The following is a 67,323-nucleotide window of genomic DNA, read 5'->3' on the forward strand; positions in this document are numbered from 1 at the left end:
TGCGAAAAAATGACTACTTTGAAGATTCACAAAACCTATATGCTGAATCTGCAGATATGCAAGACCCCTATCTCTTCCATTACACAGGGGACGAATGGAACGTGATGTACACAGAATACGACGCCTGTCCTCCAGCTGGCAGTGACGAAGATGAAGAACCGACAGGATGGAACCCACTTCATGAAGACCCAGCATATGACTCTGACTATGAAATTAGTCATGAGACAATATTTAAATAACTATTTCAGCCATAAGGTTTTGTTGTTTAGCCTTTTGTCTTTGTCGGGGAATCTTATCCCTTACCTATGCTTTTATCTTTGTCGGGGAATCCTATCTTATCCCTTATCCTATCCCAACCATGGTTGGTTTTGACTAGGATGGGTTAAGTTTGTTTGGTGAAGGATGTGGCTAAATAAGGCCATCATCCCCCCTTGTGTAAATCAGAGAATTTCGAAGCAATAAAATACTAGAGTGTTTATTATAAAAAATGTTCTTCTAAATCCTTCCTTCAGAGATTTCTGATGTAGAGATAGCATGCAATATGGATCATATCTGAAGGCAACTACTATTATAAGTTTTAGATTAACCTTCGAGTTAATAAATCTAGAAATCTATCCTGTATGATCGTAAGTCACGCAATTCTGAGTATGTAAGTCGTGCAGATTGGTGTGAGAAATTAATGGGTTTATTGATTCGTTAGTTTGTCTATCCATGTATAGTACTACATATATGATCGAATCATTCTCTATCTACATTCTTTGCCTTTTTCTAGTTATTTTTGTGTTGTTTAGGTTTATGTATAATTGTTTTCATATTTTTTTTAGCTGTTTAAATTTATGTATAGTTGTTCTGTTATTGTATTGATATATAATTGGTGTTTAGTTTAGTTATTTTTAGATATATTTTGAATTTTTTTTAAAAAAACGTATTAATATGTTGTGGGTTGATGTCTGATTGTTATTTTTTAGTTATTTTTTTATGTCGTATTTTTGTAAATAAAAAATTTTAAAAATACCAAAAAAGTGTACGTTTATGAAAAAAACCCCAATTAATTAAGTTACATTCTTTGTAGTGTCCACTACAACAAAATAGGCATTTAATGGCTATATGGGGGAGACATTGTAGACATTTGATGTCTCCCCCCAGGGGAGACGTTGTTGCAGGGGCCATCTAAAGTGGCCCTATGACGTCTCCCATGGGGAGACTTTGTAGACTTTCAACGTCTCCCCATGGGAGACGTCATATGTTTTTGTATTTTTTTTTTTAAAAATTAAATAATTATTTTCAGTATATTAATTAATAGAATTAAATATATTAATTAAAAAATCTAAATTATATATAAATTTAAATTTTGAATTTTCATTAATAAAACCGAAATGTGTATATCTAATATGTTTTTGCTAGCTAAATATACAAAATTGTAATATTTGTTGTTAAACATACAAAATTAACAAATATTACACTAGCTAGCTAAACATATAATAAGAAAGAAAAAGTAAAAGTAAATGACAAAAACCTAATATGTTGGACGATGACTTTGAATTATCGGTAGCATATGGTTCGCCCAGTGTTGTCGCATTTCATTAATCTGTGCTTGTGTATATGGCGTAGTGTTTAGCTACAAAAAATACAAATTAAAATATATTAGTTAATCAATTATTTGATTATATATAATTTAATAATAAATAAATTGTTAATTTTGTATAAATTTATATACATACCTCTTTCTTCAAGTAACGTCCAGGTCGTGAATGTTCAATGTAATCCTTGAACATTCTCATCACATAATATCCACATGTCACATTGTCTGGTTGGTGCGGACACTAATATTTAAATAAAATATCAAGCAATTAATATAAAAAATATCAGTAAAATTCAAGTATAATTAAAGTCGTAGTTACTTACTTTCGGTTGCACAATTTCTATATTATTTGGAATCTCGGGAGGTTTTGGTAGACTGGTCAGAAAAAGGTTGAAAGCATTGACTATTACTGCCACAATTTCTTCACGGTTTTCCAGTTCTGAGTTCACCGGATCACAACAACAAACGTAATATGCATATGGGGCCAATATAATCAACATCCAATGATCACTGCACAAGAAAAACAATATTTGGTATAAGTCTCCAACGCAAATGTTATAAGGACTAAGTATTTGGCAGTAACAAATTTTTGAACTTACCCATGGTTCCAGGGGACAATCATAAGTTGTTCACTTGATCTTAATTGACGACAGCGCTTGAACAGACCTTGAACACGCTCTTCAAATGAACTTCCTTTAGTGGCTACAACATTAGGATTGACAAATAAAAACTTATTTTGGCGCCCTTGTTCTACCAAAAAATTGTATAACAACCTATTAAAAAAAGAGTAGTAGTCAAAAATATAATTTAGGAAATTTGTTGTTAAAATAAATCAAATAAGAAATGTTAAGTAAAAAAATTGTGAGATACCTCATGTAGCAAACGACAACTCCTAAGATTAAATTCTTCTTGCATGTACGCATCATAAACCTTAACCTCTTCATCCCACAAAGTTTTCAAATCATCGATAAGAGGCGACAAATATACGTCGATGTCATTGCCAGGTTGTTTAGGTCCCGATATCAACAATGTCAACAAGGTAAATTTTCTCTTCATGCACAACCATGGGGGTAGATTGTAAATGACAAGCATAACAGGCCAACAACTATACTTACTACTAAGAGAAGTGTGTGGATTAATCCCGTCAGTCGAAAGACCCAGACGAATATTACGAGATTCATTTCCAAAACAAGGCCACTTCAAATCAACCCTCTTCCAAGCTAGGGTGTCAGCTGGATGCCTTAATTTACCATCATTTATTCTCTCATTAGCATGCCACGATAAATCTTTAGCATGTTCAGCATTTCTAAACAACCGGATGAAACGAGGAATAGGAGGAAGGTACCACAAGACCTTGGCGGGTACTCCTTCCTTGACATCCTCACCATTTCTTTTCTTTTGCCATCGTGACTCACCACAAGTAGGACACATTTTTGCATCTGCAAAGTCATTCCGATATAACATGCAATCATTAGGACATGCATGAATTTTTTCATATTGCATGCCTAATGAGCATAATGTTTTCTTTGCTTCATAAAATGAAGTTGGCATTTCATTACACTCCGGCAACAAATCATTCAAAAAACAAATTAGATCAGTCATTCCTTTATCACTCCAACCGTGTTTAGCTTTCAAATTGTACAACCTAAGGAGTGCGGATAACTTTGTAAATTTTTTACAACCGGGGTAAATCGGTTTCTCAGCATCACTAAGTAGTGTCTCAAACTTATCTGGGTCTACTCCGGATCCATAATGTGCGTCATCAATCATATCATCTAATGCATCGCAATTCTCCTCTACTATATTCCTCCTTACTTCATTGGGTCTACTTGGTGGAGTTGGCGCGACATGCATTCTCTCCCCATGCATATACCAAACCGTGTAACTTTTGTCGATTCCATTGAAAAATAAGTGTTGTTTGATCTTACTAAGATCCATTTTCCTTACATTTCCACACTTAATACATGGGCAACGAGTAAATTTTAGGTCTTTCACATTCTCCGAACAAAATCTTAAGAATAAATCGACCCCGTTTTTATATTCCACGGATAACCTATTCGCTGACATCCATTTTCTATCCATATCTTCTCCTATGTCTATGAAAAATTAAACAATAAAAACTACATAAGCACATGGTCGAGTGTATGAAAAATTGGGCAGCATTTCTTCTATATTAGCAACCTAGCCATCAGTCAATCTTATCAAATCCAATCAAATAAGCACAACACAATTCAAATATAATATTAGAATACATAATTCTAGACAAAATCGGACAGCATTTCCCCTATAATATTGATCTAACCATCTGTTAACAACAAGTCAAACAATTCAAACAGCACACAATAAGTTTCTTCCTTATAGCTCCACAGCACACAAACAAATTTTCCAGAACCTACTTCACTAAAACACACAGTTCTCAACCTTCTGTTATCACCGCAACACACAATTTTAATCTCAGAACCTACTTCACTATGGATGAATATTTAAGATATTCAAACTCCTCTAACAAAAATTTAATAATACTAAAACGAGAGATAAGATAACGTACGTACCTCTTGCAATTAATAGTCCTAGCTAGAAAATTTACTTCACTTTGCAATGCACTTTGCTATTAAATTCACAACCAACAAAATTGAATTAATTAATAAATAAGAAATTACTAAACAAATATCACTAAATAATTGGATTAACAATAACTTATTCTTGCAATTTTAGAAACTTAAAAACCTCAAATGTGTTATTGAAATAGAAATTTTGAGGCAAAAATCTCTCTAGTTAAAACCACAACCTACAAAATTAAATTAATTAATAAATAGAATATTACTAAATAAATAAAAAAACATAATATATATAATCAACCTACTTCAATGTTAATAAAATATTTAAAATATATTTATACAAATATATATAATTTCTTAATTAAATAATAATATAAATTAAAAAAATCATAAACATAAATATTTGAATTACTTATATCTATACATGCAATTTAGTATGTAAATTAAAATTAAATTATTTTCCTTATTTTAGATATATATATATATTAATACTTAATCAACCTAAAAAATTAATTAAAAAATCTACAATTTTCGGATTAAATAGTAAAAAAAATTAAAAAACAGTAAATAATGTGGTATAATATCAATATCACAATTCTTAATGTCAAATTTTCGCTAAAATTATTTTTCAAACTTTAAATAAATATTTCTAATATCCTAAAATTACCCAAAACCGCACTATTCACAAATACCCTAAAATCCCATCATTAACCCACTATATTTAAAGAAAATAAATAAAAAACATTATTCTTACTATTATACAGTAATTAAATCTTAAAAACATACCTAAAAGTAATTTTTGTTGATGAAAATCAACCAAAAACGGAAGCCAAAATCGCCCAAAATCGCCTTGAAATCGCCTCTTTCCGCCTCTGGTTCATGTGCTCGGGGAAGAAGAAGAGTGAGGAGGTTATATAAAAGGGAAGCCTCCAACGTCTCCCCAGGGAAGACGTGCACACTTCCAACGTCTCCCCTGGGAAGACGTGCCACATCGGACGTCTTCCCAGGGGAGACGTTGGAAGTGTGCACGTCTTCCCTGGGGAGACGTTAGAAGCCTAAAATTGTCAGATTTATATATATTTAATTATTTTATTTCGATTTTTAATTAATTATAAATAACGTCTCCCACTACTTTTAATGACTTACACACTTAGTCATAAACAATAACTTTTGATGACTTGCACACTTAGACTTTAAATATCCCTGATTAATTTTAATGTCTTACAAATTGGTGTAAGTCATCATAGATAGTCATTAAAAGTGAAAATTGTTGTAGTGGTCGTCTGAAGAGTATGTCTGTATGATTGCTTAATTTGGTTCAATTTTTATTTTGTAGATTCATATAATTTATATAACAATAGTGAAATGGTCAATAGTCAAAATTTGATTGCTGAGATCAAGTTATAGTGTTTTATTCTTAGTTAGTACTTAAACGAATGTAGATTGCATTAGGGTGAACATTTAATCTGCAAAATCCGAAACCCGCAACATGAAAACCTATTTTTTGGTCAAACCCATTAATTTCGGGTCGGATTAGACCATAACCTAAGTATGTTCGGGTCAGGTTACACCCGAACCCAAATAAATAAAAAGTTATATTTTAATTCAAATGTGATGACAAAAAAACATAACCCCATACCTTTTCAAAAAAATTTACCAAGACCCAATTTGTAAAAAATCAATTGAATCAAACTAATAACAAAGTTAAAAAAAAAACATGTAAAAAACAAAAAAAAAATTAAAAAAATGTCAAAAAATTGGCATTTTTGAATTTTTTTTACCAAAGCCCATTTTCGGCCAAATCCCATCCGAAATCCGACCCCAACCGACTCGACCAAACCCAAAATCCGAAATTACCAACAAAAAAAAACCTAAAAATCCGGAGCAGGTTCAGTACTAAATTGTACTTATGCATCAAAACTTTTGTCTAAATTGTATTAAACTAATACATTTGTTAAAAAAAATTAGATTTAAAAAATAAACTTCAATATTTTTCTTTACAAAATTACAAAAAATTTAAATGCAAAAGAAAAAACATCTTGCATGTGATAATTATATGTATTAAAAGTAATTTTTTGTCAGAGTATTAAAAGTACTTAATTATTATTATATATTTCTTTTAATTTATTTTTATAAATTACTTGATTTAGCAATTGTTGACTGAATTATCTTTGTTTATTTCACATAACAACATTTTTATAAATCATTATTCCATTGAATAGTTCTCATTTTGTGTTCACTAGTTGATTTTAATTCTACATTTATATAACATATGATTTGATTATTTTTTAAAATTAAAAAAAAAAAGAGCTTTATATACAAATAATATATATTATCCATATATATGGCTGTCTACAGAAATCAAGGTTTGTCTTGCAGCTCTTTGTTTCTTTTCTATTTTTTTTAATTATTTTTTTTAAGGCTCTATAATATTGTCATCTATTCTAGGGTGTTTCCATTTGGCCTTTTATATTACATTTTTTTATTTTAAAAAAAAATCACGTTAATTAAATGGCTCCCAAGAACTATTCAATGGAATATTTAGATTATTTTTATATTTAAATTTGTTTTATGTGTAAATAATTCCATAAATTTAGAAAAGAAAACTGTTATGTACATCCAAATTTCTAATATGGCTGACTATTTCTTTTACATATATTCACTAGAGTGACGAAATTAGGGTCAAAAAGTAGACTCTCCTGAAAATAATTGAAATAAAAACAAATTAATTAATAAATTATCAGATTGCATGGTCATTTAAAAATGAAATAATAGCTTGAATGTTTCATCAAGAACAGCAAAACAATATTTATTTATTTATTTTGCTAAATAAACAAATCAGTTATTTGAAAATGCATGTAAATGTAATCTAAATCTTCTCATATGTTCTGTTTGAATAGAAAATATTGTGAAAATGCCTTACTTGTGGCATCAAAATGAGTAGATCTCTTCAACCTTGGTATGTAATAAATAATTATTAAAGTAATTTTCAGGATTTTATTGGTTACATTTTAAAAGTTCAAAACGCAAATTAACTTTTTCAATATAAATATATTTTTGAGAAATTTGTGAAAATGACATATTTTTTAAGTGATTTTGTACTCAGACATATTTTTAATAATTTTTTGCAAAATGATATCTGTCTAAAATTCGACTAATTGTCCAAATTTTTCGACTAGCTGTTTGAATTTTTCGATCATCTGTCTAAATTTTTGACTAGCTGTCTAAATTATGAGAGATCATTTTGCAAAATGACATTTGTCTAAAATTCGACCAATTGTCTAAATTTTTCGACCAACTGTTTAAAATTTTCAACCGGATGTTTGAATTTTTCGACCACCTGTCTAAATTATAAGAGATCATTTTGCAAATAATTATTAAAACTAAGTTAGAGTGCAAAATGATTTTAAAAAATAGACTATTTTACCAAATGACCCATTTACTTTCTCTAAAATGATATATATTTTTTTTATAAGAACCAAAAAAAAAATAGTGGGACACGTGCCTTAAACTAGTATATATATACATGCTTATATGTTAATCCAAAATAATTAGAGAAATAAAATATAAATAATTGTTAATATTTGACAATATAATGAGCTAAAATAATGTACAGAGTTTTGTTTTTGGCATCTTAATTATGCTGAGCTGATTATAGTCAGTCCAACAAGGAAGCCAGACCATAATATAAAATTAATGTGATGATATTTCAAAATATGATTTCTCTTATTTAAAATTATGTAAAATGAAAAAGGAATATTTTTGTATGATAAAATATAACGTTATATTAAAAAAGTACATTTATGGAATTCTACTAAGAAATGATTGAAGAACAATTTTCTTCTTATTTTTTTTATTTTATATATATACTAGTGAGAGTGGCTCGTGCCAAAGGCACGAGCAACCTGGTACCAGTGTTACTCTTTTTTTTACGTTTTACTTTTTATAAAAATAATATATTTTTATTTTGAACTCGTGAAAAAATTAAATAATAATATAAATAAATAGTTCACAGTTAATAATTTATTTTTTGTTTATAAAAAGAAGGATGACCGTATATGTGTGATCAACACACCAGCATAGTATGACTCGAGCAACAAGCCTATCAATACGTGTAACTTTCACATGCATTAAACCACGTTGCATTCGTATGTATTAATATTCAATAAATGATGATAGGCTTTTATTATATTACTATATAAATGCAATGTACTAAATACAATATAATCATACATATTAAATTTATATATATAGATACTACATTGTATATTGTGCATATACAACTACGAATGAACATCATATAATTAGTGTATATTATATATATTGGTTAATAGAAAAAATAAATGAAGAAAAAAACAAAAAAGAAAAATAACCCCGTATACTTAATACAATATAATGCATATTATGCATATACAATTACGAATAACATAATATAAATCAGTTTATATTATATATATATACTATTTAACATACAAAACAAATTAAGAAAAAAAAAAAAAAAAAAAAGACTTACTGCATCCACGCAAAAATGACCCCGTATACTTAATACAATATAATGTATATTGTGTATATACAATTACGAATAATATAATATAATCAATTTATATTATATATATATATATTATAATATAATGTATATTGTGCATATACATATCCCCGTATACTAGTGAGAGGGGCTCGTGCCAAAGGCACGAGCAACCCGGTACAATGTTACTTTTTTTCATACGTTTTACTCTTTATAAAAATAATGTATTTTTGTTAAATTAATTGTGTTGCTTATTAAATTGAAGTTGTTATTATTATTTTATTTTTTTGTGCTGATTTTAGGGTAATTTTTTCTTGTTTAATAAATTGTTAGTTTGTAAAAAGGTAATTAAATTGTAAACTAATATTTTGTAAGTATTTAATTAAGTTATTTATATCTTCATAAATAGTTTATTAATTTTGAAGAAATTAAAAATAGTTTAGTAATTTGGAAGAAATAAAAAAGCTCATTCTCTCATTAAGAACACATTTATTACATTAAGCTGTTTGTTTTAAACACAAAAAACACTAACTATATACATAAGGAGAAACTTCATAATAATATAATAGGAAAAAAAAACATAAAACATCAAAAAGAAACTAACACACTTATTACAGTAGTTTGTTTTCACAAAAGACTACTATGTACATTGGTAGAACTTCTTAATAACATATAAGAAAGGAAACCCCTACTGAAATATCATTTAATACTTGGTAAAGTAGGTGGAACGGTTTGTGCACAAGTAGATGAAGAACCGGTCACTTCACTAATCATTGTAGTTGATAGTTTCAGAAGTGTATTAATAATATATTTATATTGGAGTACATTGGAGTTATCATATTTTGTACATTTAATATAAATTGCATATTCTTCCTTTCTTGAAGAAACGGTACTTAGAATATTTTGAATTTGTTCCTGCACGTAAAGTACAAAATAGTGAAGGTTATTTCAAAAAATTTGTAACTGTGAAAATATTTATTACCAGTTAAGATGTATTTTACATGAGAATTGTTGCAGAACATGACATAAAATTTTCAGCATTTTTTCCAAACATTGTTGCTGCTAGTACTCCAGTTCCATCATCCAATTCAACATTGACACAACATCTGCATTTACGTAGGGAATATATCATATATCGCATGCATAAGGAATATATAATATGTATTAAATTTCTAAGTAATAAGTAGACAAAATATATGCACCTTGGTGTGCCTTCAGCTTCTTTTCTACAGCGGAAACATGTAAATTTCTGTTGAGAGTCTGCTCCAGTAGGTCTGTGGCATTTGTTACAAGACATGTAACAAAATTTTTGGTGTGGATTTTTTATCTCCAGGCATAATTTCTTTGATAAATTTAAACTCTTTTGACATAGTGAAGCGGTGAAACATTAAACTGTAGAGTCAGTAACTATATATCTTTGGCAATAATTGTAAGATAAGGAAGAAAGTAAAGTGAATGTCTTACTTGTGAGTGAGAGTGGAATGGTGGAGAAGGATGAAGAAAACCAGCGTTATGTTCTGCTAAATTGATTTGGATATGTCTTATATGTAATTTTTGTTTATTAATTTATAAGATAAAAAGATATAGGCGGCGAAGCTGTGGAGGTTGTAGAAGATAATAGAAGGTCTGAGAAAGTGAAAGGGGAGGAATGTAGCAGAGTTCACTGGAATCATTTAACAGAGGAAATTATGGAAAATAACGTGTTGAGCTTTTGTTTTTTTTTTGGCAGAAACTACCACAATTATAGTTCCAATAAATCTTGGGAAGTCGGTTTTTTGGGAAAAAAAATAATAACAAAACAGGATGCATACTTCAGAATGAAGCATTTACATGTATAATTCATTTATATGTATATTAACTGACAAATATATTTATATATATTATTATTATATTAAAAAAAAAAGTCAATGACTTCGTGCGGAAGGCTGTTGTTAGGAGATAGGAAGGCTTACTTTTGTTTTTTTTTTTTTTTTTTTTTTCTGTTGATCTTTACCCAAGACAGAGTAAAACCATATTTGGAAGAAACTATATGTAATACTATATAGGGGCATAATAATAAATAAAAAAGTAACACTTTCAAATAGAATATATATAATAGACAAAACAAGAAAATGAAACGTGTCATAGTGAACAAAAAAGAAATAAGTGACTCACTAAAAAAAGATGACTCAAAAAATTATAAATACCTTGTGGAAGGCTGTGCAAAAAGAAAAGTTAAATTGTTTTTTGTTTTCTTCTTCCAATAGTTGAACTCTGTTTCACACAAACTATATATAATACATCAAGAAAACTGTATATAACACATAAGAGAAGTCAGTGAACCACTTGTAATGAGGTGGTGGAGCGGAATCATAAAAGACAAAAACAAATATTTTAATTAAAATAAATATATTATGATGTGTGTTTTACATGTACACATGAGTTCGTTAATGTTGTATATTATTTTATTAAAACTAATTCAGCGCAATAAATATAGAATAACGAATTAGCACACATAGAGAATAACTGAAAATGAGCGAATCACTACCAAACAAAAAAGAAGGATGACTCAAAAAATTATCCGTGCATATATATATATAGTATAGATATAGATCTTATTTGAATGAACTATTTTTCTATACTACAAGTCTTTCTAGAAGATTGGAGAGTGTTGACCCAAAACTATTGTGGTAAATATCTTAGAGGAACTCTTTGGATATTTCCAATCAAGTTAGTATCATTTTTACTTCATAATAACTGTTCATAAAAAATGTAAAAACATAAAAGTTTCAGATTTTTTTTATGTTTGTTTCTTAAGTTCTTGTTTGGGGCTTAAATTTTAAGGGAAAAAAAATGAAATCTAAATGATTCTATTTTTTTTTAATTGAATCAATAAATTAAGAATTCTTTTTCTAGAAAAAATAAAATTTAAATGTAATATAATTTTTTAAAATTTACCATAATTCTAAATATTTATAAAAAAGATAATATTAAAAAAAATTCTTATCAAATTTGTGAAAAATATTTTTCTCAATTTTTAACAAGAACTAAGAAATTGAATACCTTTGCTAGGGGTAGAGAATATATTTTTTTTACATTTTAATTTCTTTTATAGAAAGTCTTGCTATCATGCCCTTGTTGTATTTTTTTTTTGGATATTAGCATAATCACGTTAACTGCCAATTAAAATACATGTGGCAACATTTTGTAGTGCCACATGTAAAAGAAATTATTAATTATTTAAAAAAATAAAAAATTAATTTAATTAGTAAATTTTTTTTTTTTAATTTTAAGTTTTTTTTTAATTTTAATTATTACTATTTAGCAATAATTAAAATTAATCAAAACTTAAAATTGAAAACAACTTTAATTTTTTTATTAATTATTTTTTTACATAAGACCTTATAAAATATTGTCACTTATATTTTAGTTAGCATTTAACGTGCTTATGTGACATTTAACCGTTAAAAGGGCTTGCAACAAATCATTAACCGAATAGGGTTTTGCCGTCAAAATTTTTTATTAGAGGTTTGTCGTAACTTTTGTAGCCGCCAATACCTTTTTTTTTTATTATTTATTTCACATACAAATAGTTGAATAGGTGAAAGAGAAGACCACACTTTTCAAATTTCACATACAAATACTGCAAAAAAATAAAAAAAAATACAGAAATCTAATTAATCAAATTAATCAGACCTACATTCCCGCAAAGGTAGAAAATGAGAAATAACATACTAAACATTATGAGAAACGAGAGTGTAAACTTCAAACAGCAAAATGTAGAAGGAAAAAGCAGAACTAAGAACAAGCCTATGCCTATGAACAACTGCAAACCCTACCACAAACCGAACAAATCAAATGAATAAGACTACACTAAAGGTTAAAACCATGTTGGAAATCTAAGTTCATCAAGTTCAGAGAAAGAGAGTTTGATGAAATCCAAACATCCCACAAGATCATAAGAATGCACAACTAGTCATAATTCTATTATTCTCTACTGTAAAAAAGAAGGAAAATTCGAAAAAAATCAGTTTCTTCTACCATATTCCAAACCATCCATGCCGTGTTGTGGTTGGATGCATATACTTTCAAGCTGTGGTTGGCGCACGGTGAGAGCGTTCTCTGTGTTGGATGTAGATTGATCGATATTTTGAGAGTCCGCGAGCATCTGGAAGTAAGCAAAAGGCCCCCAACCTCCATTTCGAACGAAAACAGCGAAGAAAGTTGACAAGTAAGATTATGGATTACTAAGATATTGACATTATTCATCGCGAAAGGAAAAAGAACTGTAGAAGAGATGAATGTATTTCTTCACATATTCTGGTGAAACATACTATGTCAACAGAACATATCTCAGATTATATATGATTTAGAATAGGGAATTTACTCATTTGGTACCCTATAGTTTTGCAAAGTATTATTTTGGTATCATCTGTTTTCAATAATGCCCATATGGTACCCTTTATTTTAAAATTATACATATTTGATACCCTAGACTTAGATTTGAATCATAAAATTTTGTCAATATGATCAAACTGTCATCAATTATATGTAATTAAGTAATTAAATTTAAATTTGAAACTTACATAATTGACAGCAATTTGATTAAATTGGTAAAATTTTATTAATTAAATTTGAGTTTAGGGTACTAAATATGTACGATTTTAAAATACAGGGTACCATATGAGTATTGTTGAAAACAGAGGGTACCAAAATGATCCTTTGCAAAAATACAGAGTACCAAATGATTACCTACCCTTTAGAATATGTTTAAACATGGCAACCACAAGACTGAAATATCCAATAAAAACCTCTAAATCCCATCTTGTTTTTTAGCCAACGATTCGAAGGTTTCATCTCCTAATTATCAACCAAATGAACTGATTGGAACAAACAAGCCTTCTAATGAGTTTAATTGTGTGACTGATGATGATAAAGAAAAAAGTAAAATAGTACATACCATCTACATCATATGGGGGTGGAAAGAATTGCAAGTAACAAAATGAAGACACAGCAAGTCCTGCCACAAGGAAAAAATAAATAATAATATAAGAATTAATTTTTTCTATTATTATTTTTCACTGTGGGGGAAGATTGGAAGCCAACCAAGAAAACAGAATAAAAAAATTCCAAAGCAAACTACCTATGATACTTCCAGCAAAAACATCCTGCCAATGGTGCCAATAGTCATCGACACGAGAGACTGCCACTAGTGATGCAACAAGTAGAGGTAAGAAAATAATACAGAGCTTCGCAACATGACCCTTACGATCAAACACTCTGATTTTCCCTGATAAGTACAATGCAAGGAAATTAAGACCTGCAAATGACCCTGCATTTAAACAGAACCAGAATAATTCTATTATTACGATGTCCAACTGTGGTTCATTGAGCATAAAGAACACCCTTATATCTATCATAGTTCAATATGCAGCTCAAACTACTTCAAGAGCAAAGACTGGAGAGCCCAAGTCAATAAGAAATTGCCCTGCAGATAAATAATTCTTTTCCAATTAAGAACTCTACGCTGTAACACAGCAAAACTAGAAAAACATGTTTAGTTAGCAACTCCCGTTGGCTTTGACTAAACGAAGTTGCTCATTCTGAACTCCAAACCAACTTAGCAAGAGATTGAAGAAGCAACTACTTGTGATTTTGTTGTTTAAAGGCTATCACCAGCAGAAGAAGAAAAGTCTCCCAAAATCTTTTGCAAACTCAAGCTTGAAACTAAGTTCTCTTGCTAAACCCTATAATCTTTGGAAGATAAACTCAGGCATATTGTATGTAAGCCCCCATTTTCATTTGAATCCCAAATACCATAGGAGAAAAACATGAGCATGCCTACTTGGCCTTCCCTTTATATGTAGTTATTTAAATAATTACTTGAAATAATCAAGAACTCGTGTAATTCTTAATTTAAACAAATAGCATACAGTAAAAGGGAACAGAGTTCAGACATCTTCTGAGAAGATATCCCAAGCCATTGAAATAGGAACAAAAACACGCCCCATATGCATCAACGAGAAAATGATCAGAGTGCAACCAAGATCATGCTCATCCTTGCACAGAAACATACAATTCCAAGATTAATAGATTGCTTACAGGAAGTATGCCCGCTCGGAAAGCTTTTGTGTCCTTCCTTGATGATAGCCTTGTTTCCAGTACACATGACATTCTTTGTAACAGGATCGAACACCTGAACAAGCCAACACATCAGAAGGCTGGATGTATATAGATAATAGCTATACCAAGAACTACACTATGAAAGTAACTAAGCTTTAGAAAATATTCAAAAGAAAGATGAGCAGTATGTCTGGCCTACCCCTTTGCCATTGGGAAAACACCGCCAAAAGAAGTCAGGACGTGGTCGGCCAACGCCATCTTTGATTGCATCAGTTAAAACCGCAGTTATAAACACAGAGAATAGAAGACCTGAATATGCATATAAACTTAGTAAAACTGTTAAAGATCAGACACAACCATAGCTAAAATCACTGAATGATTTAGGTGGTGGGTGTCAACTTAATACAGCATATATAGATTAAAGAAACCAATGTTTCAAAAAGGAAGATTACCTAATATGGCATGGTGCAAATCATAAACATCTCTTCTGATAAAATAGTAAACTATGATCACAATTAGTGGCAACAAAACAGCAATTATCTGTAAAACAAAAACCAAAAAATTAATAGATAAACTAGCAGTTTTATCATATTTTAAAATCAAAATGAACTTTTTTTTCCTATCTAAACAATATTGAATTTTCTCAGAAGAAAATAAACATACAGGAACACCCCAGAAAGGAACTGTATTGCCTTGCAAAGGGTACTTGAGGTCAGTCATCATGTCCTCTCCAACAAATCGGTGAAAAGGTTCTATTAAGTTCAGACCAGCATCCAAAGCCACAAGAAGAATGAGTATCAGCCAGTCATGCATATAACTTCTCAAAACTTTAACTCCATGAGATCTTATGGTATGAGCACCAAGCTGAATCTCTGGCATTTTCACACTAAAAAATAAAAATCACAAAAATAAGTCAGTAAAAAAAGAATGATCAATTAAAGGCTTCTCATTTCTCTTTTCTTTTCTGTGTTCTGTTCAGTATAATGCCTAAGAAGAGACAAAAGAAAAAAGAAAGCAAAGAATATTGTAAAGAAAACTCAAAACATTGAGTATTACAGAGAAAACCAGACCAAGCAGAAAACAAAATAATTACATAAAGCCTGCCCAAAATCAAGCCCGACAAACTATACTTTCTTTTCGTTTCCGTAATTTCTCAGGAACCAAACAGTGGCTTAAGCAAGAAAACTAGAAAGGAAAAGAAAAACCCAGTTGGTGGAAGACATAAACTTACAATATCAATGATTATATAAACAAATAAAACCAAAATAAACCTACCCAAGAAGATTTTTATGGACTAAAAGACACATTACGCGTAAAGCTAAAGTTTTTTTATTTTTTTTCTAAGACTCAACCGATTATAGAAGGATCCCAGGAAGAGAAAGTCTTACAGAGAGAAATAAAGCATGCAAATTTTGTACGGTCAATCTCAATGAGAGAAAGCCTTGCCTTGCCTTGCCTTTGAGTTTTTGTCTCCTAATTCCAAAGAAGAGAGCTCGAGCGAGCCCACCTACTGTGACTGTTAGAGAAAGACAAGGAGAGAGCGCGTGCGTTCACGCTGAAAGAGACAGCGTTAGATACGAAACCGCATTATAAACCCATTTTAGGAAAGATTTTGAATTTAATGTTGTTCTACTGCTAAGCTGAGAAAAATGTTAACGTACGAAGAAGAAGGAGAGACTGACCAAAAAAAAAAACTGGGCTCTCTTCTGTTTTTTGATACAGAAAACAAAATGGGTTTGGCATGGAATTTGGATTTGGATTTGTATTTTTTTTTTTTTTAAATTCTTCTGCAATTATTTTGTTTGTTGGGTCAAAAAAAGGAGGACAGGACAGGGACAAAAAGAGAAGAACAATTAAAGCAATGGGATTTTCTTTAATATAAGATAAATTGATTTAGCTTTACTCTAGTTTTAAAATGTATTAATACACGTAAATAATTCACTTTTTTATATATATACTTTTTTTTGTAGAGAAAATGGAAATGGTCCAATTGGATAAGATTTTTTTTTTCAAAATTACCAGTTTTAGTACTTTTTTTTTTTCAAAAAAAAAAAGGGTTCTTTAAAGATACAGTTGTAACAATGTTATTGAAATTTAAGTAATCTCTCCAAATGTCTTTCGGTAAATAATCGGTTTCTGGTTAAAGTGATTCAAAAGTTCAAATAAATACTAGTTTTTCTACTCAGCAAAAAATAAGATAGATAAATAAATAAATAAATATTAGTTTTTTTCCTCTTTTTACGTTTTGTACAATTTTTATTGGGAATATTTATTAATAACTCTTCCATAAGATAAATAAATATTAGATTTTTCTCTTTTTACGTTTGTACTTTTTTATTGGGAATATTTATTAATAATTCTTTTATAATATAGAAAGCTATAATTTATATGCATATTTTTATGTTTTTTCCTCTAATTAATTAGATTAGATGGATTTTTTTATTAGATTTTAACAGTGTCATTTATCATCCGATCTAATCCAATTCAAATCCAATTGTAATTAGATAATAAATTTTTTGTAATTGGATTAGTTTAGATGTTGCCCACCCTACATGCAACAGTTTTCTGGTGTTGATTATAATTAGTATTATTTCATTTAAGTTGCATTTGAAATTATTTAACTCCATTTATTTCATTTACTTTTAATATTGAAACTCCATTAAATATTAAGTTTTTTTTTTAAAATCAAAACTTACCACATAGATAGCTAGGTTTTGTTACAATTTTAATAATAATAATAATAATTTTCACTGAAGTAAGATTCAAAGCCTAATTAACATTAACTAATGATATGGCACAAAAAATATGTGGTGCACATGTAATTACTCATTCTCATTAGTAATCATTAGTAATTATTAGGAAAGCATAAGTTCATAGCATTTTAAATTTTTAATTCAATATCTCTTTTTATATGTTGATATTCTTTTCTTGTTGAGGTTGGCATGAGCTACTTTTTACACTTTGGCTTTTGTTTTTTTAAAAAAAAAAAAAAAGAAAATTGGAGAGAGAGGCAGTAACATTTGATTTGTGGATTAGAGGACAAACAACGTTAACAACACAAGAAAAAGTTAATTAACAAACAAGACAATAATCAATGGTACATCAAATATTAAATGATTATAGTTTTTTTTTTAATTAGAAAATTAAATGGTTAGGGAAATTTGAAGTTATATACTCTATTTTATCTATAGGATAAATTTAACAGGCATCCCAAATATATGTCATTTTGTATAATTTTGACTATAATATTCATTTCATTAAACTTACTCTCTCTTATATTAATGTGCACCCATGATTAATTTTTGTGTTTTACATCAAAAATTTAAGAGTTTAAATATGCTAAAGGTATAAATCTCGAAAAAATACTAAGATTAAAAAAAAAATCAACTAAAACGGACATTTAAGCAAAAAGTTATGGCTTACCAAAATTTTCGTCAAATTTCAGTGCAGAGCATCGACATAGCACCGATGTACCACCGACTTTGCATCATTTTGGTTAAAAATCAAGTTTTCATAGTTGCATCGCAAGAGCATCGAAACAACATCGATATTACATTGAAAAAGCATCGATTTGGCAAAAAAAAACCAAGTTTTCAAGATTACATCGATTTTCCATCGAATTTGGTGAGCCATAACTTTTTGCTTAAATGTCCGTTTTAGTTGATTTTTTTAATCTTGGTACTTTTTCGAGATCTACATGTTTAGCATATTTAAAGTTTTAATTTTTTTTATGTAGAACACAAAAAATAATCATGGGTACACATTAATGAGAGAAGTGTTTATGAAAGGGTATTTTTGTCGAAAACATGGTTGGGGACATTAATAGGAGGAGGGTTTAAGTTGACATATTGAACAAATTTGCTATGTTGTAATGCATAGAACCCAAAATATCCCAATAATAATTTAAACTGAGGATTTATAATGCAACAACAAACAGTTAAACACTTTTTGAAGTTAATTTTGATTTCGGGAAAGAAAAATAATGTGACGAATATATGATGACATAATCTTCCTATTTTAGTATTTTAAATCAAAAATTATTTTTTGATGTAGTTATTAAAATTATGTCAAATTGTATAAATTTAAGAAAAATATTGCATGTGCCAAGGTTATATAATTTATATAATTATATACTTTAAAAACTTTTAGTGTTTTTTATAGTATAATAAGGACAAGGTTATTAATAATATTTATGGAGGTCCTTACAAATATTTCCCTTAGGAGGCGATTACAGTATATTTAAATGTTCACATCGATTGATGACATTATTTTATAGAAGTAATGTTTTCATTTTGCTATAACAATTATCGAACCATTATGTTTAATAATAAGGAAAATTCACAAATATCTAAGATTTAAAAAAAATTAAAAAATATGCAATATGAAAAAAATTACAAAAATACGGAATAGCATAATCGTAAATACGGAGTCTTTATTTAAACAAAGTCTATAAATTTGTAACAGCATAGTTTTTTTGTAACCAAAATTTATAAATTTGTAACAAAAATTTACAAATTTGTATCCATGTGTTACAATTTTATAAACACCAACTACAAATACAATAGAAAATTATAATAAGCAGTTACAGAATTCTTACAAACTATTATCCATATTTTTGTAATTTTTGTAAATTTCGTATTTTTCAAATATTTTTTAAACTTACACAGTTACATGTATTTTTTTTCCTAATAATAAACATGCGAGTGAGCTCTTCTGGGACAGGATCGGTCATCGGTTAAGGTTGGTCGGATCCAAACTTAAAATCCTTAAATTATAAATTATCAATTAAAAATATATGTATTAAAATTTATAAACAAAAAGGGCTTTAAAATAAAATCTTATTTAGGTCCAATTTTAGTTAGGGCATGCCCTATTCTTCAACGATTGCTTATCGCGTTATGAGTCGCACTTGTCGGGAGCGAGGCCAGCGTTGCCTAAGTCGAAAAATCATCTCATAACAATTCTCATAGGATAATTTATTCTACTTATTCATCAAATTTTGGTGACCAATACACAAACAAACAACAAAGACTGAGTGAAGTGCTATGTTAAGTCAACCATAGTGTAAAAGTTCACCAATAATATTACCCTCATAAAGTAATATCAATTATCACAAAAATACAATTATGGTACACATATATTGAAGCATATAAAAACCACCACCAAATAACTTTACACTTTATAATAATAATACTTAATTAAGAATTATTATCATTGAAAAAGATGACAAATATCATTTTGTGTTGGTTCCTATTATTATTTAGAAAACGACATATATGTTACATAAAATGTTGAATATATAATTGAGAGGCATTATTCCTACCTAACTTGATCAAACTAAACCACACAAAACTATAAATTGCAATGTGACTAAGGTAATGTGGTGTGTAAACTACTAACTACTGTAACTGTTTTTTGTCGGTACAAGCAAAGCCTTTTTTTTCTTTCAATTTAATGAGTTTTAGCATAAATACCCTTGAGTTTTACTTGATTTAGTAATTTAGTCCCTAAGAAAAACAATTTTCCAATCAAATTTTATTAGCTCTACAAACAATAGCAATAAAGTTCTTTTTTTTCTCACAAAATTCTTAGTTTTTTAAGTTATTTTTTATAATTTGTTATGCAATATGATGTGTAAAAATGTTTGGAACTGTACTATATTAAAAAAATGTCAAAATTATCTATAAACAAACTTAAAAATTTATTGGCCCCTGTATTTTTTCTGAATACGCGATCGGTTCTTTTGTTTTGTTAAATGATAATTCGGATCTTGTATGTTTACAAAATTGATCAAAATAGTACTCTAGACTTGATTTTGGTCAAAATATGTTCAATTATAAAATCAATTCTCACGTTGTTAGTGATGCGATGAATTCAGAAAAGTAGAAAAATTGGTCGAGGAGCTCAGAATGAAATATTATATTTGAAATTTTTTTGACCAAAATTGTGTATAAGGTACTATTTTGATCTATTTTGTAAAACACATGATCTGAATTGTCATTTAACAAACACAGAAACAAATTACGTATTTAGAAAAAACATATTGGGCCAAACAGATATTTTTCATTTATTAAAAATAACTTAAGTACTACTATTTTTTTACTTTTTTAAACTCAAAAGGCTTGATTGCTAAAAAAAAATCTCCCAGACTAAATTGTCAAACAATAAAAAATAATGGCCATCTGCTAAAAACCCTTATAATAATTAATAATTATCCATGATCATGTGACCTAATCAATGACAACTATGGTTGACAATAAATTTGGAGTTTAAGAGTTAAAGACTAGCCCAGTTCTAATGATCCAAAATAAGCCTACCCTAGTACCAACCCCCTTATTTTCCAAGTGTGGCAAGCCAGGTTGTAGTAGCTATCTTATAATAATTCATATTTAGTATTCAGACAAATTAGATACCAAAAAGAGATTTTAGGTTGTGAACAAAGAAAATATAATTGTCTTTTGCTGCTTGTTTAATACTCAGATGTGTTGTTTATTTGATGTGTATTGGGTTATTATTTGTGCAAATTTGAAAATTTTAGCCAAATGTTTTTATTGGTAATTATGAAACTTTTGTTTACTCTTTTTAAAGTACTTTTGTAACTAATAGTAATTATTAGGAAAAAAAACTATTGGTAAAATTCCTAATTCTTAATAACCAATAAGTGGTTTATTAAATAACGATGCAAATGTGAAAAACTGAAAATTGTTCATAAATCAATTAGTGAAACTAGAGATGAACAAATTTTAGATCCATTGATTTATAAAATGTGAATTCCTCAGTTATTTAAGGCAAGTTCTTCATATTACCTACTTCCACTAACAATTTTTTTTAAAAAGAAAAATAAAAAGCCTATCTCACATGTTTAGTTTAGTATACTTTCTATAAATATATATCTATATAATGCTACTAAAAAACTTAACACATACACAGAAGAGCAATCAACAATGAGAGTCAAAAATTTAAACATAAATAAACATGAACATTTGGATGATCGATCATCTCCTTCCAGATTCTAATTCATCCAAGGTTGGAGTTGAATTCTGGTCAACCGAGAAGGCCATGAAGGCGTCACCATTAGGTGGTCTCAGCGGTGTATTCATGTCTTGATGATGGTACGCCATTCCCATGCTCGGTGCATTCGCAGCATTATTCACCTCGTTCGTTCTGTTCGTGTTATTATTAGCATTACTACGCGTCTCCTCCAATGCCCTGAAGTACGCGTAGGGTCCCCATCCTAAAATCCACATTAAAAAGAAAACACATAATTATGTATGAACCAATGAATGTGTCGAATAACAATTTATGTATAAATGACCTAGAGTTTTTCGACATTTTTGAAATAGTAGATCCTAATTTTGATAGATGTAATTGGTTAGGTTAAACTGACACGTAACTGCTTTTTAATGCTAAAACCCTTTTGGTACTTACCATCATTGTGGTAAGGGAGTGGGAAGAACTGACAATAACAGAAGGTAGCCACAACAAGCCCTGAAATTATACATATAAAATTATGTTTAAATCACATTTTTTACCCTAAAATATTTATAAGAGACGAACATAGAAAGAAAGAGAGAAACATACCCAGTAGGCCTCCAGCAAAGACATCTTGCCAATGGTGCCAATAGTCGTCGACTCTGGAGATACCAACTAGAGATGCAAGCAGCAAAGGTAAGAAAATAATGCATAGCTTCGCAACATGTCCTTTTCGATCAAACACTTGAATTTTTCCTGACAAGTACAACGACAAAAAGCCTAACCCTGCAAACGACCCTGCGTTTTCATTCACACAAAATTTCATCAATAATTGAAATTACAAATTTTTCATAAATGACTTTTTTTTATGGCTTTTTCAAAAACACAATTTTTTTTATAGAAAAATTACACTTAGCACTGTAAATTTTTTTTAAAAATTTATAATATAGAATTTTACAAAAATTATAAAAATACTAATAACAATTTGTTACGATTTTGTAATAGCCTATTACAATTTTTTATTTAGTCTGTAGATATTGTTTACAAAATTGTAGCATATGGTTACAAACTTTTAATTTCAAATTTGTAAATTTTGGTTAAAAAAAAACTGAATTTAAACAAATTTGTAAACTTTGCTTACAAAATAAAAAACTCTGTATATTTTTGTATTTTTTACAGATTTTGTATTATTTTTTAAACCTTGGGTATTTTAGTGAATTTCACTTTACCAAAACAATTAAAAAAATATTTATACATTTTTAGACACTATTTTTGTACTCATTTGATTTCTATATTTTTTGTAAATTACATTTTTAGACACTGTATCTTGTAAAACGTTTCAAATAAACCCTTAGTTTAGAAGTATATTTGAATCATTTTACAAAACACAATATACAAATCCAAAAAAATTATTATTAAAAAAATCGTACTACATGTTGTAATTTTGTTAATAATTGAAATTAGATTTTTTTTTTTTTAAATGACCAACATTTATGTTTACATAACTTTTTATATTTGTTAAAAGTTTTGTATTTTTCTTTAAATATAGTCTCCAAAACATATATTTCACATACACCTACATGTATCAAACATTACTATATATATCACATATATATACCAAAATTGTATAGATGTAATAATTAAAAATAAGTAAAAATATATTGTATAAAAATTATTTTTAATAAAGACATTGTAATATTTGAGGAAAAGTGCTTACATGAAGTATGGCCACTGGGAAAGCTCTTATGCCCTTCCTTTATAACACTAGCCACACCATGACATTTCACATCTCCCCATTTATCATATTCCTAATCAAAAATTAAAAAAGAGATTAAGTTCTAATCCCACAAAAATAAATATGGTTATTATGGTCATAATTATAGGAATTAAGGTAAAACATACATCTTTACCGTCGGGAAAACATCGCCAGAAAAAGTCAGGTCTCGGTCTACCAACTGCGTTTTTTATCGAATCAGTAAGAACCGCAGTTATCAGCGTCGCAAATAATAGGCCTGCTCTTCCATATTACACAAGTAAAAACCCTTATTAAAGACAAATATTAGGTCTAATTAAGAACAATATAAGGTTAAAAAAATTATTACCAAGAATGCTGTGGTGAAGATCATAGACATCTCTTCTACGCAGGTAGATCATGACAAAGATAAAAAGTGGCAACAAAACTGTGTACATCTGATCAAAATAACAATCAAACAAAATGAATGTTATCGGTACAATTGACACAGATAAAAGTAGTACCGTTTCGATAATATTTTGCAAAATGACCTAATGGACATTTGTGTCTGAATTCTCGACCCTTATTTTGCAAAAAACACACTACAATTTGAATAGAATGTCATTTTATAAAGAATTATCGGATAAAAAACCCTAAAACGGCCTATTTTCACGGATTTGAACACCCGAAAACCCGAAAAGGAAGAGAGACTTACAGGGACAGCCCAAATGGGAACAGTGTTGTCTTTCATGGGGTATCTAAGGTCTTCCATCATATCTTTTCCCACATAGCGGTAAAAAGGGTGAATTGTTAGAAGAATTATCTCTATTACCACCAGTAAAAGTAGTATGAGCCAATCATGCATGTGGTTTCTGGCAACTGAGGCTCCATGAGATTTTATTGTGTGTGCTCCAAGATCAATTTCTCTAGGCCCACCAAACTATGTGGTAGGTATAAGAAAAATAAAATTCCATAAATAAAACAGAAAAATATACATATATATATATATAAATATATCTGTAAAAAAAGATAAATTGGTGTAAATGTATGATTAAAGAACTAACTATTGATTGTTAGTAGATTTTGTATCTGAAAAATGACTTGGGTAGTAATCAAAATTAGACAAACTTATAGACAGATTATCTGTTTAATCTGGTGATTTTTATTAAAACATACTGGTTTTTTTTCAAAAGAAAAAAAAACCCAGCAGAGTAAGAAAAGTTAATTTATGGACACCAAAAAACTTGCTGAAAATTTCATTAAATTAATTTTCCTTTTATGATGAAATACAAGATATTTCCTTTCTTTAATCTATTACAAAGGCTCAAAAGATTATGCAGACAATGATTAGGAAAAACAAAACAAAAAAACTCTGAATACCCAGAAAAGTGTGAGTAGGTAAGAAACTTTTGAATTAACAAAAGTAGAAAAAGAAATAAACAAATTTGCAAAAAGGTGTCACCTTTCGTTAGATTTCTTTTTCTAGTTTTAAATAACTCTCTACCAAACAATTTTTTTTTTAAATATTTATTATATATATATATATATGTATATTAACCAACCTGAAAAATACGCCTGAAATTTGTAAGGGAAAAGGCTGATCTTAAACGAGTAACCAACGCCATGAACGAACAGAAGAGCAAACTGGTAATGAAGAAAGAAAGAAAAAAAACATTCAATTTATAGAAACTGATAAAAGGGTATTTGAAAAATAAACCAAAAAAGACAAAGCAAGAGAATTATGAAATGTCTGACCCTGTAGTTGAAGAGAGGACTTGGTAGGATTACTTTCTCGAGAAAATTTTGAAACTTTCTCGAGAAAAATAGTTAGAAGATGAAAGAAGGGAAGGGACCCCACTAATCAATCGAATCAACCAAGAGATGTTAATGAATTTATATGGCAGTTGAGAGAGAATTGAATTGATTATTTGAAAGTAAGCGGTTTATTGGGGAAGCGGTTGAGTTTTTTTGCTGGATTAACTAAAAAGCTTTTGCTATTTACAATGAAATATTTGGTGAAACGAGTCTCTAGGAATGGACGACGGCACCCAGCTATCTGGCAATTCTGTCTCTTAGCTTTTATTTTCATTTAAATTAGAAAGAAAATAGGTATGTGCTTGTCTGGTCAACCTTTGACTCTTCTTTGCGTGACTTTTATATACAATAATAATCGAAACGTGCATTTAAATATTATAGTGACGTGTTGTTATTTTTTAAAGAATTTATGTCTTTTTTAGAACTTGTGTTTTGACTCGTTACATGTTTGGATCTTGTGTTTTGATAAATTATTTTTTAGACCCTGTGTTTTTTAAAATAGTTCAAATAAACCCCTAAACCCGATTTTGATCAAAGTTTTTTAACTAAAATCACAAATAATTCATCAAACTAATAACCCAAAACAAAAATACAGTCATTTTGCCTAATAATTATATTGTTATATTCAATTTTTTGTTCATCAAAATTAGATTTAGGGGACTATTTGAACTATTTTACAAAACACAAGGTCCAAAAAATAATTTTTCAAAACACAGGGTCCAAACAGGTAATGAGACAAAACACAGAGTTTAAAAATGTATAAACCCTTTTTTAAAATAGTTGGTCTTAATTTTAATAAATATGATTGGCTAAGCTAAATTGCCACATTATTGTATATAATATTTAGTTATATATTTTGGGTGCACATATCATTATCATTTATAAAAATACATATATATATATAGTCTATCTTTTTAATTACGAATGTTGTTATTTCGCATTTTAAGGTGACTAATATCACACGAGGTGACATTTTATAATTGGTTAGTGATAATTTATAATACTTATTAAATTCAAATATGTGGAACCCGATATTAAATTACACCAATAGCAGTACACCATCTACTTGTGGTGTTGGGCACTACTGGTGCCCCTTAGCAATTCTTTTTTAATGATGTTCATATGTTATTTTGTAATTTAAAATCGTATATATTTAGTGTCTTGTACATGAATTTTATAAATATAATTTTATCAATATGATTACATTGTCATCAATTATATGAGTTTCAAACTCAAATTTAATTACTTAATTACATATAATTGAGGGAAATTTTGTCATATTGATAAAATTTTACTATTTAAATTTGAACCTGGAGTATTAAATATGTACTATTTTAAATTACAGAATATCTGATAAGCATTATTAAAAACATAAATGTGTGTATTTTGATAATACATTGTACCCTATTCTTTATCAACATTCATAGATACCATTCCAAGATGACTTTCAAACAAAGAAACAAAAAAATATATGCAAATGCATGGTGGTGGTTTTTTAAGAGAAATATCTTTCATTGATTAAAATGAAACAAGTGTATTATTATATGTATGTACAAATCTCTTATAAAGATGATTTGATATAGGTTGACCAAGCCAATTATAATAATAGAACAAACAAAGATATATAATCTAGATGAATATGTCAATTTAAGCCGTCAATAATAATAGGGTTTATATTTTTTTGGACTCTGTGTTTTATCTGATTACCTGTTTAGATCCTATATTTTAACAAATTATTTTTTGGACTTTATGTTTTGTAAAATGGTTAAAATAGAACCCTAAACTCAATTTTGATGAAGAAAAAATTGAATATAACAACAAAAATTTTTAAGCAGAATGATTTTATTTTTGTTCTGAGTTGTTAGTTTGGTAAATTATTTGTGATTTTAGTTGAGAAAATATTGACCAAAATCGGGTTTCAAGTTCTATTTTAACTATTTTACAAAACATAGGGTCCAACAAGTAATTTTTCAAAACACAAGGTCCAAACAGGTACTGAGACAAAACACAAGGTCCAAAAAAATATAAACTCATAATAATAAGTATATTTGAGTTGGATTCATTGAAACTATTCCAAGATGAATTTTAAACAAAAATATATGCAAATGTATGGTGGTAGTTTTTTTAAGAGAAATGTCTTTAAAATGGAACAAGACAAGTACGTACAAATCTCTTGTTATATGAAAATGATTTAATATAAGTTGACCAAGCCAATTACACTACTAATAGAACAATAAGCCAAATAGAGAAAAGAATCCATGAGCCCTATAATACTGAATTAGTGGCCCAAAAATTGGAAGATGTTGCACCTTAAATGCTTTAGTTAAAGAGAAAAATTCAGATAAAAATTCTCTCATAACTTTTTTCTCAGAATAATAATCAATTCGATAGAATTTTTAAGATTCCCAAAGTCCGTTACAAATCGTAAGTGTTGTATCAAAAGACCATCTCCAATACAAGATATAAATTGTGTCAAATTTAGCACAAAAAATGAGTTGATGTTATATTTAACTCAACATTTGTAATACAAGATATCAATTAACATAAAAAGTAAATGGTTCATTTAATATTTATTGAAAACATATAAAAAATTATTTTTTTATTATTCAAATTATGTACTCCAAAAAAAAAATTTATTAAAAAAAATAAATAAAAAATTATATATAGTTGGTCATTTATTGTCAACTACTCAATTATAATAATTAGCACTAATATGATAAATAAAAAAAAATAGCATTAATTGATGTGCCAAATTTTGCTCGTATTATATTTTGTGCCAAATTTCACTCGTGTTATATTTTGTGCCAAATTTAGCACAACTTTTAGTATGTGCTAAATTTAGCACATTTTTTGGAATACTATTGAAATTATATTTTTTGTAAGATGTGTTAAATATAGTATTACACTAGTTTTTTGACATTCCACTATTATTTGTTTTTACTAATTGTTTTTTAAAATATATATCGATGGGGCTTGCATTGGCATGGACACTACTCATTAGAATGATACAACGCCATTAAGCTAAGCAACAATAGATTTTCCTCGTAGGCATTTGGTGAGAAATTGAGTGTACATATAATAATGAATCAGCAAATTTCAATATGGTACATGAGATAAATGTACTTAGAAAAACTATATAAATTAATTTATAACTTATTAATCGAATAAAACACTTAATTAGAATAAAAAAATGAAATATTATTATTTTACTCTAAGTTTTTTAGAAGTCATTATTAAGTCAGTCTAAATCGTTAATCTTAGATCATTTTTTGTTATTTATTTAAATAAAAAACTATATCTTTCAATTAATTATGAAACTAAATCTAAAGAATTAAAAATCCAGTCCTTTGGAGAATACGGTCAAATAGACGTGGTCAAATAGACGTGGTCAAAACTTTTGTTATTAGTTATTAATAAGCGTGAAAAAATAGAATATAGTGCCGGAGGAGTGTTAAATTAACTTTTTGAATTATTGTTTTTTTAATTGATAATTAATTTTCATAAAATATTGATAGAGGTTGCTTGATCTGGATTATTAGGGGAGTAATGATATGTGCCCTTAAAATATACACTCAAATATGTAGCAATTTAGCTTAGTCAATTACGTTTATTAAAATAGAGACTCACTGTTTTAATAAGCTGTGACACGTCACTGGGTGCATATTTTAGGTGCACATATCATTACTCTTATTAGGATCTGATTGGTTCGTGATTGGAAAACTGTATTTTCAAAAAGTATGTTTCTAAAATGAAAATTTGAATTTATAGTCTTAAAATAAGTTTTTGAAAATGTGATTGGTTCAGAATCCGTAAACTGTTTTTTAATTTTAAAAAACTGAATATGTGATTGGTAGAAAATCTGAAAATTTTAAAAAGTGATAAATTTGTAGGATTTTAGGATATAGTGATTTGGATGGGGAGAAAACGAAAAAATAGCATTTTTTATTTTGTAGCTTAAAATTCGGATTAGTATTTAGATTAAGAATTTGAAAACAAATAATCAATCAAATATTCATGTGGGTCTTACCATTATTAAGTTTTAGAAATCATAAAATTGAATTTGGATTCACTACTAATCTGGCCCATTTTTGGGCTAATTAATTATTGGTCTTAGTTTATTGCTTCTCCTTATGTTACAGGTTGATTGAATTAATAAAATTTTTGTTTCTAAAATTTAAAAAAAAATAATACAAAAATATTGTTGGGTTTTTTTTCTATGTTGCCATATTATAATGAATAATGATTCATGAGGATTTTAGTTGTAAGGTCATATTTATCAAGATATATATTTGATATATTTATAATATTCGAACAATCCATATTTAATAAGGGCAAAAATTATCATCAAATATATATAGTATATATATATGTCACCTTAATAAACAAACTAATCAAACATTATATTATGGCTTAATATTGTTTGCACGTAGCAAAAATAACATAAAAAAATAGATTCATTAACTATATATAATAATGTTCTACATATATTTACTAATCTAATAAGTATGACAGACATCTCTTAAAAATATTAATATGCATGTGGAATGGGTCTTTATTAATACTTAGTGCTTAACACTATAATTTTATATTAATGTTGAAAAATTGGTAATTTCTAATTTTCTAGTAAAAAATACAATATTTATATATATATATATTATTTTTCTGTGATCTTGTCATTATAGGGGTCAGCATGCATAGTCGTCTCAAACATTTATATATGCTCTAAAGAAAGAAAGAAAAAAAATTTAGATGAAATATTATGTAATATTTTTTGAGGATTTCTTATACTTACAAGTTAAGTCTTTGTAATTTTTTATTTGTTAGTGTTTTCATACCATCTTCATTATTTATTCACTTTTTCTTTTATAACTAACTTTTTAAAAAAATATTATGTTGTTTTATTCCATTAAACTAATCTATTTAGGCTTATTTGCAGTTAAAAATCTCCAACCTCCTTTATTTTTGGCACTAAGTCCCCAATCTTAATATTTTTGCAAATAAATCATCAACCTCAATTAATGGTAACAACGCATAGTCATTTGACTTAAGGGAAAATACAAGTTTGGCCCATGTGTTTTGTTACTCGATCGACTCCGTATTTTGTTAAATGATACTTCAGACTCTCAATTTTGCATAACGGATCAAAATGATACGATGAGCTCAATTTTTGTCAACTAATTTTTCAATATGACTAAAATACCCTCAAATTTTTTATTAATAACAATTTTTAAAAAAAAATACAATGTCATGTGTCATAATTTCATTAGTCTAACTTATAAATTGTTTTAAAAATTAATATATTTAAGACTAAAAATTAATTTTAAACTATAAAAAAATATTTAAAAGAAATAAAAAAAAACTAATCCAAATAAAAATAATTTTCTCTCTCCTCTCTCTTTCTCTTCCTCTCTTCTTCTCTTGTGCTCTTCGTATTCTCAATAGAAATTAGAAAAAATCAAATGCAAGAACAATCCAAGAATCAAACTCATGTTTAAATAAACCTTGACCTATAAATCTTTATCAGTGAACCAAATTTCAAAACAAAAATCTATTCCAATTTTTTTACACAATACCAATATCAATATAAACAATTCCAACAATTATCTTTTTATTATATCTAATTTGTAATTTTTAGTTATGAATATGATATATGACCTATAGTTATGATTTATGATCTATGACTTATGACCTATGACCTATGACTTATGACTTAGAGTATGATTTATGATTTATAACTTAGATTATGATTTAGAATTATGACTTCAGATATGATATGATCTAGATGTTGTGTTTGTATGACTTTAGTGAATATATGTTATGTTTGATTATATTACTAACCCTTGTTTGTATTTTCCTTACTGAGCTTAGAAACTCACTCCTTATGATGTTGTTATTTTAGGAAATTAAGGATAGAAAGACTGGTGGCGAATGGCACCTAAGAGCTTCGTGATGTATTCGTTGGGGACTATATAGTCGATCAAGATCAAGCGAACCAAATTATTTATTTATTTTATTTAAATGTTGCTCATTTTTTATGTTAAAGACAAGTATTTTATTTTTATAAAACTATGGATCCATGTGTGTTTGTTATAGTTTTTTAATTTGGCAGTGACAACAAAATATTACATATTATATATTTAATATAATATTAAGTTTAATTAAATTTTATTTAAGTTATAAAATATATGATTTTATTATTTTTAAATAATTATTATTGTAAAATATATCAAAAGTATCTTATTTTTATTTGTTTAATTATTTATTTATTTAAGTTTAAGTCATGTTTACAATTTACCGTTAAATATAAAAATATTCTATTAAAATTAACAGAAAAAAATAAAAAACCGTTAAAACAAAAAAAATTCATTATCTACACATTTTTTATATAGAAAAGATATGACTTTGATTCACACGTACGCGTATTTTAAGTATTTCCAATTCCTAGAAGAGAAAATAGTATAAATGCAATTTGGAAGAAAATATGATAAACTAATTAAGGGCGTATATATAAATATAGAGAAATTAGGGCATAATTGATTATTTTAAGGTACATTTGGTTGGGACAAATAAAAATAGGGCAACAGAAATGAAATAAAATTTAACCTTATTAAAAAATAAATATTTTTTAATTGTGCATTGAAATAGTTTTTTAGCTTATTTTTTGAATAGATTTTTGCGATAAAAATACTCAAATTATTACATTTGTAGTACTTAAGTTATTTTTTGGCAGCGAAAACACATTCTATCTATGTTTCTGTGCAGTTTGGTGCAACCATTTATTTTGGCGTTAATTCCCCGCTTACATGTTGTCAAATTTGCTTATAAATTGAGTATTTTCACCGCAAATATCTCTTAAATTAAGTACTTTCGCCACAAATACAATTCAATTGGATATTTTCGCATACATGTCGCAAGCGAAATTAATCGTGGAGATATACGGATGTGTCAAGCTGCACCAAAACATGAACGAAATATTTCACCGCGAAAAAAATAATTTGGATATTTAAGTGCTACAAATTTAATAACTTTGAAAATTTCTCCAAAAATATTTTTTTAAAGAAAATGTTACTACTAAAATGGTGGAAAAGTTATTTTATCATTCTAATATTTTAAAGTGCAACCAAATAAAAAAACAAAAATCATTACATTTTTTTTTCTCATACTTAATTGAGTGAGTATTGAAATTATATTATTTTAAAAAATATATATATTGTTTAACTTTTCACCCAACACTGATCAATATGATATTATCATATATAGTGTTAATTAATTCAACTATAATTAATATTTTTAGGAAGTTGAATTATATCGCACATGAAGTTGGCAAAAATATCATAATTTTCGAAGATTGGAGATAAGTTATAGAATGGGCCCTGACAATTGAATGAATATAAATGAAAATATGAAATATAATCTTAATAATAAAGTGTCGAAGAATTTTCAAATGGTTTTAATTATTGAGAATTTTCAACTGGTTTTAATTTAAATTATTATCATCATTTTAAATTTTGGCAAACATTTCTTGATATTGTCACATTCATTTAACGAAATATTCAACCTAAACAAGAAAATTTGTTTTATGGGTTAGTCCAATCGACTTGACAAAAAATATTATTTGTAAATAATTAAAGGAAAACCCATTCTTGGTTGTTATTTTATTTAATTTACACTCTCTCAATACCAAGTCTTGAAAGAAAGCTGCCTCTTGGCAAAGAGAATATAATATTTGAAAAAAGAGAGCCAAAAGCTCGAACTTATATTTTAAATTATGGTCCCTTGGCAAAAGTGAAAATTACATAATTCATCATCTCATTTGTAGTCATATTTTTAATTTTTTTTTATACTTAATATTTTAGTTACTATTCCTATCATACCTTTTTTCTTTTTTCTTGCTCAATTGCTCACAACATAGTGTACTTTTCAAGTGGTATTATGAGAAATATCATTATAAAAATAAGTAATATTAAACTAAATATATTTAGTACCTAATTTTATTTGATTAATCTTAAAAATATGTACTTTTCTATTTATCCCTTAGCAAAATGACCTATTTTTTGAAGTTATTTCGCACACTTACTTAGTTTTGATCATTTTTTGCAAAATGACATCCGACACTTCAGACAGGTGGTCGAAATTTCTCAAACAGCTGGTCAAAAAATTCAGACAGGTGGTCGAAATTTTTAGACAGAAGTCATCTTACAAAAACTTATCAAAACTAGGTCATATTACAAAATGACTTAAAAAAAATAAGTCATTTTCACCTATTATTACTCTTTAAATTATATATATTTTATATATTAAGGTGATGAAGTGGTGATTTTTTTCACCTTGATTACATGCACACAATCCATATTTACATTACTAGTGCAATGGACACTTAAGTTTAAGATATGCATTTAGCAGTATAGTTTAAATATTATTACAATAGGTAACATGTCGCCGATCCGACCCGTTAGCATTGGGGCGCATGGAAAATTTTAGTATTTTTTTATAAATTTTTTAGGCCTAGTCTACTTATACCTAAGATCGACTTGTCTTCTACATAGCAACTCTTTTTACAAGCATCTTGAATGTTGCCACCTTGGTTTTTAACTCCCAATTTTTTACTTAATGTCTAATAGTACTCCAAAATGTCCAAATAAATAATAGAGAGCTATTAGATCATTCAAAATTTAAATATTAATAGTTAAAAGTTCAGCATGTAAAGCTGATGTATTGCAAAACCTTTCCACAAATTGCCCCCTTCGCACACCCAAAGCCATCGAGAAAGACCGTCGCAACAACAACTCTTGAGCCATGACGAAAAACGACATCCACAAAAACTCGAATTTTGTTTGGCTGAGGGACAGGGACAAAACCACATTGTGGCTCCAGGGGCCTTGGCCTCCCTAATTTTTTTTTGGGAAATCTACAAAAATGCACTAAAGGTTAAAAAAAATCTGAAAAATACGGTACATTACAAAAATACGGAATGGCAAAATTGTAAATACGGAGTGGCAAGATCATAAATAAAAGCTGTAAAATACAATTTCTTGTGATCAACGTTTACAAACTAGTAAATATATGTTACGAACTTGTAAATATATGTTACGTGTTTGTAAATAATATTTACAAAATCAGTTATAGAATTGTAGATTTTTCTTTTTTTTTGTAAATAAAACTTACAAACAAATTCGTAACTAAATTTTTTATTTTTGTAACAATAGTTTACAAATCTAGTTTTACAACTAAGAAAGATATTTTTGTAACTAAAATTTACGAAAATATTTTATAGTTAAGAAATCATAAACACAATATATATAAAATTATTATACTTTTTCATATTGTTACAATATTGTACTAAAAAATTACATGAACCATCATATTTATGCTATACAACTTTAAAATATAAATTTAAGATATTCATTATTTATAAAACACTTTATTGAATATAGTGGTGAAATACAATATTTTTTTAAAAACAAGTTTTACATTTTTGTAACAACAATTTACAAAACTAATTTCACAACTAAAAAATTTATTTTTGTAACTCACATTTACATAAATATTTATAAATTTATTTAACATGATTATTACAAAGATTTACAAAACTAATTTTTTAACTTTAAATATATTTTTATAACAAAACTTGAAACTTGGATTAGATTATGATTTTGGTTTAACATTGAGTATTGAGACTTGACTAGCTATGATTTAAAAAATATATATAATATTTTTATAAAGAATAATAATATTGTGATTATCTTTAACTATATATTATAACATATAGTTATTAATATTAATTTTAATTAACAGCATATTGTAATTTGTATAAATATTTATTTATTTTTTGAGTAATTGTATAAATATTAACTTTAATATTAATAAATATATTTATTTTAAATAAAAATAAATTAATCTACTTTATTTTATTGAAGGTAGTAACTATAATTATTATTACTTTTATTATTATATTAATTGATATGCTTAAATTCTTATTAAAAATTAAGACAAAAAAATAAAACAAAGGTAAATATATATATACATAGGTGGGTGGGGAAAGCCGTATTTTTGTAATTTATTAAAAGTACCGTATAAAACAAATTTTTTTATATTACCATAAGAGATGTAATTATCCCATTTTTTTTTTACATTATATTGATTTTTGGGTTTATATTTTTTTGGACCCTGTGTTTTGTCTCATTACCTATTTGGACCATGTATTTTGACAAATTACTTTTTGGACCCTATGTTTTGTAAAATAGTTAAAATAGAACCCTAAACTCAATTTTGATGAAGAAAAAATTGAATATAACAACACAGTTTTTAAGCAGAATGATTTTATTTTTGTTCTGAATTGTTAGTTTGGTAAATTATTTGTAATTTTAGTTGAGAAAACATTGACCAAAATCGGGTTTAGGGTTCTATTTTAACCATTTTACAAAGCATAGGGTCCAAAAAGTAATTTGTCAAAATACATGGTCCAAACAGGTAATGGGAAAAAATACAGTGTCCAAAAATGTATAAACCCTTGATTTTTTTGTATTTTTACTTAAATTTTTAAAAAAAAATTCTATTTTGGCCCTCTTAAATTTTTTTTTTGCACTTTGGCCCCTTAACTTGACATGCTGGTTCGTCCCAACTGAGGGATACTCTAAGAAGGAGAAGACTTAAGCCGATTAAGAGATCATTTTATGGCAAGAATTGGTAGTTAAGATGTTAAGTACTATTAAGCTATACCTATTTTAAAAAATAAAAAATAAAAATAATAACTCTTTCAATAGCTACTTCCTCTTTTATACATGTGGTGGGCAGTTGTGATAATAATATTGTTAATTTATAATTTGTCCACCACCACTACTTTACTTCTCAATTTATACTTGATTTAATTTTTGACTATCCCAATCCCACGAGTGAAAATTAGTGATTACATCTCAATTGTGACCTCAATTAGCAAGAAAATTAGTAATTATCTTAATAATGATAACAACAAAGAATTGCAAAAAGTGACAATGTGATCAATCAACCTCAACTCCATTTTTTAAACCATAATCACTCTCTCTCATACATTAACAAAGGGAAATTTGAATTTTTATGCTTAGTGAGGGGTTATAAATCAAAAAAATGCTAGACACTTAAATCATTTCAAAACAATGCCAAATTTTTTGACAATACCCAAAATACACCTCTCATAATTTTTCTCACCCCTTCCTCTTCCCTCTTCCCTCTCTCTCCCTCAACACATTCCTCTCAACTCCCTCTCTTGAAAAAAAATTCATGGGTAAGACAAAATATCATAGAAATCAATGTAATGGCAAGTATTCAACACTTAGGACACTAAAATACTACATTTCGAACAGATTTGGACATGATTTTTGGGTTTTTTTTGCGATTTTTTTCAGATCTGAAACTTTGAAATCTGCAGAAAATCGACGTGGTTCGATGGTGGTTCGATGGTGCTCGATGCCAGCTCGATGGGGCCTTCAAAATCAAGATTTTCATGAAAAAATCGATGTTGCTCGATGGTGGTTCGATGGAGGTTCGATGGTGGTTCGATGGTGTTCGATGCGATTCTTGCAAGATACGTAATTTTTCACTCAGGTATCCGTTTGGGGTGATTTTTTTTTTATTTTGGGTATTTTTTCAAGATCTACACGTTTGGGATGTGTATATACACATTTGGGAAATGTAAATCTTGAAAAAAAATGACAAATGCAAAACATACCTCATGTTCAAGATATGTTTTGGTATGTTTTCAAGTTCTAAACTTTGAAAATGTGTATGTGAATATATAAAATGTGTAGATCTCAAAAAAATACCCAAAATAAAAAAAATCATCCCAAACGGACACCCGAGTGAAAAATTATGTCTCTTACAAGAATTGCATCGAACCACCATCGAGCAACCATTGAACAACCATCGAGCAACGTCGATTTTTTCATGAAAATATTGATTTTGAAGGCCTCATCGAGGTAGTATCGAACACCATCGAGCAACCATCGAGTTGGGCATGATTTTTTAGTTATTTTTCAGATTTGAAACTCGGAAATATGTAGAAAATTGACTTTGCTCGATGGTGCTCGATACCAGCTCGATGGTGCTCGATACCAGCTCGATGGGGCCTTCAAAATCAATATTTTCATGAAAAAATCGAGATTTCTCGATGGTGGTTCGATGGTTGCTCGATGGTGGTTCGATGGTTGCTCGATGGTGGTTCGATGCAATTCTTGTAAGAGACATAATTTTTCACTCGGGTGTCCGTTTGGGATGATTTTTTTTTTATTTTTGGTATTTTTTTGAGATCTACACGTTTTATATGTTCATATACACATTTTCAAAGTTTAGAACTTGAAAACATACCAAAACATATCTTGAACATGAGGTATGTTTTGCATTTGTCATTTTTTTCAAGATTTACATTTCCCAAATGTGTATATACACATCCCAAACGTGTAGATCTTGAAAAAATACCCAAAATAAAAAAAAAATCACCCCAAACGGATACCCGAGTGAAAAATTACGTATCTTGCAAGAATCGCATCGAACACCATCGAACCACCATCGAACCTCCATCGAACCACCATCGAGCAACATCGATTTTTTCATGAAAATCTTGATTTTGAAGGCCCCATCGAGCTGGCATCGAGCACCATCGAACCACCATCGAACCACGTCGATTTTCTGCAGATTTCAAAGTTTCAGATCTGAAAAAAATCGCAAAAAAAACCCAAAAATCATGTCCAAATCTGTTCGAAATGTAGTATTTTAGTGTCCTAAGTGTTGAATACTTGCCATTACATTGATTTCTATGATATTTTATCTTATCCATGAATTTTTTTTCAAGAGAGGGAGTTGAGAGGAATGTGTTGAGGGAGAGAGAGGGAAGAGGGAAGAGGAAGGGGTGAGAAAAATTATGAGAGGGATATTTTGGGTATTGTCAAAAGATTTGGCATTGTTTTGAAATGATTTAAGTATCTAGCATTTTTTTGATTTAGTATATCTCATTAAGCATAAAAACTCAAATTTCCCTTAACAAATTAAGTTTTAATTGTTTACTCGTTTGTGTACATAATAAACCTTATTTTACATGAATATAATTAATTGACATAATAAGTCGCATCATTAAATCACTTAATAAATGTAGGATGTGATCATTGTAAGAAAAATGCTTAAGATAATATTATAATTACCGTGAAAGAAGTGGACACTTTGGTAATTTTTCATAGAATATATCTGTTTTTTTTTTTTGCTACAATTTGTATTAGTATTAATATTATGTAAGTATGTATTTTTTTTATACTATTATGGTTTCATACTGGACCAAATCTGTTAGATTTGGAATCATTTATTGGGTAAATATTTGACATTCTAAGTTTAGAAATTATAAATAAAAAAAGAAACTAGAAATAAAATGAAATATTTTATTTCCTTTAATATTTTTGAAGGTATAATTAGATTACCATTTTTCATGTATTTTTATGATATATATTCTTTTCTTAGCTGTGAGTTATTACTTACCTATTCTCATAAATGAAAATAAAATAATTTTGTCTGCTTTGTTACTCATTTATTTTTAATATAGAGAGGTATTGAGTTTTTATTTTTATTTAATGGAAAATTGGGTTGGAATTCTATTATATCTAGTATTCTATGAAATTTGGGGCTCAACTAATTAACTAGTTATTAATTAATGTAAAATTTCTTTATTTTTTACAGATTTTAGCTGTGTGAAGTGGAAATTAAGATAATGATAAGTGTCATCTTTGTTCTTCAATCTTCTACATATGTCTCTTTCTTGCTTTGACAACTTTTAAGATAATTAAGAAGAAGAATGAAATCCCCAAAAAAGGATTGCTCAACTCTTTGAAGCAAGAGGTATATATAAACTTCATTACTTTTTATCTTTATTTTTCAAGCATTATTTATGATTATAATCATTATTATTGATGTAGTAATCCATTATTTTTCATTGCTTTGTTTGTAGGTGTAATTAAAGTAGTATTGTGATTAAGCTCTTCAAAGTTGTATTATATAGTAATCCTTCTTTTTGGTGTTAATTTTAACAAAGAAAGAAAGAGATTATGAATAAAGACTTAGCCTTACTTATAGTGTTAATTTTAACAGTATTTGTAAGCACGTGCATTTTCTGGTTGATGTGGCATTATAGAGTGCGAGTGCGAAATATTAACTATTTCTTTAACCTACGGAAAGACGTGGGCGATGATGTTGCTGAAGATGATCTTCAACATAATCATCGTGCTATGGAGATGGCGATTCGTACTATGAGCGATAATGTTAATGTAGCAACTACTAATCCGACTCAAAAGGAGGATGAGATAGCAATGAGACGCGGAATTTGGGTACATGAAATGCATGATACGTATTTAAATTTTTCTTAGTTATTTTGTTTTAGTAATGTGGAATTGTGTTTGAACTATATACATTAAGTGTGATCATATTAATTTTTTGGTATTCCTTTTATCTTTTTTGTTTGAGTGAGAGCACCAAACTTTTTCAATTACAATATTGGCCTCATATATATCACTTGTTGATGATGCTCCTCCTTTTTCTTTTTCTTTTCTTTTAGGGTAAAAGAGTTTGCATTTTCTTTGGCAGATTAGGATAATTCTATTCAAGTAGAGGGCACTAAATGTGTAGCTAAGGAATATATATATATATATAAATATAATTATATATAAAAAATTTAACATTCTTTATTTTTCTGTTAAATTCTTTATTTTTTATTATTATTATTATGACAAGTTTTAATTTGAGACTAAAAGAGGAAATTTCCTAGTCCATTCTTTTGTCGTTTAAAATATAAAAGCATTTACTCTTTTTATAGGTTGGTAGAATGTTGGCAAATCATAATCAAGATTGTTCATGTGCCATAAAGAGCCTTAGAAATAGACCCCCCAATTGTTATCAAGAATTTGATGGCCAATTATTTTTCAAAATAATGCTACCAACATTATCTGCAATTATCAAATATTTTAATAAGATAAATATATAAGAAAATATTATTATTATAATAATTTTTTTGTAATTATATATCTTTTTAGGTAGAAGAAGCTGTTTGTATTCAAACTTAACATATTTCTCTAACATTTTAATTTTATTTTTTCAAAAATTTACTTTTGGAACGAGAGGAGAAGAAAAAAATGAAAGAGAGAACATTTACATTGGACTGAGATATATTTATTTATTTAGAGCACTTTCAATAGATTCTCTACTCTATTTTTCAAAATACATACTCACTAAAATATTACTTTTTCTATTTTACCTCAAATTTTTACATTACACTATATATCAACTTCTCTATAATTTTTCTTTACAACATTTAAATATTATATTTTTAGATATTATTTATTTCTTTTAAATAAAAAAAAAATGAGAGAGAAAGAAAGATAGAGTGGTAAAACAAATAATTAAATAAGTTTATACAATGTGTTACACTCAAATTTCGAAGATAAATAAGTGAGCCTCGAAATGTATGATAGAAAAACGTAAGCTCGAAAATAACATTGGCTGAACACTTGTACAAATTGACATGATTCTTGATCTGTTGTTATTGGCGATCGAGCACAAGTTTAAAGGTTCGAGCTTAAGTTTCAAGCTCAAAAGAAAAAATCTCCTCCGAAGCATGTGGGTATTATTCGAGCCTTAGTTGCAGGCTCAAAGGCATTGGTCTCCGAAGATTGAGTTCAATGAAACCACTAGGTGAGGAGGAGGCTGACTGGAATAACGAGCTCGAAGTCTTGTTCAATCTTGAAAGCACATCCACCTTACGATCGAGCTCAGGAACGCGTTTTTGCATATTGTGAAATCCCTATTCCTAAGGGATTTGTTGTTATTAGATATCAAATCTCAATTATCATCAGAAATTATGTAATTAATGTATTTATTAGCATTTATTTAAAATTTGAATAATTGATTGTAACTTTTTGAAAGAATGGGAATATACTCTGTCAACCAGACCTATAAATAGGCTGGGGAGTTTCATTTGTAGAGATGCACAAAATTATACTGAGAATACTCTACCATATTGCTTTCTGAAAAAACTTTGAGAGAGTATCAATATCAATAATACCGACTCGTGGGTTAGACAGATTTTAACTGTTGAACCACGTAAAAAACTCTTGTGTTCTTTTATTTTTTCTGAAATATTGTTTAGTGCTCTTCGTAATTAAGTTGAGGAAAAACGGGGTCAATACAATGAATAGTATGTAGCTAAATGTAGAGAAGAATTTATAGCTTAGCTAAATGTCATAGCTATTACACATCATCTGTTATAAGTGCCATTTTGTGGATTTTGAGCTATGTTTTACATATCTAGTTAATATACATAATATATTGGGAGTGCTCTTAGAACAACGAGGTCAGGTAAAAAAAACAAAACTTCAAAAACGACATAATTCTTGAAAAACAATATTGTTTTAGAAAACAATATTATTATGGAAAAATGGCATGATGCTTCAAAAAAACAACATCATTTTAGAAAACAACATTATTCATGGGAAACTACAACATTTCACAAAACGACATTATTCCTAAGAAACGACACTTTTGAAAAACAATGTCATTCTTGATAAACGACATTATTATGGATAAATGACATTTTTTCAAATAACGATATTATTCAGGAAAATTGTATTATTCATGAAAAATTACATTATTTAGGACAACAACATCACTTATGAGAAACAACATTATTCTAAAAATGACATTTTTCCAAGAAAGTGACATAATTCTGGAAATATGACACTCATCCTAGCCTAGACATAATTTAATAAAAAGGACAACTTTTAAAAGGCCAGAAATTGAATAAATTTGGCATTTTATATAAAAATCGTTTTTTTTAAGAGAATATTAAAAATGATATTTTTGAAAACAATAACCAAAGGTAGATTTAAATTGCAGCCCAGTGATCTATACTCTAGCTTGGCCCACAGAAAATAACGAGTACCGTAAAAGAAGGGGACGCTTTTGTAATTTCAGTACAACTTTGATCCCTCCATTGCCAACACACAGGTTAGTTAGCTATATAAATATGAGATAACGGATGGTGTTCAACACTACAAAGAAATATCATACCACTATTGATATAGTTCAATATCGAATCTTACTTATTTGAATTTAATAAATATTATGAGGTATCGCTAACTAATTATGGGGTACCACTTCATGTGGTATTGGACAACTTAAAGTGTCAAATAACATCACTCTGTAAATAAATTACTTTGATTTGTACATTCACCACATTATGCATAGATATTAGTGTGACTCCATATATACATGATTACGAGGCTTACAAAGTGTTGAATATGATGATATATACAATACTCAATATGCAACAAATATGGATATAAATTAATTAAATATGCTTTGTAGTTATCTTACTAAAAATGGGTAGTTACCATACCAACTTATCCCATATTTTTTCACAAAGTGCCAAATCTTTAGCAGCTGAATTGTGTGGACTGAGTTGCACAGTGGGCTGGACTTCTCTCAGTTATGCAAGGTTCGGCCCGCAATGAATTTTGCAAGTCTCATAATTTTGCCAAGAGTCCCACATTGCTCAGAAAACAATTACTACATACGATTATATACTCTAACATCAGAAGGAAAGCTTGTCCCTTCGGGGACATCCGATAAAATTGGAACGATACAGAGAAGATTAGCATGGCCCCTGCGCAAGGATGACACGCACAAATCGAGAAATGGTCCAAATTTTTTTTTTCAATTCTGTCATGATTTTCCTTGTGATTTCATTAAGTTCTTTCTCCAGTAATGGATGTGAGATTCTGACTGGTTGAATTTTGGTTATCTGAAGATGTCATCTTCTCAAGCTTCAGTTTTTTTTTATTCATTTTGGTATTCTAGTAGTGATTTTATTTCTGCTATGTTTTTTGGTATCTGAAAAGAAAGTGCGTATGAAAATGCTGCACACCAGGCGTTTGATGATTATTCTCAAAGAATCTAAATTATTTTTAGGATTTGGGATTTGATTTTAAATTGTGGGTACATATTGTATTTTTGCTGCAGTGGTTTTCCTCCTGTGTTGTTGAGCCAATATGATGGCCTCGAATTCTTTGCGTAAACTATTGAAGGTAAGTTTTTCGAAAGATTATGAATATTTTCGTGTCCTAATTTTTTTGTAGCATTTCTTACAATTTGTTCTCTGAGGAAATTTATTGTTTTATGTATTGAGAATTTGTGCTTAGACTTCTTCAATTTATTGACACTTGGTGTGGTACATACGAGAATGACTGATCAAAACGCTCTCTCATGAATTTTTGAGTCCACACTCGGAAGCTTCCTTCCACTCCAGTCCCAATCATCTCTGATCCCCGATTTCGGGATAGCTCCGGCGAGTCTCCGAAAATCTCTGTTGCTGGAAGACGACAACACCTTTTTCACCACTGCCCTTTACTGTAACGAGATTGTATAACTCTTATTTCTCTGTGCTGTGTTGTGCTGTGCTGTCTTTCTTTTGTGTTGACTAGCTGATTTTGTGGGGGTGTTTAAGATTGGTGGGAAAAGGCCATGGGTGAGCCTTCTTCGTTAGTTTTTTAATGAAGTTTTTGTTTTGTTTTTCTTTTATATATTTGTTAAGCATGTTGAATCTTGATATTACTTTTTAGCAATTTATTAAGTTTATATATATAAAGAAAACAAATTGTGTTGCTATATGTACAATGATTTTTTTATATAAATAGATATATATAATTCCCATTTGGTGGATTCAAAGAGAGCAAGTTATGGAAAGGGGTTTTTACAGGTAAAATTAGTATTCACACACTCATTTTCCTTTTTAGCATTGTTTTTTTTCAGTAAAGTGGTTAAATTTGTGGATATTTAAATGGTTAGTGAATAAATTGTGAGATTGTTGAGAGATTTTCTGTTATGATTTGTTAGAGTGCAATTATGCGTGCATTTATTATTTCTGGATTTCAGATTTCATCATGCTCAATTAGTATTTAAATCAATATCGATGGTATGCAATCATTTATTGCATTCCTAACTGAATAGAGTCTCATTAGAATAATTTTTTTTTTTAAAAAAAAAGTCATATTTTTTAAAACTTTATTAAAAAGACTCATATAAAATATAATTTCCTCAATTATCGTAAAAAAAAGTGGAAACTTTGATAATTATCCTTAGAATATATCTGTTTTTTTTGCTACAATTTCAATTTGTATTAGTATTAATGTTATGTACATATGTATTTTTTTTGTTACTATTAGAAGAGTTTTATAGCGAACCAAAATTGGTAGATTTGGAATCATTTATGGGGTAAATATTTGACCTTTTAATTTTAGAAACTAGAAATAAAATGAGATATTTTATTTTCTTTAATATTTTTGAACGTGTAATTAGATTACCATTTTCCTATATCATTTACATTCTTTTCTTAGCTGTGAGTTATTACTTACCTATTCTCATATATGAAAATAAAATAATTTTGTCTTCGTTGTTACTCATTTATTTTTAATAGAGAGAGGTATTGAGTTTTTGTTTTTATTTTTATTTAATGGAAAATTGGGTGGGAATTCTATTATATCTAGTATTATCTGAAATTTGAGGCTCAACTAATTAACTAGTTATTAATTAATGTAAAATTTCTTCATCTTTTACAGATTTTAAGTGTGTGAAGTAGGAATTAAGATAATGATATAGTCATTAAGTGTCATTTTTGTTCTTCAATCTTTCACATGTGTCTCACTCTTTCTATTAACCTCTTTCATGCTTTGACAACTTTTCAGGTAATTAAGAAAATTAATGAAATCCCAAAAAAAAAGGATTGCTCAACTCTTTGAAGCAAGAGGTATATATAAACTTCATTACTTTTTTTCTTTATTTTTCAAGCATTATTTATGATTATAATCGTTATTATTGATGTAGTAATCCATTATTTTTCATTGCTTTGTTTGTAGGTGTAATAATTAAAGTAGTATTGTGATTAAGCTCTTCAAAATTGTAGTATATAGCAATCCTCCTTTTTGGTGTTAATTTTAGCAAAGAAAGAAGGAGATTATGAATAAAGACTTAGCCTTAGTTATAGTGTTAGTCTTAACAATTTTTGCAAGTGCGTGTCTTTTTTGGTTGATGTGGCATTATAGAGTGCGAGTTCGAAATATTAACTATTTCTTCAACCTCCGGAAAGAAGTGGCTAATGATGTTGCCGAAGATGATCTTCAACATAATCATCATATTATAGAGTTGGCGATTCGTAATATGCACAATAATGTTAATGTAACAACTACTAATCCGATTCAAAAAGAGGATGAGATAGCAATGAGACGCGGAATTTGGGTACATGAAATGCATGATACATATTTAAATTTTTCTTAATTATTTTATTTTGGTAATGTGAAATTGTGTTTGAACTATATACATTAAGTGTGATCATATTAATTTTTTGGTATTCCTTTTCAATTACAATATTGGCCTCATATATATCACTTGTTGATGATGCTCCTCCTTTTTCTTTTTCTTTTCTTTTAGGGTAAAAGAGTTTGCATTTTCTTTGGCAGATTAGGATAATTCTATTCAAGTAGAGGGCACTAAATTTATACATAAAAATTTTAACATTCTCTATTTTTTGTTACATCTTTTTTTTATTATTATGACAAGTTTTAAGTTGAGACTAAAAGAGGAAATTTCCTAGCCCATTCTTTTGTCATTTAAAATATAAAAGCATTTACTCTTTTTATAGGTTGGTAGAATGTTGGCAAATCATAATCAAGATTGTTCATGTGCCATAAAGAGCCTTAGAAATAGACCCTCCAATTGAATGGTATCATCATAAATAAGCTATCAAGAATTTGATGAGCCAATTATTTTTCAAAATATTGCTACCAACATTATCTACAATTATCAAATATTTAAATAAGATAAATATATAAGTAAATAAAGAAATAAAATGAGGGGAACGTATTTAAAATATTATTATTATAATATTTTTTTTGTAATTATATATTTTTTTTAGGTAGAAGCAGCAGTTTGTACTTGTCTATGTATGGCTCCACTATTGTTTGTAGTAATAAAATGGCATAGAATGAAAATTACTATGTTATGAAACTTCTTATTTTTTAGAATGAATGGTTTTTTTTACCGAAATAAATGAAACGAGGAAAAAATCTAAAGTTTTTTTTTTTTGGATTTTTATTGAATTTAAGTGATAATGAATAACTAAGGGCCGTTTGGTAAAATTTTTGTTTTTGAATTTTTTAAACACAAAAATAGAAATATTATTTTATTTTTGCTTCTTTATTTTAAAAAAATAAAAATATGTTTGGTAACTATTTTTGTATTTTTTTTTAAACACAAAAATTAATAAACGTATTTGATAATTTTTATTTTTATTTTTTGTTTAACAATATAAGATGTTGAATTAAGAAAGATAATAAAAAAAAAAAATTAAAAACTGTTTAAAAAAATTTTGAAAGTGAAAAAATTTTATTTTCAAAATTTAATAAATTTTAATAAAAATTTAAAAAATAATAAATAAAAATAGAGTTATCAAACATATTTTATGTTTAATTTTCAAAATTTTAATTAATTAAACAAAAAAACTATTTTTTTAAGTGTTACCAAACAACATCTAACAGTCATGATTTAAAAAAAATTATCATATTTTTTTGTAATCAAATATGTAAATTTATACTGCATAAAAAAACAATTTAAATTTATGAACTGCAAACAAAAATTATGGAAAAATTAGACATAGTTTTGCAAAATTTATATAAAATAATAGTATATATTGCTTTTACAATCACCGAGAAAATTAAATGATATATGATTTTTCAATTTTGTTATTTTGGGTTGAAAAAATTTGAAATCACATATCCACAAAATACAAATAATATATAGGGTCTTTTTTTGGTGTACCCTTCTTCTTGTTTTCTATATTTTGATGATTTTTTATGCAAGTTTTGTTTATGATTGTATACATTATAATGATTTAGAGTATCTTACAAATTTTCATAAAATTTGGAATGAGTTCGAACAGACTACTTTCCATGTGTATAAAAAAACAGTCACACGAACGATCAATTATTTGAACCTTATTTTCGACGCTATAAATTATTCAGAATTTTCTGAAAAATTTACATAATACTCTAAATAACTACAATGTATACTATCATATAAAAAATTGCGCTGAAGATTATCCAAGTAACGAATGTAGAAGACAGTGTAGGTGTTTAACGCCCAAACGTGACTACCACTTGGCGGTAGTCGTAGTATAGATGGACGGTCGATTCCACAAGGAGGTAAAGAAACAAGTTAATCAATAAATAACTGTTAGAGATAAATAATATGAAGAAAATAGAACAAGTGATATTTTTGTTATTGTTTTGGAGATTTAAATATTAGAAATAAAGATAGAATGAAGTGTGATGTAACAATAGGTAACAAGTAAGAATGATCAATAGTCACCAATATGCATACTTATTTATTTGAATCTTTGATTCACAACAATTACACAAATGAGAAGTTCACATCTCAAGTATTCATTCGGAAGATTTAACATTGAATCACAAATATATTTTACAAAAATGTATTCAAGTGATTATTATTCTTTACTATGGAAAGATGAGATATATCTTATGATAAATCTGAAAATGACATTATAACATTGGAAATAATGCAATAAAAGATTGGACATAAAACTTTACACAAATATTACTTTAACTATTTATAAAATACATAGAAATAGCATGACTAATTCTATATAGATTTTAGCAAAAGTAAATATATATGAATGAGATGGAGAAAATGATAAAAATATTATCTATATTATTTTCACTAATTTGATAATACATAGAAAGTGCTTGACAAAATCAATATACTATTAGTAAACATAAATATAGATAACAAGATGAAGAAATAGAGATGAAATAAAATAAATCACTTAACTATATAAACTTTAAGCACATTGTGAATCAAAAATACCAAACAAAGTCATAGTACATATAAGATCATCCTAACCTTCCTAAGAAGGTTAGCCTATTATGCTAGACATTCTCATGAAATTCTAGAGAGAAAATATGAGAAATGAGACTAAAATTTGGTAGAGTTTTGCTACCTAAAAATTACATAGAAAATGTGAAATGAGAGTCCCTATTTATAGAAGGAGAAAATGACTAAAAAGAAATTAAACAACAAAATGAGGTTTACAAAATAAATCTGAAATATTAATAATAAAATATGATTTTGAAAAATCAAATCTTATTATAAATATTAACCTAGTTATTTTGTTGTATGATCAAAATACTATTTTTCAAAAACACCAAAAAATATGAGCTTTAAAGCTCAAAATGACAATTTTGCAAAGCTCAATACCCACAAAATATGGGTTGAAGGTGGCGGTTGATAGAAGTAGGTTTTGACCCAATTCTAGCCAATAAAAACATGCCACATCATCAGGGGAGCTGAAGGGAGAGGGCTGTTGGAGGTTGGGCTATGGCTTGGGGAGTTGGGCCTGCTGGGAAAGGCTGGTGAGAGGTGCTTCATGTTGGGCTTGGGAAGTTGGGCCTGCTGGGAAAGGCTGGTAAGAGGTGCTTCTAGAGGGTCACGGTTGCATGCGGGTCAAGAGGCTGAAGAAGGCTGGTCACGTTGGAGGAAAAGCAATGTATTGCTTGATGCGTGTCACGTGGGAGAAGACGCCACTTGGCGCTTCAAGTGGAAGGAGAAAAGAGGTGGATTGGGCTTGGGGTCTTTTGGGCCAAATTTTGGACTTCATGTTGCAAAAATGCCAACTTTTCCTCCTTTCTTCAATTTTATTTATTTCTTCTTTCTTTTATTTTTGACAAAATGCATCTTTAATTCCTACAAAATAACAATAAATTAAATCATAATTAAATATTTTCATTTATAAAATAAATCATATTAATTCCATGAAAATATTAATTAAAACTTAATTTATTTTGACAATTAAAATCAACAAATGTGCATTTTTCACCACTAATCACTATGTTATGAAACTTCTTATTTTTTAGAATGAATAATTTTTTTTACCGAAATAAATGAAACGAGGAAAAAATATAAAGTTTTTTTTTTTGGATTTTTATTGAATTTAAGTGATAATGAGTAATTATCCTGAGATGAGTAACCTTCTGCCATAAGAGGAGTAACCAATTACCCTAAGAGGAGTAACCTTCTGCCATAAGAGGGGTAACCAATTACTGTAAAAGGGGTGAAGGGTCACTCATATTAGAAATGAAAAGAAACATCAAATTTGAAGGAAAAAGATGATGAACACTTCATTAAAAAAAGAAGAATAAGTAAGTATGATTTTAGTAACATAAGTGACCAGTTACCATAAAGAACCAAAAAATATACATACACATCAAAACATGAAGGTAACCAGTTACCCTCATAAATATACACACAAAAAACGTGGAGGAAACCAGTTACCACAGACCTGAAGATAGAAAAAAAAAACAGATTTGACCACGAACCGACCTCCTTCCTCGCCTTCGACCACCACCAGAACCCCCAATCCCTTGCGCGGAGAACCCCATCTCAAACCCAACCATCCCCATCGTTTTGGATTTGGGGGTTCGTAAATGGAATCATGCAGAGATGCGCAGATTGGGGATGTGTTCGTCGATTGCGTGGCTGGGTTTCATGGAGGTGCGCGCCTAAGGTGAATCGCATGTGGTGAGGGTGGGTTGCCAGAGATGATGGTGGAGTTGGTGAGGCAGGCAAGTGCAGGACAAAGGAGGTGGAAACTAAGGAAAAATGAAAGAGAAGAGAGATAGGAGAAAGAGAACCGTGCAACTCGGTTTGGAGAGAGAAATGTTTTGTGTGGGTGGGGTTTGAGAGAGAGAGGAGAGTGGAATGCTAATTTACAATAGTACCCATATTTGACTGATGTATTTTGGTTTTAAATTTAGCTTCCATATTTTAGTTAACTACTAATTGCGTTTCTCATACTTTAATTTTTTTTAATAAATTTTTTCATACAAATTAAAAAATATATAATTCACATATTTTAAAAAAATTCATGGATTCTAACTGCAGCCAAGTGATCTATACTCTAGCTCGGCTCACGAAAATAAAGAGTACCGTAAAAGAAGGGGACACTTTGGTAATTTCAGTACAACTTCAATCCCTCCATTGCCAACACACATGTTTCTCTCTCACATAGTTAGCATGGGCCTTGCATGAGCAACTTCCTACTTGTTATCTATATAAATATGAGAATTGCTAAAGGATGGTATCCACTACCATAAGAAGGTGTCATACCGCTATTGGTGCAATCCAATATCGAATCTCACTTATTTGAATTTAATAAGTATTATGATGTATTGCTAACCATTCATGGGGAGCCATCTCATCTAGTGTTAGACAACTTAAGGTGCCAAATAACGACACTCTATAAATATCTATCTTGTAAGATAACTTTGATTTGAACACTCACCACAATATGCGTAGGTATTAGTCTGACTCCATATATACATGATTACGAGGCTTACAAAGTCTTGAATGTGATGATGTTGATGATATATATAATATTCAATATGCAACAAATATGGGTATAAATTAATTAAATATGCTTTGTAATTATTTTTGGTTAACTTACACTAAAAATATGGGTAGTTATCAATTTATCCCATATTTTTTCACAAAGTGCCAAATCTGCAGCTGACGGATTGAGTAGCACAGTGGGCTGGGCTTCTCTCAGTTATGCAAGGTTCGGCCCGCAATGAATTTTGCAAGTCCTATAAAATTTTGCCGAGAGTCCCACATTGCTCAGATAACTATTGTTACATATATTTATATACTCTAACATGAGAAGGAAAGCGTGTCCCTTCGGGGACATCCGATAAAATTGGAACGATACAGAGAAGATTAGCATGGCCCCTGCGCAAGGATGACACGCACAAATCGAGAAATGGTCCAAATTTTTTTTTTCCCAATTCTGTCATGATTTTCCTTGTGATTTCATTAAGTTTCTTCCTCCAGTAATGGATGTGAGATTCTGACTGATTGAGTTTTGGTTATCTGAAGATTTGATCTTCTCAAGCTTCAGTTTTTTTTATTCGTTTTGGTATCTGAGTGATTTTTTTGGTATCCGAAAAGAAAGTGCATATGAAAATGTTGCATACCAGGCGTTTGATGATAATTCTCAAAGAATTAAATATTTTTTTTTATTTTAAATTGGTAAGTACTGATATTATATTTTCAACTTTGAGTACTCATTACTTTTCTGGTTGAATTTTCATCCCATTTTTCTGGGCCATATCTGTATTCGGTACAGAATTTTGAACTACAATAGAACTACTATTAACTAGAACATTCATGTTCTTGGTTTTTGCTTCTCAAGCAAGTAAAAAGGCCTTGGATCCAGTTGCTCCAGTTTATAAGCACTGCCTTGTATCAGTATCTAACATATTAACTACAACATGCCAATATGAGGTTAGCTGTCTCCATTTTCAGCGTTCAACTCTAGCTGATATGAGACACGTGGTTGCAAAGTTTTTCAATTATAAGCTTATTATATATTTATATTGTTGATACATTCAAGTAACTAGCTTTTTTTTTGCAGGCCTTCAAATATGTCAGTTTTCCTGTTCAGATACATGTTATGGTAAGATATATTATACAGTTTATTATTTTGATCACCATTTAGTATATGTTTGTTGCTTAAAAAGCCAACCTTGTATCTGACTGTGTAGTTAAGAAGTGCTGTTACAATTCCAGTGATCTTATTTTCAATATGTTTTAGATATATTATTGACAAGACAGGTATATTTGAACTATTCAGAACAATGTTTTGCCTTTTCCATCATTTGTTCTAACTATTGACAAATCATGGTTTATCACTTTTTCTTTCTGGTGATAGATAGAGTTGGTGAGCATTTTGCTGTCATGCTTGTGATTTTCCCACCCTCTTAGCTAGGAACATTACTTTAATGGGATTTATCAGCTCATTGTCTTTGGTTCCCTATATGTCAAAAGCTTCTTGAGAAAAGCTCCGCAGAAATGAAACAACAAATGAAGTTTCTATTCCTCTGAAGGAGAACCCTTGACAAGTTTCAAGCTCTATTTGTTGTTAAAATCTTGGGACTTAATAAGGCTCTTTCTAATTTTGATTAGGTTATTTAGGTTTTTTACCCCCGAACTATTACATATGCATATCGTGCCCCCTGAATTTTTCAGGCAGTTAAAAAATCCCCCGATCTATTCACAGTCATGGAAATTAGAACTTCCGTCCAATTTCGTTCATTTTTTGTAACAGGAGGATGATGTGGCCATTTTTTTACATCATTTGGGATGACACGTTGGCAATGCTCACGGCGGCAATGGAAGGAAGTACTTGCTTCCAAAAATATATATATATATAAATTTATATGTAGAGAGGAATTGTTAATTAATTATTTAATTCTTTTTGTACACTTTAGAGTCCCACGTGCCATTTCAAATGATGTAAAAAAAAAAGCTACATTATCCTCTCATTACAAAAAATGAACGGAATTGGACGGAAGTCTTAATTTACATGACTGTGAATAGATCGGGGGGATTTTTTAACTGCTTGAAAAATTCGGGGGCACGATATGCATATGTAATAGTTCGGGGGTAAAAAACCTAAATAGCCTTTTGATTAAGCCAAGTAGCTTTAGTTTTTAAAAGTGCTAAGCTGCATGAAATCCAAGGTCTTAGAACTAAATCTAATTTAATACCAAGAGTTTCAAAGGAATTGTTTTGAGTAAAGGGTTTTTTTTTTGATAGAATTGTTTTACAAAATACACAATTTGATGCTCTAGAAAAATCTTTTATTTTTCTTTCTCTCTTTATTTTCATGTAATTATCTTTTAAATTCTACATTGCTCAACATGCATTGTAAGTTTATTAGTTTATAAATTTATTTATTCTTTGTTCTTATGGTTCTTGAAATACAGGCCCTCTTTATTTTCATTAATTGAACACAAATAGAAAATAAATATATTTAAATTGACATGATTTTGTAATTACATCCACAATCACCTATTTAATATGTGACATATAATTAGGCAAAACAAGCACAAGTACGATTAATGATGATAATATGGAGTATTTATTTGTAAAACTAAATATATTTTCTAAGACAATCATAACATTTAAGTCAAATAGAAAGCTATTAAAGTTATTTTAAAAAAGTATTATAAATATTATGGTTAGTTATATATATATTTTTTCATTATTTATATGTACTCGTGAATTGCTCATTCATATTATAGTATATTCGGACATACTTTTGGAAATTTTGTTATAGTATTACAACTTTGGAGTTAAAAGTTTTCACTTTAACCCAACTAAAATAATCATTCTTTTGGATATACATTTAGAATTTTGTGTTAACAAATTTTTGGACTTTGAGATATATTTATCAAAATCAATGACAATTTCATAAAATATTTTTTTTTATAATGCAATTAAAAAAACTACGGTTAGTTTTACAATAACCAATTAAAAAATGACTTCAAAATTATTAAAAATAAAATATTGAAAGTAACATGTAAAATAAAACTATGTATTGAATTTTTTTTAGGAAAAGAAATATCATTCTAATAAAATTTTAACGGACAAGAGTCCCACATATTAGAAGTAATCAAATATGTATAGATCTCACAACAGAGATGACTTATTTACGATAAATCAAGTCGATTGTAAATATGTAGCTAGTGTAGTAAGAACAACTCTACTCTGATAAGGGCAAGTATAGACACATAACCATGACCGATCTAAGACCACCACCCAACGAGACTCATTAAGTGAATTATCACCTTTTAAAGATACTACAATTTAGTTATTTTAAGTGAAATTTATTAATATTATGATAGTTAATGTATATTTTTGTTCGGTAAGATTCTCATATTTCTTCATTTTATCTTGTTGCTTAGGTTTCTAAATGGTCTGGCTCTCATATATTAAGGAACATAAGCTCTATACTTTTCAAATGAGACTCTTCTTTGATGATTCATATCTATTTATGTGTGAGATTTTATAGTTTTGAGAGGGTCTATGACCATGTGTATTTTTATTTTGTTTAAAACAAATAGAACTACTAATTTGCAATTAGAACTTCACATTTTTACATAAAAAAAAAAAAAAATTCATAGCATATTACAATCAATAATGATAATAATGCATTATAGAACATAGTATGTTAATGATACAAAAATTATTGTAGGCGACCGCACAACTTCTTTAAGTTTGATTTTGATCTTGCAATGCTGTCAACACATCCTTAATACAACTTTCGAGAAAAAAATGTCGAACATCTTCACAATAAAAAGAACAGGAATACCACCATCTAATTGTTAGACAAAGATTCGAAACCCATCTCAGACCTTGAGTAACCAAGCTTGGCCTAGGGCTCCCACCATTGAGAATTTGACCTTTTTTATGTTTAAAAGAGGCATTTTAGGGGAAGGCCATCCATTTAGTTTTATATTCATAAGTGTGTTACAAGTTTGATGTCTTCACAAGCACATTTCAAGCACAACTACATGTTTTTGTAGTCTTATACTCATATTTTTCAAGGAAGATAATAAAATTAGATATTAAAAATGTATTAGAAACCCAATTCTAATTACTTTGATCCCAAAGGAAAATAGTGCATTATTGTTAATGTGTTACTAATATTTCTATAAATATTATATATGAGTAAATTATGTCAAACATTGTGGCTGTAGTTTAGTGGTGAGAATTCCACGTTGTGGCCGTGGAGACCTGGGCTCGAATCCCAGCAGCCACAAATTTAACAAATTTTTTTCTTTTTAAAAAATGCTTTAATTAATTTGATTTTTATGTATATTATTTTTAAAACAATCTTAAACTATTTTTATTGAAAATTTAAAATTTGATTAAAAAAAAAAGTCTAGTATTGTTTGTTTGAGAAATTTCTATCTTTTATCTCTTAAAAAATTAAAAAATAAAAGTATATTTAAAAACAAGAACATGAGGTTTGTTAGTTGCCATATTAATAACATACAAAAGATTATCTGTTAAAATTAGGTTTAGTTAGTAGAAGTTTTTAACGTAGGTAAATATCATTTTGGATCTTGTACTGTGTAAAAGTTACAGATCGAACTAAGGGTGGCAATTTGTGTACACGTATCGTGTTTGTGTCGTGTCGATACTTTTGTATTATAAGAAAATGCTTAACCCAAACTGACCTATTTATTAATTGTGTCGAAAACTAAAACCAAAACTTGACTTGTTTATAAACGGGTTGACTCGACACAATCCGTGTAACCCATTTATATAAAGATCGTGTTAAATTTGGGTCAACCTATCAACCAATTAACATGTTTATAACACATTTATAACATATTTATAACTCATTTAACATGTTTAATATAACACAAATTAGGATATTTCCAAATTCTGTGCCCATTTTAAAAAATAAAAATATGATAAATAAAAGCATATAATTTAAAATAGGTCATTAACAAGTTAATTTCGTGTTAAGTGTGTCAACTCGAACACGATCTATTTATTAAACAAGTTAGACAACCCGAAAATGATCTAAACCTGTTTAAGGTAAACTCAAACCCGTTAATTTCGTGCGGTTTTCGAGTCGTGTTTTCGTGTTTGACCCGTTTATAAATAAAACATATTTATTTGAAAGTTGAAGATATATGGAAAATTTTCAAAATTTTTTGATTTTGATGGATTTTAAAAAAAAAAATCATGGATACTTATCTAAAAATATAAAAAAAATATTAATAATCCTATGGCAAAGACAAATATATTTAATAATAGATTTCCCTTAATACAAAATAATATATACAATTTTGCAATTTTTTTATTTTAATCATCTATATAGATAAGGAATTCAAACAATGCACTTATGAGATTCATATAATAATTGGAGTAACTCATGTTGATATTCTCACATTTGATGTGGCACACTATAATAAGATATTTTGCCTGAATAAAATTTCCCCACTTGAGATATATTAGATGCTCCATTTTTTTCAATATATCTCTGACACATCGACCAATAATATTGTCTTTTTTCATTCTTGATTTATTTTGAGAGAAAATATGGTATTTAGGTCTTGAAAAATAGTAACTTGTTGTTTACTTCTTTTTTAAAAAATCCTGCCAATTTTAAATTTAGTCACCTTCCAAAAGTGATAATTTTATGAAAAATTACATCTAGCACTGTAAATTTAAAAAAAAAATGTGGAATTTTACAAAAATACGGATAACAGTTTGTTACAATTCTGTAATCGCCAGCTATAATTTTCTATTTAGTTTGTAAATGTTGTTCACAAAATTGTAAGATATAGTTACAAACTTGTAAATTTTAATTACAAATTTGTAAACTTTGGTTACAAAAAAACCGTATTGTTACAAATTTGTAAACTTTGTTTACAAAAAAAAATTATGTATTTACGATTATACCACTCCATATTTTTGTAATATTTTTACCGATTCCATCTTTTAAGTATTTTGTTTTAAACCTTAGGTGTTTTTGTGAATTTCTCATAATTTTATATGTGGTTGGTGGGGATTACTTGATAAATACCCAGTTTTAGGATTAATTAACTAAAATTAGCCATTAAATAAATTTAGTTAAATTTTACCCATTATTATAATGACATTTCCCATAGTACCATTGCTTATATATATAACTTAGGTATGATTGAATGGTATAATTGATAGATTTAAATAAATATTGGATATAAAATTAATTTTTTTTAAAAGTGGCTAAATATTAAATGACATCTCTAAAACTAGACACTCGGTGTAATTTGTACGACTTCTTTTAGAATGGGTGTTTAGTTTCGAACCAATAATTTGTGACTTCGGCCCAGCCCAAATATTTGCCATCTCAACTCGATTTTTCCTGGGCCAACTTTGAAAATGGACTTTATCTTAATTTCAAGCCCCGTTAGATTGTTCTTTCTGAAAACCCTTTTCAATATATAAACAAATCAAACTTTAATCAAAAAAGAAAAAACATGTTTATAGTTCAATATATATACCATGTTTCAATAGTAACTATTAAAAAAAAGCAGCTTTAAAATATTTATGTTCTTTCTTTCTTTTTTTATTTACTGATATATCACTTTCTTTTTGTTCACAAAAAAAAAAAAGACCATGTTTGTAATTATAATGTTCTAAAATATTGTACCTCATAAGATAAAAATAAATTATTTAATGTAATATATTCCAAAACAAAATACATAAAGCATGAAGACTTTGATAAATGTGTATCTTTTAATTGATTTATTATGAAAACTTTGTACGTTGGTAATAATTTAATTTGATTTTGGGACTTTGACCAAAGTTTAGCTATTTTCCCGCTTTGTCAATTTTGATTTTTTATTGTCTTATTCTTATGACATAATTAATATTGTCAGTAATATGTATCTCATATTATAGAGACCAATGGACTTTTTAAATATAAATAAAAAAAATTATCTTTATATTATCATCTCTTTAACACTCTCACATCATATAACCATGCTTTTTAAATATCAACTAACGACTAATGAAAAATTATAATTTTTTTATGGTAAATTTGATTATTTCATTCAATGAGAAATAGGAATCAAGTCCAACAAAAAAACTAATAAGGCAAATTAGTATTTCAAAGGTCAAATTAGTAATTTTTTAATAGAAATTTATCATTTTGTTTAAAAATTACGTAATTAGCCTTTCTTAATTTATTTTTTATGTTTTGGCTCCCCTTTATTCAATTTTCTGCCTCTGTTCCTAATTATAGGTATGGCCGTGAATGAAAAGCATACTATCCAACGTAGAATTTAATTAAAATTACACGAGAAACACTTATTTTAGAATAATAAAAACAAATGAATAAAAATAAAAACAGAAATAGAAACTAAATCCTTTTTTTTTTTTTTGAATTGTCTATGAAATGACTTTTTTTCTCTTATTTTTGAATGACTCACCATTATATCTAAACGTTGAAAAAGTCATTCTCTTAAAATAACATCCTAATATCTTGAACTGTAACTATGTTTTCATTCAATTCAATTACCTAATTAAATAAGTCATAAGATATTTAGTATTTTCTATTACGACTTGTGTTTTGTCTCGTTATCTGTTTGAATCATGTATTGACAAATTATATTATAGACCTTGTATTTTATAAATTGGTTCAAATAAATCCATAAACCTGATTTTAATTAAAAAATTTTTTAACTAAAATCGCAAATAATTCACCTAAATTAACAATTCAAAACAAAACTACAATGATTATGTCTAATAACAATATTGTTATGTTTAATTTTTTATTCATAGATTTAGATGTCTATTTGAACTATTTTACAAAATACAGCGTCCAAAAAAGTGTAAACCCTATTAAAAAATATTATCCACCAAATTAAAAAAATATTTAACTCTCCAACATTATTATTAGGAAAAATACCAATTTGGCATATGTATTTTTTTTGAATACTCGATTGAACCTCATGTTTTATTAAATGACAATTCAGAATCTCTATTTTAAAAAATGGATCAAAATAATACTATGAACCTGATTTTGATCAAAATATCTTTAAATATACACATCGACCATATTTTATACTTCTTTGAATTCATCGCATCTCCAACAACCCAAGACCTGTTCTTATAATTAAAAATATTTTAACAAAAAATTAGTATATGATACTATTTTGATTCATTTTGTAAACACACAGGATCCGAATTATCATTTAATAAAACACAATGACCTATGACACTTTCAAAAAAAACACCTAGGTCAAAATGTTATTTTCTCCTATTATTATTATTATTATTATTATTATTATTAGCATTAGGGGTGAGCACGGTGTGGTTTGGGTAGTTTGAACACTTTTTAATACACCATGCCACAACTGCGGTTTAGTAACTAGAACACACCATGCGGTGTGATTTGGTTGCACCAAACCGACCAAACCAAACTATTTTTTGCGGTGTGGTTTGAGCGGTTTTCCACGGTTTGTGTTAAAAAATATGCCATAACAAAATTTAAATTTTTAAAAAAATACCAAATCCTTAGTTCATAACAAATCCTTAATAAGTTCTAAACAATATCACAAGTTATCAATTAAGTTCAGTGAAACACAAAAAAAATATACAAGTCTCCCATATTGGGTAACTATAAAAAATGGTATATATGTAAAGTTTATTTTTTTTAATATATTTGTAAGTATGCGGTGCGGTGCGGTGCAAACCAAAATTTCACACCGCCAAACCGCGCACCGCACCGCGCGGTTTAGCTAAAATACAAACCATACCGAAGCATTACACTTTTGACACCGCGGTGTAGTATGGTGCGGTGCGGTCAGTCACCGCGGTTTGTCCGTGTAGATGCTCACCCCTAATTAGCATGGTACAAAAAAAATTGGTAAGGGTTTGAAAACCGAGGTGGAGAGTGGTGGTTGGTCAAGAGAAGGTGGTGCCTCAAAAACCCAGAAATTGAGGACTTTGTTGTGTTGTGTTGTGTAGTTAATGGTCTGTTGTGTTCAGCTGTTTCTTAAAGACTCCTCTCAAACTCAATCTTCATTAGCTGTCTCTCAAAGACCCCACATTTACTGGGCTCCACCCAATCCCACCTCCCTACCCTATTATTTTCTTTACCTTTTTTTTAATAATATAAATATTTATATACATATATATATTTATACATTGCACACTTTTCTAGGCTTCTAATTGTTTCTACTTTTTGGTCATTCCACCACATATATAATTATTATTATTATTAAATAATTTGTTATTTAATTTTAAAATTTTATGTGAGAGATGTAATGCTACACTTTATCAAGATTAGTAGTCTCATGGGTCACAACTCACAATTGAACACTCCCACTAAACGAGCTAAACTAACTAATTTTAAAAAAATTAGTCAAGAATGGGAAGAATGAAATTTTAACAAGTGAGATAAATTTGAGTTATTTTATTTTTTTATATTAATTATATGTTATTATTTTTTTTTTTTTAATTTTAGTATTTTAAAAAATAAAATATAATATTTAAATAATATAAAGAAAATATAGAAAAATTGATATATGGTGTAATTTAAATGTTTGATGTAAAATAAAAAAAAGTAAAATTTTGGTGATGTATTTAAAAATATAGATTAGAATGCAAAATGACCTATTTTTTCAAATTATTTTGCATTCTAGCCTAGTTTTAATAATTATTTGTAAAATGGTCTATTATAATTTAGACAAGTAGTCGAAAATTTAAATAGGTGGTTGAAAATTTTAAACAACTGAGCAAAAAATTTAGACAATTAGTCGAATTTTAGACATATGTCATTTTATAAAAAATTATCAAAAGTAGGTGAAAAGATAAAAAACAAAAAAAAACTATTTTCACTCATTTCTCTTAGAATATCTATTATGAGCGGTCGTAATTGGTTTTTTAAATCTAGCAATACCAATGATTGTGAATGAGGAAGCGTTAAGTCTTATCATGAAAATTTAATTGAGTCTAGTAACTTTAATTATATAGTTTTAAATTCAAAATTTCTCAAGAATTCTTTTGCAAATTACAAGTTCACCTATTTTTATCTTAATAAATATATAGGTTCTCTTAGTAAATAAATAAAAATAAAATTATAAAAGTGCATATTGGATAGGAGGCTTTTCATATTTTTGTGTCGTTTTCTGTTTTTCATTTTTGTTATTTCATGTCGTTTTATTTTTTTTTCTTTTTTTTAAACCCATGATAGATATAAAATAAATAAATAAATGTTGAAACATCTCTTTTCATGAATTGGGCTTGGTTTACTTTTTCCCATATATTCCAGCTTCCATTTTTTCTAACTTATTATTTTATTTTTTTTAAAAGAACAATATTATCTAAATTTGAAACCTATAAATCCCAAATTTTATTTTTTACATTTCCTTATCCACTTATCTACACCAATGTGATATGGCTTCAAAGGAATCCAACAAGGAATGAGATGAGTTCAGACACTTGTGATCGACTTATTAAGAAATATATTCCCCAAATACCTTAAAGATATAATAATAATAATAAAAATAAACCACAACAAAAATGTTTTTCTTTTATAACATATTTTAATGTTTTACATAATTTTTCTTTTCTTTTCTCCCAATACTTTAAAAAGTTATATTATTAAATTTATTTTTTGTATATAGGGTGTGACACTAATACCCCCATTTGACTTAGCTTTTTTTAAACTAACTTCAGCTTTTAAAATGAAAAAAATAGTTTTAGGAGTGTTTGGGTAAAAATTAAAAAGTTATTTTTTTAATTTAAAATGTCTTTTTTGAGAAGCTTGGATATGTAGCTTTTTCTAAAAAGATATTTTTTTAGAAGCTATTTTATAAATTAGAATAATTTTATTATTCTTAATTTATTTATAAAAAATTATTTTTTATTGATATTCAAACACTTTGAAAATAAACTTTTATAAAAAAAGATATTTATAAAATAATTATCTAAACATAAAAAATAAGTCAAAACTTTTCACCATCTTATGCTTTTAGCTATAAACAAAAATAAAAATTTGTCAAATAAGCCTACTAAACTGGTAAATTTAGACAATTCTCATGTGCACAAATTTTATATAATTATACAACTCGACTTCCTACTTAAATTAACACCACCTTTACAAAGTCAAAGAATAATAGTTTTTTTTTTTTTTTTTGTTAAAACATATCCTTATAATTTATCAATTTTATTTCATTTTCAAGTGTTTACTATATAAATTCAAATGGACACTCTTGATTCATTAATCAGACCCGTTTAGGATTAAGTTCTCAAATTTTTTATGATATTAAAACTTTATTATTTAAATTTCCAAATATAACTCTTTCTAATGTCATTCGTAATCTTTATAAAACAACCAACAAATTAGCATAGTATGTTTTTAGTTTAAATAATAATTTATTTATTTGAATGAATAAATTCATCTATTTTATGCAAAAAAAAAAAAAGTTTATTCTCAATAATAATAATGATACCCCTTTAAAATGAAAAAAAAAATCATAATATTGATACCATCCATCTTGAAAAGAAAAAAAGAAAAAAAACCATCTTACCTTATAGTATTTGTTGTTATGATTATTTAAAAAGTATTTGGGTTAGAATAGAATAGACAAAAATAAAATAAAAAGAATAACAATATTTGTTAAGTAGGAGCAAACAAAAGAAAATCATTTCATGTAACGTAATACCTATTCTAGGCATACATATATGACAAGAGTAGACTATATATATATATATTTATATAGTTGTAATAATCATCCATCAATTTATGCCCATCACATCCTTCATGATAAAGTAAAAAATAATAATAATAAAAAATAAAACCCATACAAAAAATTATCCTTTTTCTTTAAAATTTTCCAAAACTCCAAATACAAGCACATAAAAATATCTATACATAATCGTTTGGTGATTAATTTTTAATTTAAAGTGAGTGAAAATGCTACAAATATTGCTTTGTTGTCAGCAATATCTTAAAAACCATAGCTTCAAATTATGTTTATTATTATTATATCTTAAGTGAATAATTAAGCTTATCTTATCTTATAGTATTGTATATATTTATGAACAATAATTAAAGAGTAATAATAAAGACAAAAAAAGATCGATTAGGTGGCTAATTGTTGCATGGAAGATATTATATAACACAATCTTCTTCTTTAATTACTTTGTTATCATCATATCTTTCTTTTTACCAATCTAGTTTAGACAAACAAATCTTAATTAATCAATTTTTTTTATATAGGTATTATTTTTTTAAGCCTGTGTAACATCACCTGAAAATGACTCAGAATGGCATGGAAGAAATAATGGAAATTATTATAGAAATATATTAATATTTATGTAAATATTAATTGTAGTCTACAATTATTGGTATTAATGAAAAATAATTCACCATTTTTCTGACTATTATTTGTTATATCGAAATCGATCCATATATAAGGTGGAACTATTCCTTTTGGTCACGTTCAGATGGTCTGCCCTTAGTTCTTATCTTAAATTTTAATAACATTTTATCGTACGAAACAAAATATAAAATATTAATATTTAAATATATATATATATAAATGAATATTATAATATTGTTTTAAGGGTGTAGACTTTTATCTGTTTATTATTAGTTTTATAGGCAGAAATTAATATTTGATTTGATCTAAATCTTACCCCATTATATATACCATATTCGTTTTTTGGTTTTTCAATTTTAAATTTTATTGAACAATAAATTTTGTATGTTTCGTTTTATTATTATTATTATTATTATTTATTGCCATTGTATAGCTTTGTAGAACTATAATGGTTGGTTGAATTCATTAATGGAGTCTTTCATATATATATATATTATTCCTGCGGAACTATACATTGAGTCTATGGGTCATCCTGGAGGTACCTAAGGTCTAGTTCAAGCCCAATAGACGGGGAAGGAGTGAGTCCTAGTGGCCCGAATATCAGTAAGTCCAACATTGTCTCGAAATGTAAGTCGGGACCACGAAGTTGGCACGTTTCATCTTCCCAGACCCCTTGTACGGTATCGTCCGGGGAGCGATAAGGATATTATTTCCTCAAAGTCTAAAAATGGACCGGGACGGTAGCAGATGAACCCGAATTCTGGTAAACGAACCAGAGTCTTAGTAAATGGATCAAGATGTTAGTAAACGAACCCGGACCAAGCGAAAATTTGTTTACGATTTTTTGAAATATATATTAATAATAACCTTTTTAATTACAAATGATAATATTTTTAATAAAAATTAAGATTATGTATTATATATATTATTATTATGATGTTTTATAATATTTAAATTTATATTAATATAAGTATTAAATATCTAGTCTTATATTAAATATTATTATCATAATAATATTTTATAATATTTGAATTCATGTTAATATAATAAATTAATATTATTTATTATTATCATAATAATGTTTTATAATATTTAAATTTATGTTATTATAATTATTAAATATCAAGTCTTGTATTATATATTATTATAATAATGATATTTTATAACATTTGAATTTGAATTTATAGTATTTAAATTTATATTAATATAATTAATAAATATTTATTTTTAATTACTTTTAAAGATATATTTCGTTAAATATTTAGAATATTATGTTAAAATTAACAAAACAAACCGTTAAAACCAATCATTTTTGTTGTCTACACACTTGTTATATAGACTAGTGTTATCCCCGTTTCCTCCCCACACTCGCGACTCCATACATTGAGTCCATGGGCCATCCTAAAGGGACTTAAGGCCCAAATCGAGCCTAATAGACGGGGAAGGAGTGAGTCCTGGTGGCCCAACATTGTCCTAGAATGTAAGTCGGGACCACGAAGTTGGCACGTTTCATCTTCCCGGACCCCTTGTACGGTGTCATCCGGGGAGCGATAAGGATATTGTTTCCTCCAAATCTGAAAATGGACCAAGACAGTAGCAGATGAATCCGGGCTCTGGTAAACGAACCAAGGTCTTGGTAAATGGACCGGGATGGTAGCGGATGAACTTGGGTTGTAACGCCCTACTTCCTTAGAGCCATTACTAAGTGAGTTTAAAACGTGCAATTAACTCGCTAATCAATGTTTTAGGTTAAAAGTGTAGCTAAACTATAATAAAAATCATATAATTTGAAAATGTAGTTATTCATTGAAATTATAAAGTGTTATATACTTGGGATCCCAAAATATTGTTTAGAAATATTTACAACTCAAAATATGATTAAAGTCGACTAAACGGCAAAATTAGGTTTAATACATATCATCTCCCAAAAATAACCCTGGCCGTGGCAGCCAGGCAGGCCGAACATGTATACACTGCTTCACGCTCTCCGTACTCATGGTTGATCGACATTTCCCTTGCCCTTACCTACACCATAGAGCACCTATGAGCCAAAGCCCTGCAAAAAAACTCCACACAAGCAATCAACATATGCATAACTATCAATCAACATATAACAAAGCCGCCAACATGCTAAACACATAACAACCATGCTGTCCCAGACGCTTTTCCAGACCCTGGGTTCGCGGTCTACACTGTGAGGATGTCTCAAGTATCCGAGAAGGGTCTCACCCTTGCGACTTGCACTCCGCGTGCTTAACGGCGCTCCCGACCCCTTTCCAAGATCTAAATACCGTATTTTCTCTCAAAATAAATCAAGAATAAAAAAAGACAGTATTATTGGTCAATATGTCGGAGATATATCGAAAAAATGGAGGATCTAATATATCTTAAGTGGTGAAATTTTATTCGGGCGAAATATCTTATTAGAGTGTCCCACGTCAAAAATATCAACATGAGTTATTCCAATTATTATATTAATCTTATAAGTCCATTCCTCATTCTATAAGTGATGTTTGAATTCCTCATCTATATATATATATATGGATTAAAATTAAAAAAATAAATAGCAAAAATGTATATATAAGAGCATGATTTTGTGTCCAAGCTCACCTCACCATCACCATTACCAACGACCACAAGAAATTCATGATGACCAAGGACTTGGACATCCAGGAAAATTGCTTTATCACCTATTTGCTTCAAATCTTTTTCCATCTCAGGTGATAACACAGTTGTTGCTTTTGCAGCTCTTTCACGTCTATCTACAAACCAAGACTGAAGAGTGATTCTTATGAATTCAAGAAAAGTGGCGACTGGAAAGCTCATTGCATCCTTGGTTTTATTGTTAAAGCTTTCTGTGTAGTTACTCGTCATGATATTGTATTGGTTACCAAGAAAATAAGCGCTACTCTACCTTTCAAAACCAATTCCCTCAAGATATTGAACAATGGGCAGATCAATTACCTTAATCTTGTCAAAAAACTTGTGAAATTTTGTTCTTCAAAACGCATACGCTGCATGTGGCGTGCTGCCCTTTGGCACACCCACATGGGGCCATTTTGTAAATGAGCATGCCTTGGTGCCTGATCATTAGTCAAGTCTTGCACCAAGCAACCTCATGGGATAGGGTAGTGGTAGTTTTGTAATATTGCTTATGTCTCCCAGACAAAAATTATATATGTTCCTGGGAAGACTTTATTTCCCTAGAAAGCTCCTTAGGGGGAGGTGACCTAGTGACTTAGGGAAGCACCATGGCCATCAGCAGATAAGGGCCAAAGCTGTGTGCTCCCTTGCCCTATCAAGGCTATATACTAATGAAATAACATTTATCCATACTTGCCCCTGTGTGCTTCCTTGTTGCTTATGTGTTACTTGTTTGTTATCTTCGTTAGGTCATTGTGTGCCACTTGCCTTGTTGTGTGCTTTGTGTTGTGTGGACGTTCCTGGGAATGACTTGCTTTGTGCTTGCTCATACTTCGTTATTGCCCGTTGCATGTCCGAGATGTATATGTGGCTAACCGCTGGGTTTGTTTGCCTGTAGGTGTGTGTTGTAGGCTGACTTGCTAGCTTGAAGAGTCTGCAAGTGCCGCACGTTCCGTCTAATTGGAGTACCCAAATAGCCGGCCCGTGACACTGCACACCCCATGATGTCTTGACAGTTGTCAGTTTTGAATTTTGCCACCACATTCATACAGATGTGATGGTAACATGTACCGTGATAGGCATCTGGGAATACAAGCTCCAAAGCATGATTAATGCTTTTATGCCTGTCCAATACAAAAGCAAGGTTCTCAACGTCTCCCATGGCTTCCTTCAATTTTCTCATGAAATAAGTCTAAGAGTTATCCAGGGCGTTACATTTTTTATAACGGTAGGTTTGACGGATTGTGATAGGCATGTGTATGGGACCTCAATTTTCAAGTCATGCACACATTTATCCACTTCAAGCTCATCGTACAGAATGTCACACCATTCTCCAAAGGCAGAACTTGATTTTCAGCATCCCTGAAAATCCAATCCTTATTTTCCAATTCCCAAACACCATTAAATGCAACAAATATGGAAACAGACGAATCTGTATAAAAAAAAACAAAAAAATAGGTAAAAAATTAAAACTATAACATCAAACAACAAAAAATAAATTCATATCAAGGTCAACCCATCGAGGCCCAACGAGTCCCATCGAGTCTAATTGAGTCCCATCGAGGCATACACTACATAAATTAAGTTCT

At 28.4% G+C, this 67,323-nt stretch overlaps 2 protein-coding genes, 1 long non-coding RNA gene and 3 other non-coding genes across 11 annotated transcripts; 4 read left to right on the plus strand and 2 right to left on the minus strand.

The window, feature by feature from the left end:
• Nucleotides 1-12,328: 12,328 nt before the first annotated feature.
• LOC133821871 (lipid phosphate phosphatase 2-like) lies at nt 12,329-16,497 on the minus strand. 3 transcript variants are annotated; one of them, XM_062254035.1, is made up of 8 exons: nt 16,156-16,497; nt 15,431-15,653; nt 15,220-15,307; nt 14,967-15,076; nt 14,747-14,840; nt 13,788-13,976; nt 13,605-13,664; nt 12,329-12,838 (listed from the first exon to the last, which is right to left on the minus strand). In XM_062254035.1, the coding sequence occupies exons 1-8, from the start codon at nt 16,170-16,172 to the stop codon at nt 12,672-12,674; spliced, it is 948 nt and encodes a 315-aa protein (XP_062110019.1). In that variant the 5' UTR covers nt 16,173-16,497; the 3' UTR covers nt 12,329-12,671. The 3 variants fall into 3 exon arrangements, with proteins under 3 accessions (XP_062110019.1, XP_062110020.1, XP_062110021.1); XM_062254036.1 differs by lacking the exon at nt 16,156-16,497 and adding an exon at nt 15,861-16,012; XM_062254037.1 differs by lacking the exon at nt 16,156-16,497 and adding an exon at nt 15,838-15,972.
• Nucleotides 16,498-21,498: 5,001 nt separating this feature from the next.
• On the minus strand, nt 21,499-25,533 carry LOC133821872 (lipid phosphate phosphatase 2-like). The gene is made up of 9 exons (XM_062254038.1): nt 25,227-25,533; nt 25,034-25,115; nt 24,187-24,411; nt 23,842-23,929; nt 23,642-23,751; nt 23,457-23,547; nt 22,349-22,537; nt 22,196-22,255; nt 21,499-22,001 (listed from the first exon to the last, which is right to left on the minus strand). Exons 2-9 carry the CDS (start codon nt 25,094-25,096, stop codon nt 21,763-21,765), a joined length of 1,065 nt encoding a protein of 354 aa, XP_062110022.1. The 5' UTR covers nt 25,097-25,115; nt 25,227-25,533; the 3' UTR covers nt 21,499-21,762.
• A 17,278-nt stretch (nt 25,534-42,811) lies between these two features.
• LOC133821874 (uncharacterized) lies at nt 42,812-45,693 on the plus strand. Of its 4 annotated transcripts, none has more exons than XR_009887776.1 (3): nt 42,823-43,061; nt 43,311-45,093; nt 45,203-45,693. It is a non-coding gene; the product is annotated as an uncharacterized LOC133821874 (long non-coding RNA). The 4 variants fall into 4 exon arrangements; XR_009887775.1 differs by having other exon boundaries at nt 42,824-42,988; XR_009887777.1 differs by having other exon boundaries at nt 42,833-43,815; nt 45,032-45,093.
• Nucleotides 42,898-43,000, plus strand: LOC133827647 (U6 spliceosomal RNA). Its single transcript, XR_009890299.1, has one exon. It is a non-coding gene; the product is annotated as a U6 spliceosomal RNA (small nuclear RNA).
• A 5,390-nt stretch (nt 45,694-51,083) lies between the features above and the next one.
• LOC133827648 (U6 spliceosomal RNA) lies at nt 51,084-51,186 on the plus strand. The gene has a single exon (XR_009890300.1). It is a non-coding gene; the product is annotated as a U6 spliceosomal RNA (small nuclear RNA).
• A 3,759-nt stretch (nt 51,187-54,945) lies between these two features.
• TRNAH-GUG (transfer RNA histidin (anticodon GUG)) lies at nt 54,946-55,017 on the plus strand. Its single transcript has one exon. It is a non-coding gene; the product is annotated as a tRNA-His (tRNA).
• Nucleotides 55,018-67,323: the final 12,306 nt, after the last annotated feature.

Source organism: Humulus lupulus, chromosome 3 (genome assembly GCF_963169125.1).
Source record: "Humulus lupulus chromosome 3, drHumLupu1.1, whole genome shotgun sequence".
NCBI lineage: Eukaryota > Viridiplantae > Streptophyta > Magnoliopsida > Rosales > Cannabaceae > Humulus > Humulus lupulus.

Bases quoted from the DNA above. Each gene is read 5' to 3' on its own strand.
- LOC133821871 (XM_062254035.1), bottom strand. The intron at 14,841-14,966 runs GTAGGCCAGACA...TGGCTTGTTCAG, and splicing joins GTTTTCCCAATGGCAAAGGG to GTGTTCGATCCTGTTACAAA. The intron at 13,977-14,746 runs GTAAGCAATCTA...GTTTAAATGCAG, and splicing joins TCCGAGCGGGCATACTTCCT to GGTCATTTGCAGGTCTTAAT.
- LOC133821872 (XM_062254038.1), bottom strand. From the start codon at position 25,096: ATGGCGTTGGTTACTCGTTTAAGATCAGCCTTTTCCCTTACAAATTTC. The intron at 24,412-25,033 runs GTTGGTTAATAT...CCTACCACATAG, and splicing joins ATTTCAGGCGTATTTTTCAG to TTTGGTGGGCCTAGAGAAAT. The intron at 22,538-23,456 runs GTAAGCACTTTT...ATGAAAACGCAG, and splicing joins TCCCAGTGGCCATACTTCAT to GGTCGTTTGCAGGGTTAGGC.